Genomic DNA, 72,089 nt, shown 5'->3' with positions numbered 1-72,089 from the left:
CCCTGGCTGGTAGTCCCTGGACTTTCTCTGTCTAAGAGTTCTGGGCTTGCAAGCACTCTCTCAGTGGAGGGTGTGGGTCACACGTGTCTCAGGCTCTGATAGAAGAGAGCGTGTCCGAGAGCATGAGCCTGGGCCTTCACGCACCTGTCTCAAGAGAGTGTATGGGGTGCACGCGTGTCCCATGCTCTGATAGTATGGCACGTGTCTAAGCAATGGACTGGGCCTTTGCACACCTTTTTCAAGGGATGGTAAGGGGGAAGATGTCTCAGCCTCTGTTAGCAAGTCTCATTGCTCGGCTGCTTGGTGAGGCTCCAAGCCCCTAACAGGAGCTGAACCCCACATGATCATGGGTGTGCTGTTGGCTCAGGAACCAAACATCGTTTTTCCAACACACTCTCTGGCTCAGCACCAGGGAATATGTACTGGGTGTGGGGACTTAAGCCCCTGTCCTTAGCTGCCATGATTCACACAATTTGCCTTCAATATCTTTTGAACTTTTTGAATGCTTTCAACCAGAGTCCAAGTTAATGCTGGTCCCCAAACTCAGAACACTCTTGAATTGGGGTATTACTTTCCAATTGATGGCCTTAGGTGGGTCCCTTGAACTTTTGTTTATTTCAATAACAGTCCAACGTTCTCACTCCACTTTTCCTGCCCACTGATGACTTCTGCGCTGGCAGAGATCCAGACATATATAATTTTGATCTCAGGCTGATTTCATGGGTAATCAGAATTCTTTGGTAGGAAATCACTTCACTTTGGAGTACAAGTTGAAATGGAACCTCCTCTTACTTGACCATCATCTTGTCTCCTCTCACATGACACTTATAATAAAATTTCAAGAGATAGGAATTTGGCATTTTATGGATAGCAAATCAATTTCATGTGCATTGAAAACTCACATTCCATTATTTTCAGCCACAATTCCTGCAAAGAATGTCACATTTTGTCCTGTTTTATAAACACGTATTCCCACTAACATGCCTACAAAGAAAGACAAAAGTTTAAGTGTCTGGTTAGAGTAGTATTGCTTGTCCATTTTCCCCTGCTTTTTCACATGTTTCTTTACTACCATGATGGGGTGAAATCATACATTATTTGTCTTTCTGAGTCTCAGAGATTCTCTCCACAACATTGCCACATGAGGCAAGTGGCAAGAATTCATTCTTCCTTATGGCTGGGTAAGAGTCTGTGATGCCTTTGGAAGATAGTGAGATGTTAGTAGTCTCTAGGAACTCCAGGCTTGTCATCAGCCATGAACACAACTGGAAGATGACTACATCAACTGTGACTTGGTGGAAATTGACCTGAAGCCTACAGACCAAACTCTACAGCAAAAGAGAAAAGAAGTCAAAGAGACTATGGGAGAAAATTGGAGACATGGCTTAGGGAGAAGTAGGCAGTGGTGCTTCAGACAGCAGTAAGCCAATGCAAAAGACAAAGGCACAGGAGAGATGAGAACACTGGGAACCCACAGGTAGCATGTTTCCCATGTTACGTGGTAGAAAAATACTGGAAAATAATGGAAGGTAAGTGAAAGAGAGAAGGAAGAATGATGGAACATTACAATAAGCTTATGGAAATCATCAACTCCAAGGCGGGGGGGGGAAGAGGTGCCTATTCTTGCACACCTAGGAGTGAAAGAATAAAGAAGGCCAAATATTTCTTTGAGAAATCAGAGCTAAAAATGTCCCTGATCTTGGAGTAGAAACAGAGCTCCATATTAAGAGGCAAAGAGTACTCCCATCACCATCAACAGATTCAGATCAATACAATACAGTGTCATCCCCCCTCAAAAGATAGTAAGAGAGTTATTCTCGTAATGCAAAAATGTGTGCGAGAGTAGTTTGTCCATAGCCAAGTCACTGACTTCAAGGCGACCAGTTATACCAGCTCTTAAAGCAGGTCAGATAGAGCAATCAACACCAGCCCAAGCCAAAATGCGTATCCCCTGCATTTCTGAACAATGACAGAGCAGTGATTCTGTCTTGAACTCTGAGGTATGAAGAAGACAAAGATTGGGTCCTGGGGTGTGTCCATCAGTTCAGAAACGGCCTTCAGCTCAGCTCATGATACCAGGGTCATGGCCTTGTCTCTGGTCTCGAATTCCCTGTTCAAGGGCAACTCTGATTCCCCACCACATCTCCATCCCGTGAGTGTGATCTTTCTGTTTTTCTCTCAAGTATGTTCATGAATATTGTTGGACATAAATAAATTTTAAAAAGTTTACAATGATTTACTGGGGCCAAAGTATTGTTTATTTAATTTAGACCTATGTCCTTATGGAATGCAGGCAGGTACAGAGCACCTCCCACCATCTTAAAGTGCTAGGCCTTTACTCTGTGCTCCTTTGTCCATTCTCCTGTTCTTTGTCTTCCTGTACCTCCCCACTAAGCTGTATCACCCACTGTCTGTCCCAGTATAGTGGCCCTTTGTTGTCACATTGTTCAACCTTTCCTGGTTCCATTAGAACATGCCCATCTTCTGCAAGAAGCACCGTTTGGTTATTACCTGAAACCATTTGGGGGATGGTAATGAGAAGGTTAAGGCAGGCTTGTGCTGCCATATCTCAATTCAGTTCTGCAGAGGGTAGCTACACCACCCTGTGGGCATGCTCAAGGTTCTGCAACATTCCAGTCCTCTTCCATTTGTCTTATGTAGATACACGTTTTTATCTTGAAACGAGCAAGAGTGTCATTCAGATGGCTTTCCTTGTGCTATATGTCTCCTCCAACATGCTTCATGCTTGCGCCTGTGGACTCCAAGTAAATGAGTCCATCCTGGGACTCAGGTTCTAGGGTGTAGAGTCTGACTTTGGTGCTTGGTCAGTTTTGAAGATTGGAGGCCCTATGTCATGATTTCTTGAGATGCTAGAGGAACTCAGATCCTTGCTGTTGTAGACTCCAGACATAATTTTGGCAGGGTTCCGGGTGTTCCCTATGACATTTCCTTGGGTGGCACTTTTCCTGGTCAGAAGCGCCCTGATTGGGAAGGAGGACCATAACATATGCAGGACATGGAGTTCATCTCCTGTCTCTTTTTTGAGACCTGATTCTTTCTTGGCCTTTCGTGGGTAATATGGATTGGGGGATACTTGTCTTAATCCGGAGTCCAGATGGCTTTTGTAACTGTCATGACAATAGACTACAAAATCGGCCAAAATGCTACACTGACTCGCTTCTCAAACTGACATGGTGAGAGACCCAGGCGGCTACAGTTTTTGGCTGGAGCTGTGGATCCTCTTGGACCACTCACGACTACAACATCCAAGTGTTGATCAAGCGTGGTTTGGGGAGGAGGGGTTGCTATGACCTCAAAGCTTTGTGAAATCAGAGAAGCTGTCTTAACTGAAGCAGCAGTCCCTCTATCATAACCTTTGAGTCCTATGGCTTTAGGTAGGAAGCCAGGGAAGGGCTAAAAAGAGCCCTGAGCATGATCAAGAACTCAGGTTGTCTATGTTTTAATTTCCACTTTCCCTTTCTAGAAAAACAGAAAGGAAAATGATGTACAGCATACCTTTTTTTTTTTTTTTAATTTATTTTAGGCCAACATTTCTCCAGAGATGGCAAGGTTTTCCTATTTCCACTGCAATTTCTAGAGATCTCAATAACCAGTGAGTCCCTGGGTATCATCAGGTCTCTGTGATGTTTGTCATCCTGTGGGTAACAGAGTCCTTGCTCAGCATCTTTTTCCTATGGGTCAGTAATGACTAAGGGACGGGAAGTCCTTTTTCAAGGATAAATGTTAGAATGTGTATGTATTATGCTGTCTGTGTCCTCATCTCCTCGTGTTAAGAAACGCTATTCATAAGGTATTAGGGCTCTGTCTACCTGGCTTTACCTTGGACAGCTTTTCAAATGCTTCAAGAAGATTGACATTCTGCATGATAACTAACCCTTCAGTAAGAACCCATGAGAGCACTCCTTGTCATCTTAGTTAACTCTACCTACTGTGGTAATGGGTATAGCCATGTTGACTACTTCTCATTAATCAGAGGAAAATGAACGGCTTATATGGATGGCCTGCAAGACCCAATAGATCAGAACTCTGTATTGAGTTGCATTGCCCTCACAAGGACTATTGGTTAAAGAAGGTGCAGTCCACATTGGCAACAGAGTATTCCTCAGCCATCAGAGAGGATGAACCCCTGGCACTTGCATTGACATGAATGTCACAAGATGCAAAATGAAAAAGTCAAGCAGACAAAGGGAAATATAATATGGTTTCTCTCACAGGTGCTCCAGGATGAATACCATGGGCCTTAGTAGAAAGAAGGGGAAATGGAAGGGGAAGAAGTCACAGAATGAGACAAACCAGAAGTGACTCAGTACTCTGAGGTTACAGAAAAGAAAGAAATGCAGGAAATGAGGGAACTGGCTAATGGGTGTTGAGGAGTTGTGGAACATCTTAGAGTTTAAGGATGAACTCTAGGTCATATATGGAACTAAAGCATCCGTGAATACTTGTCAAAATCGAATGATGGATGATAGGCCTATTTCCTCAACAGAACAAAAAATTAAAATAAAAGCAAACTGGCCCTTTCAAAAGCAGGTAAAGATAGACAGAACAACAAAAAATATATATTTATATATCTTTACTTATAAAAATGGCATGGAATTTGTTTCCTATAATGTCCTTATCTGAATTGGGTCTTCATACTTATAAATTACAGTCTACCCGCCTCCTTTATTTGTGGATTTGATGAGAAGAAATGACATTGCCTTCATCAAATGTCTAGAAATGTTGACCAGAAAAATGATTTGGATCTGACCTTCTGTGTGTTGGGAGGTGTTGGATTACTGCTTCAAACGCTTTAGTCACTACTAGAGAGCTAAGATTTTGTAGGGTTCCTGACTTAATATGTGTTCCTGATTTGATATGTGTCTTGGAATTTAGCCTTTTTCTCAGTGTTGGAATTTTATTTTTTTTCTCAGTTTGGATTTGCTGGAATAATTGTGTAGATGTGTCATTTCGGTTATTTTTTTTTCCTTTCTATCAGTTGTCATATGATCTCATAATTTCATCTGTTTGCTAGTCGCCCTGTTTAATCCAGGTAATGGCTATTCCCGTTTCTTAAAGTTTTCAAAACTGACAATTGAGTTACCCAGATTTTTTTCTATTGTTTTGTTTGTATTTCTTTTATTCCAATGATCATATATATTATCTCTCTTTTTCTGTTCACTTTGGATTCCATTTCATCTTTTTCTAGTTCCTTATGCTATCGGTTAGGTTGCTTTTATTCGGTGCTTTGAATTTTTTGAAATAAACACATTTAGCCCTATATTCTTTCCCCAAAGAATTGTTTGGCATCATCTCATAAGTTTCTTTACTTTTCTTTGTTGAAAGTACTTTATGACTTTCCTTTTGATTGTCCTTCTTTGAGCCATTGATAGTTTAGGAGTGTTTGTGTTTTCCACCTATTAGTGTGTGGCTGTGTTTCCCATTCATAAGTGATTTCTTTCCTTTTTCATATCTTTGTGGTCATAAGTATACAAGAAAGGATATGAATTCTCTTCTATTAATTATTACTGGGTTTTTACTTCAGCACAGGATCTGATAGACAATGTTAGGTCTGCCCTTGGGAAGAACTTCTCTTATGGTTCTCGGAGACACAATCTTATGCATGTTTCTCCTATGCTCAGGTGGTCTAGAGAGCCCCTGATGACGTCTGTTATTCCTTCCCACCTATCTCTCTGCATGATTTGTCCTGTGCTAAAAGTGGATATCATCGTCTTCAAAATATTGGATTGTGGTCCCCAACTCCCTTCTGTTCTGTTAATATGCTTCCAACATTTAGATACAACCAAGTTGGTGGTGTATCTGTTGGCAATTCTTCCAAGTTTCTGAAGTTTTGATGCTCAATCAAGACAAAACAACTTCTGGTAATATTTTGTCTCTTGAAGGCATAAAATTTCTCTATCTGCCATAGACACCAATGGATTGGTTCTCTTAACTTTGCCAATTGCACTACCTATGTTTTCCCAAATCCATAACTTCCAAGCTATTGTATCTTTTTAGTCGAAGGATCTCCTATGGCTAACATAAGGTCGAGCTGGTTTTGTTTTGTTTGTTTGTCTGTTTGTTTGTTTTCTTCTTGGTCTTTTTTGCCTTTTTTTTTTTTTCAATTTTTATCCTTCCAACAACGTGTTTATAGGAATAGGAGTATTTAGTCCTGAATACTTCAACTAATTATTGATGGGTACAGACTTAACTTTCTCATTTTCATTGTTTTTTTGTCTTGGATTCTCAGTGCCTTTCCCATTTATGGTATTTTCCTTTGGGTTTGCTTACTTCCGTGTGATTCCTCCCATCTTCCCCATCTTTTGTGTGTCTCATTTGTGTGTGTATTTGTGTGTGTGTATGTTGTCTGTGTGTTTCACATAACAATTATAATGAAATATCAAGTAGTTAGATTTGTTTCCTTTATGGATAGCAATTCAATTTGATATGCCTTGAAAACTCACATTCCATCACTTTCAGCCACATTTCCTGCAAGGAATGTCCCATTAAGTCCTCTTTTATAAACACATATTCTCACTAACTTGTCTTCAAAAAAAAAACAACACCAAATTTTAAGAGTCTGGTTAGAGTAGTATTGTTTGTTCCCTTTTCCCTTGCATATTCACATGCTTCTTGACTAGCATGAGAGAGCAAAATCATATGTTATTTGTCTTTCTGAGACTGATAGATGTGACATAGCCCTATGCTTTCCACAATTATGCCCCATGAGGCAAGTGGAAAGAATTCATTCTTGGTTATGGCTGGGCAAGAGTCCGTGGTTCTTTTGGAGGACAGTGAGATGTTAGTAGCGTCTGGGAACTCCAGGCTTGTCTTTAGCCAGCTACACAACTAAAAGATTACTATATCAAGTGCAACATTGAGGAAAAGGACCTGAAGCCCTCAAAGTAAATGCCACAGCAAAAGATAAAAGAAGTCGCAGAGACTTTGGGAGAAGTCTAGAGACGTGATTAGGGGAGAAAGGGTATTGGTGCTTCAGAGGGCAGTGAGATAATCCAAGGAAAGAAGTCACAGGAGAGTGCACACTGGGAACCCAAAAGGAGCATGCATCCTTATGCCAGTGGTTTCGACTAGCAGAAAGTCTGAATGGCACGAGTTTTTGCTAACAAATGGTCTTGAGTCCGGAGTATTTAGATCATTAGAATTGGAAGACATCGACTCTAGAGAACACTGTGTTTATCATGGAGAGTACCTCAGCAAGCAACCATGTGAAGACAGCCTGGAAACCATGATCAGAAACAATCAGAGGAGACACAGTGGGACGAGGGTGGGTTCTGGCAGGGAATCTGTGAGAAGCAGTGTTTATGGAGATGACTCAATGGGAGTACACGAAATTTTGGGCTCTCATACCAGCAGCATGAAATGGAGGTACTGGCCAAAGACAGGATGGTGATGACATTAGCTGCCGAAACTGCAAACATAAAGCCCTGACCATGAAAAACAGGGTGTCAGCCATCCTCAGACCAAGTAGCTTTTTCCCAGAATATAATCTCCCATATGGGGCTATAAGAAAGCCCTGCCCACATGATTTCTCCTGACCACAGCATTCTATAGGTCTTCATTCTATTGTTTGGGTTGAAAGTCTCATTTCACTGGCACACCAGAGCCCACGATGCTAAACCTCACCATATTCATCCATACACCAAACACTCCAAATGACAGGCAAGTAGAGCCTATTCAGATAACTGGTTTCAAGGATTTGGGACGGCCCAAAACAACAGCAGAGGGCATGCATGCTACACAAATCTGAGACTCCCACAAAGGCCAGACCTTGGGCACTCCATGATCTCGTCATATTAAAGAATTTACTCTCAGGGTAGAAAACAGAAAGGACTTTTTGAATAAAGAGAAGAAGACAGAGACCTAGATCCAATGCAAAGATGGAAGAATCATTTGACAACAAGGAAAAGAACAAGAAATGATCCTGTCTAGGCAATCAAAGTGAAACATCTACATGGAACACACCCGGATATGCAGCCAGCATACTCACTGTACATCAGAAAAACACAGAAGACATCAGGGAGTCTTGAACCACAGAGATAAAAGTGATTTAAATAACAACATGAGGAGTCCCTGATGAAAAGTTTGGAAACATACGGGATGCAAAGGCCAGTAAGGTGGCAGAAGCAGAGGATCAAATTGGTAATCCAAAAGACAAATACTGGAAAATGCAGAAGCAAATACAGAGAGAGAAAAGGGAATGGTGGAACTTGACTATGAGCTTAGGGAAGTTATGAACTCCTCAGAAAAGAAAGAGGTGCCTAATTTAAGAGAACTAGGAGTGAGAGAGAAAATGGAGTGCTGAACATGTCTTTGAGAAATCAGAGCTGAAAATGTCCCTCATCTGGGAGCAGAAACAGAGATCCAGATTCAGAGACACAGAGTGTCCCACCTATGTCAACAGAAGCAGTGCATCACAAGACATAGTGTCATTCCCCCTGCAAAATATAGCAAGGGAGGAATTCTCTTAACCGAAATATGCTCGGGAGAATAGTTTGTCCATAGCCAAGTCACGGTCTTCAAGAAGACAAGATATACCCATTCTTGAATGAGGTTGGATAGAGCATGCAACACAATCCCAAGGGAAAATCTGTATCCCCTGTATTTCTATACAATGAAAGAGCACTTGTTCTAGTCTAGAAATAGGATGTATGAAGAAGACAATGATTGGGTCCTGTGGTGTGTCCATCGTACAGAGGCCGCCTTCAGCTCAACTCATGAGCCCAGGGTCATGGAATCAACTCTGGTCTCAGGTTCCCTGCTCTGGGGCAAGTCAGCTTCACCCTCTCCAGCTCCATCCCCTATTGTGATCTCCCTGTCTGTCGGTCATATACATGCATGCCGATATTTTGGCAAAAAACAAAAACAAATAAACAAAGAAAAAACAGTGTACAAGTATTGACTGGGGCCAGAGGATGGTTTATTTAATTTGGATTTAGGTCCCTATAGAATGAAGCCAGGTACAGAACAACTCCCACCATCATGAAATGACAAATCGTCACTCTGAGCTCCCCTGTTCATTCTGTTATTCTTTGTCCTCCTGTACTCCTCACCAACCTGTAGCATTTTCTGTCTGTCCCGCTCTAGTGTCCCTTTGTTTTCACATTGTTCATCCTCTCCTGGTTCCATTAGAACATGCCCATTTTCCAAAAGAGGCACTGTTTGTTTATCGCATGAACAATTTGGGGGATGGTCATGAGAGGGTTAAGGCAGGCTTGTGCTGCCACATCTCCATTCAATTACCCAGAGGGCAGATGCACCAACCTGTGGGAATGCTCAAAGTTCTGCAACATTCAAATTCTTATCCTTGCTTCCTTTTGGAGATACATGTTGTCATCCTGAAACGTGCATGAAAGTCTTTCAAATGATTTCACTTGGGTTATGGTTCTCTTCCAACAAGCTCTGCGCTTGCTCCTGTGGACTCCACGTACATGAGTCCAAACTGGGCCTCAGGTTCTCGGGTGTAGGGTCTGCCCTTGTGCTCGGTCACTTTTGAAGATTGGGAGGCCGTTTGGCACGGTGTCTGGAGACACTAGGTTTACTCCTTTCCTCACTGTTGAAGACTCCAGACATGTCTTTGGCATGGTTTTGGGTGTTCCCTGGGAATTTTACTTGATGGCACTTTTTCTGGTCAGAAGCTCCCTGATTGAGTGGGAGGACCATAGACATGTGCGGGGCATGGATTTCCACCCGTGAGTCATTGTTTGACGCCTACATCTTTCTTGTCCTATCATGGGTAAGATGGAATGGTGGATTCTTGCCTTTCTCTGGTGTCCAGAGGCTGGTGGTGATAGTCATGACCAAAGACTACGAATTCGACCATGGAAAACATAACACCGGTTCACTTCACAACTGCCTTCATAAGAGATCCAGGAGCTCCTGTGGTTTGGGAGGGATTGGGATCCTCTAAGCCCACCCATAACCACTCCATCCTAGAGTAGGGATCAGGCATGGGTTGAAAAGGAGTGGTTGCTCTGAGTTCAAACCTTGGTGACATCACAGAAGTTGGATGCACTGAAACAGTAGTCCCTCTCTCATGACATTTGAATCCTATGGCTTTAGGTACTAAGACCCGGGAAGGACAGAAAAAGAGCCCTCTTAGATTAGTCAAGAACGTAGGTTGTCTTGTGTGTTAATTTCCCACGTCCCCTTTGTATACAAAGAAATGAGAAATGATGTTAGGTGTAGCATCATTTAGACTAACATTTCTCCAGAGATGGCAAAGTTTTGCTATTTCCAATGCAATTTATAGAGATCTCAAGAAACAGTGAGGCATCTTGGGTATATCAGCTTTCAGAGGTATGTCATCATGTGGATGATAGTCCTTTCCCAGCGTCTTTTCCTTATGGGTCAAAAAAGACTGACCCATACAGAAAGTCCCTTCTCTATCATTTTACTGGTCAACATTTCTAGACATTTAAGGAAGACAATGTCGTGTCTTCTCATTGATTCCAGAAATGGAGGACTCAGTTAGACTCTAATTTCATGTCATTTTAATAAGTATAGATAATAAAATATAATTATTTCCTTTTCACTGTAAGTCTTCAACTGCTTTTGAAAGGGACAGTTTTGTTGTTGTTGTTGTTTATTTGTTTGTTTGTTTGTTAGAATTGTTGATTTATTTTATTGTACATCCAAAACTAATTTAACACTGTGTATCAATTATATTTAAATAAAAACAACAAAAATAAAATGGGAAGGTATACAAGAATTTTTGGTACACAGTAATTTTTTTTAATTTAAGTTACCAGTTTATTGTTTATTTTCTTTTTTTTTTTAATTACTTTTCAGTGTGGTGGTATTTATTATTTTTGCACTACACCAAGTGCTTGATGCAATCCATGCCCTCTCTAATACCCACCAGCTAGTATTACCAATTACCCATCCCACACCCATTCAAAACCCTCAGATTATTTTTCAGAGTACATAGTCTCTCATGGTTCACCTTCCTTTCCAATTTACCCCAATTCCCTTCTCCCCTACATCTCCCCTTGTTTTTCATGTTATTTGTGATGCTCCACAAATAAGTTAAACCATATATAATTGACTCTCTCTGCTTGATTGTCTCTAGCATAATCTCTTCCTTTCTGATGGAGGCATAATACTCCACAGTCTATATGGACCACATCTTCCTTATCCATTTGTCCATCTTGGTTCTTTCCACAGTTTGACAACCGTGGCCATTGCTGCTATAAACATTGTGGTACAAACGGGCCTTCTTTTCACTACATCTATGCCATTGGGGTAAATACCAAATAGTGTAATGGCAGGGTAATAGGGATGCTCATTTTTAATTTCATGAGGAACCTCCACACTGTTTTCCAAACTGGCTGCACGAAATTGTATTGCCACCAACAGTGTAAGAGGGTTCCCCTTTCTCCACATTTTCTCCAACACATGTTGATCCTGTGTTGCTAATTAGGGCCATTATAATTGGTGTAAGGTGGTATCTCAATGTGGTTTTCCTTTGAATCCCCCTGAGGGCTAATGATGATAAACATTTTTTCATGTGTCTGATAGTCATTTGTAGGTCTTCTTTGGAGAAGTGTCTGTTCGTATATTCTGCCCATTTTTTACATGATTGTCTGCTTTGTATATGTTGAGTTTGAGGAGTTCTTTATAGATCCTGGATACCAACCTTTTATCTGTATCCTCATTTAGAAATAGCTTCTCCCATTCTGTGGGTTGCCTCTTTGTTTGTTGACTGTTTCTTTTGCTGTGCAGAAGCTTTTGATTTTGATGAAGTCCCAAAAGTTTATGTTTACTTTTATTTTCTTTGCCTTTGGAGACATATCTTGAAAGAAGTTGCTGTGGCTGATATCAAAGAGATTACTGCCTATGTTTTCCTCTAGGATCTGATGGATTCCTGTCACACGTTGAGGTCTTTTATCCTTTTTTAGCTTACCTCTGTGTAAGAGAATGGTCGAGTTTCATTCTTCTACAAATGGATGTCCTGTTTTCCCAGCACCATTTATTTATTGAAGAGACTGTCTTTTTTCCACTGTAAATTTTTTCCTGTTTTGACAAAGATTATTTGCCCATAGAGTTGAGGGTCCATATATGGGCTATCCTTTTTATTCCACTCGTCTATGTGTCCTTTTTTATGCCAGGACAATGCTGTTTTGGTGATCACAACTTTGTAGTAAATCTTGAGATAAGGTACAGAATGCCCCAGATTTATGTTTATTTTTCAACATTTCTTTAGAAATTCTGGGTCTCTTCTGATTCTATACAAATTTTAGGATTATTTGCTCCAGCTCCTTGAAAAATACCAGTGGAATTTTGATAGGAATGGCATTAAAATGATAGATTGCTCTAGGCAGTATAGACATTTTGACAATGTTTTTTCTTCCAATGCGAGATCATGGAATGATCTTCCTTTTTTGTGTGTGTCTTCTTCAATTTCTTTAATGGGTGTTCTGTAGTTCCTCATGTACAGCTCCTTTACCTTTTCAGTTAGGTTTATTCCCAGATATCTTATAGTTCTTGGTGCTATAGTAAATGGAATCGATTCTCTAATTTTCCTTTATGCATTTTTATTGTTAGTGTATAGAAAGCCACTGATTTCCATGTATGTCTTTGTATCCTGCCATGTAGCTAAATTGTTGTATGAGTTCTAGACATTTGGGGATAGAGTCTCTGGGGTTTTCCATATAAAGAATCATGTCATCTGCAAAGCGAGAAAGTTTGACTTCTTCATTGCCAATTTAAATACCTTTTATTTCTCTTTGTCTGATATCGGAAGATAAAAAGGGGGAAAGAGCCACCAGAGTCGACCGATTGCCCTTTGTCTTGGGACCACCATTAACTTGGACTCATGTTGAAAGCACTCAAAAACAGCAAAGAATCGCGATATTAAATTGTGACAATTGAGACGGCTAAGGACAGGGGCTTATGTCCCAGAACAAGTTTAGAAATTTCTGGTGCTGAGCTAAAGAGAGTGTGGCAGATTTACCAGGTCTTTGTTCCTGATCCACCAGTGCACCTGAGGTGTGTTGTGTCCAGTTTCTTTAAAGGGTGGGAGCCACACCATACAGCAAATTGCCTAGCCTTGCCTGAGACACGTGCACCCCTCACCTTCCCCTGCCTGAAGGCCCAGCTTTGTGCTCTTAAACCCTTGACATACTCTAAGAGCCTGAAAGGCACCTGTGACCCACACCCTTCCCGATGAAAGGTGTCACATGCCCGGAGCTCTTAGACCCAGAAAGACCATGTGCTCCAAGCCCAGGCCAGTGGGAAAACCTCAGTGTGCAATCACTTCTTGGAACCACTCTGGTGGTCTGGAGCTGCCCACACTGCTGCTGTGGTTTTCAGGACAAGCAAAAGATCCTGCATCCCCTGGGACCGTATCTCAATATAAGCTCTGCCATTGGCCAAAAGGGATTTTATATGTGCCCTGCAGAACCTACAGAGGAGCAGATAGAGGTTTCTCTCTGTCAGGGAGGTCAGGCTGCAGTTTACTTTCCTCTAAAACTCCAAGAACCATCAAAAGTAGTCACGACGAGAGAGAAAAAGTGAACAAATATAAAAACCTCCAGAAAACAAAAGCCTGAAAAAACCAGTTTCCTCAGAGCCCACCCACATGAGCGGGGACGGAGGACTTAAATCAGGTAACATCATTGACTGAAAACCCACGTGGCAGGCCCCTCCCTCAGAAATAAAACCAGCAAAGTAAAAAATTAAAAGACTACAAGAGAACAACCACCACTATTCCATAGATACAACTTTAATTTTAATTCATTCCCAATATTCTGTTTTTTTGTATAGATTTTTTTAAATAATTTTTTTTTATTTTCAGCATAACAGTATTCATTATTTTTACACAACACCCAGTGCCCCCATGCAATCCATTCTCTCTATAATAACCACCACTTGGTTACCGGACCTCCCACACCCCCACCATTGCAAAATCCTCAGATATATTATCAGAGTCCATAGTCTCTCATGGTTCTCCTTCCCTTCCAATATACTACATCTACCTTCTCCTCTCTATCTCCCCATGTCCTCCATGATATATGTGATGCTCCACAAAGAAGTCAAACCATAGGATGATTGACTCTCTCTGCTTGACTTGATTCATTCAGCATAATCTCTTCCAGTCCCATCTATATTGCTACAAAAGTTGAGTATTCGTACTTTCTGATGGGGGCATAATAGTCCATAGTGTATATGGACCACATTTTCCTTATCCATTCGTCCATGGAAAAGCATCTTGGTTCTTTCCACAGTTGGGTGACCGTGGACAATGCTGCTATAAACATTGGGGTAGAAATGACCCTTATTTTCACTACATCTGTATCTTTGGGGTAAATACCCAGTATCACAATTGCAGGGTAATAGGGGAGCTCTATTTTTAATTTCTTGAGGAATCTCCATACTGTTCTCCAAAGAGGCTGAATCAGCTTGCATTCCCACCAACAGTGGAAGAGAGTTCCACTTTCTCCACATCCTTTCCAACACATGTTGTTTCGTGTCTTGCTAATTTTGGCCATTCTAACTGGTGTAAGGTGATTTCTCAATGTGGTTTTCATTTGAATCTCCCTGGTGGCTAGTGATGATGAACATTTTTTCATGTGTCTGATAACCATTTGTATGTCTTCATTGGAGAAGTGTCTGTTCATATCTTCTGCCCATTTTTTGATATGATTGTCTGTTTTGTGTCTGTTGAGTTTTAAGTGTTCATTATAGATCCTGGATATCAATTTTTTGTCTGTACTGTCATTTGCAAATACCTTCTCACATTCCGTGGGTTGCCTCTTTGTTTTCTTGACTGTTTCTTTTGCTGTGCAGAAGCTTTTGGTTTTGATGAAGTTGCAAAAGTTCATATTTGCTTTTGTTTCCTTTGCCTTTGGAGACATATCTTGAGAGAAGTTGCTGTGGCTGATATCGAAGAGATTACTGCTTATGTTCTCCTGTAATATTTTGATGGATTCCTGTCTCACATTGAGGTCTTTAATCCATTTTGAGTTTATCTTTGTGTACGGTGTAAGATAATGGTCCCGTTTGATTCTCCTACATATAGCTGCCCAGTTGTCCCAGCACCATTTATTGAAGAGATAGTCTTTTTTCTATTGTATATTTTTTTCTACCTTGTCAAAGATTAATTGACCATAGAGTTGAGGGTCCATATCCGGGCTCTCTACTCTCTTCCACTTGTCTATGTGTCTGTTTTTATGCCAGTACGATGCTGTCTTGGTGATCACAGCTTTGTAGTAAAGTTTGAAATCAGGTAACGTAATGTCCCCCATTTTATTTTTGTTTTTCAACATTTCCTTAGCGATTCTGGGTCTCTTCCGAGTCCATACAAATTTTAGCATTATTTGCTCCAGCTCTTTGAAGAATATCGGTGGAATTTTTATCAGAATAGCATTAAAAGTATAGATTGCTCTAGGCAGTATAGACATTTTAGCAATGTTTATTCGTCTGATCCAAGAACATGGAATGCTCTTCCATCTTTTTGTGTCTTCTTCAAATGCTTTCATGAGTGTTCTGTAGTTCCTCGAGTACAGATACTTTACCTCTTTCGTTAGTTTTATCCCCAGGTATCTTATGGTTCTTTGTGCTATAGTAAATAGAATCGATTCTCTAATTTCCCTATCTTTATTTTCATTACTAGTGTATAAGAAAGCCACTGATTTCTGTAGAGTGACTTTGTATCCTGCCACTTTGCTGAATTGTATGAGTTCTAGTAGTTTGGGGGTGGAGTGTTTTGGGTTTTCCATATAAAGAATAATGTCATTTGCAAAGAGAGAAGGTTTGACTTCTTCATACCAATTTGGATACCTTTTATTTTTTTTAATTTTCTGATTAATATTGCTAGGACATTTAATACTATGTTGAACAAGAGTGGTGAGAGTAGGCATCCTTGTCGTGTTCTTTATCTGAATGGGAATGCTGCAAGCTTTTTCCCATTGAGGATGATATTCACTGTGGGTCTTTCATAGATATACTTTATGAAGATCAGGAATTTTCCCTCTATTCCTATATTTTGAAGCATTTTAATTTGGAACGGGTGCTAGATTTTGTTCAATGCTTTTTCTGCATCAATTGAGAGGTCCATGTGGTTCTTGTCTCTTCTCTTATTAATTTTTTTCTATGACATTGATTGATTAGCGAATGTTGAACCATCCTTGTAGCCCAGGGATGAATCTAACCTTGTCATGGTGGATAATCTTTTTAATGTCCTGTTGGATCCTGTTTGCTAGGATCTTGTTGAGAATCTTAGCATCAATATTTATCAGTGATATTGGTCTGAAATTCTTTCTGGTAGGGTCTTTGCCTGGTTTGGGGATCTGGGTAATGCTGGCTTCAAAAAGAGTCTGGAAGTTTTCCTTCTGCTCCAGTTTAAAAAAAAAACAGCTTCTGGACAATATGTGTTATTTCTTCTTTAAAAATTTGGTAGAATTCCTCAGGGAATCTATCAAGTCCTTGGCTCTTGTTTTTTGGGAGGTTTTGGATCACCACTTCAATCTCGTTACTAGATATCGGTCTATACATGTTGTCAATTTTTTCCAGGTGCAATTTCAGAGTTTATAGTTTTCCAGTAATGCATCCATTTTATTTGGTTGCTTAGCTTATTGTCATTTAACTGTTGATAATGACTTATGAAGATTGTTTCTACTCCCTTGGTGTTCGTTGTGATCTCTCCCTTTTTACTCATAATTTTATGAATTTGAGCTTTCTCTATGTTTATTTGGATTAGTGTCACCAATGATTTATCGATCTTATTGATCCTTTCAAAAAACCAGCTTCTAGTTTCATTGAAACATTCTACTGAATCTCTGGTTTCTAACTCATTCATCTCAGGTCTAATCTTGATTATTTCCCTTCTTATGTGTGGAGTTGGTTTTATTTGTTATTGATTCTCAAGTTCTTTAAGGTGTACAGACAGTTGGTGTGTTCTGGATTTTTCTTTTTTGGAGTGATGTTTGAATAGTTATGTATTTCCACATTAGAATCGTCTTTGCTGTTTTAACATATTTATTATCACAGGGAGATGTCCAGAACATCTAATGATATAATAACCTTCTAAGCTGAACTTTTGGTATTTACACCTGTGTTCTCTTTTGCATTTTTTCTTTTTCATTTTTTTTTAAATTGAGTTTAGTTTAGTCCAGTTTATTTCTTTATAATTTTTATTTTCTAATATTCATATAGAGTTTAACATCATGGCAATCCCCTTTCTCCAATCAATGCTGCCTCTTAGGTAAACCAATTTTTTTTTAAAGATTTTATTTATTTATTTGACAGAGAGAAATCACAAGTAGATGGAAAGCCAGGCAGAGAGAGAGGTAAGCAGGCTCCCTGCCGAGCAGAGAGCCCGATGCGGGACTCGATCCCAGGACCCTGAGATCATGACCTGAGCCGAAGGCAGCGGCTTAACCCACTGAGCCACCCAGGCGCCCGGTAAACCAATTTTTAATGCCACTACATCTTAGATAAGTTGAGTTTTTTTTTAACAAAGATATCAAGATACATCCAGGAAGAATCAACACAATCTTCCTCGCCCACACTGAGAACTTATAACCACACTCACATCATTTTTCTCTGCCAAAGTTTCCATGTTTTCTTGTTTGTCCTAATAATATATAAATCTTATATTTGGGGTTCTTTTCACCGAGTTTCTTTTTTTATTTGCTTATAATTTTATCAGTTTTTTTTGTTTGTCTGTTTCTGTTTGTATACTTCACAAATTTTCCTTGTGGCCCATTTGGGTTGAGCCTTCTGTTTTATCTTTCTATCTCTCTCTATTTTTTCTCTTTTCTTTTATCTCTTGTTTGGGTCTGGAATCCTATTGCTCAAAAGCATCCCAGGGTGTACTTTCACTACAACATGGTCGATACATCCACCTGCATCTGTTCAGTCATCTCCCACAAAAATGACTTGGAGGAGGAATGCACAACAGAAGAAAAATGGATGGGCCTTCTGCAACTGACCTAATGGCTATCAACGTATTCAGTATGTCGGAAATAGTATTCAGGCTCACAATAGCTAGGTTGCGAAAGCCATGCATGATCAAACAAAATTGATTAGAGCAGAACTGAAAGCCATCAGGGATGACATTCACAATGTAAGGGCAGAACTAAAACCACCAGGGATGAGGTTCACAATGCTCTCAATCAGTTCCAATCTAATCTAAATTCTCTAAAAGCTAGGGTAACCACACAATAAGATAGAATTAATGATCTGTAGGAAAAACAGACAGAGAAAGTATCAGGAGGAAGTCTGGCACAAATTTAGAAGCTACAAAAACAGAATCCGGGAAATAAATGATGCCATGAAATGTACCAATGTCCGAATTATTGGAATTCCTGAAGGGGAGGAGAAAGAAAGAAGTCTAGAAGATATAGTGGAACAACATCTTTATAAAAATTTTCCTAATCTCATGAATGGAACCAGTGTTTCTGTTCTAGAGGCAGAACAGTCTCCCCCTAAAATTATAGATTCCAAAAAAAAAAAATGAAATGGAACTGATAGTAAAATTGAGAAATCATAAGTATAGATACTATTGCTTTAAAGCTGCTATGACAAAGAGGATACTTATGTACAAAGAAAGCAGATCAGAATCATGTCAGACCTGTCCAGAGAGACCTGACAAGCCAGAAAGGGCAGGCAAGATATTTTCAGGGTACTAAATGAGAAGAATATGCAACCAAGAATACTTTATCCAGCAAGACTGACTTTCAAAATCGATGGAGAAATAGTTTTCAAGAACGGCAAGGCTTAAGGGACTATGCAACCACTAAACCGACACTGCAGCAAATATTAAGGGGAGTTCAATAAAAGTGGAAAAATCCTAAGAATAGCATTGAACAGAAATATAGAAAAAATCTACAGAATAAAAGTCTTCAAAGAAACGCGATGTCAATAAAAACATATCTATCAACAAACACTCTCAATGTGAAGGGCCTACATGCGCCCATAAAATGACACAGGGTTGCAGATTGGATTAAACGACAGGACCTATCCATATGGTGTCTACTAGAGACCCATTATGAACCTAAAGATAAATCCAGACTGAAAGTGAATGGATGGAGAAATATCTTTTATGCCAGTGGCCTCAAAAGATGGCCGGGGTAGCGATTCTCATATCAGATAATTTAGATTTTAAATTAAAGGCAGTAGTCAGAGATACAGAAAGACACTACATCATCCTAAGGAGACTATCCACCAAGATGATCTAACAATTGTAAATATCTGTGCACCCGATATGGGAGCAACCAATTACATGAGAAAAAAAGGTTAGTCAAAATAAAGAGTCATATTGATATGAATAGATTAATAGTAGGAGATCTTTACATGTTTCTCTCAGAAATTGACATAGCATCCATGCAGAAAATTTATAAAGAAACAAAATCATGAATGACACATTGGATCAGATGGACCTCATAGACATATACAGAACACTCCTCCCTAAAAGAGCAGAACATTCGTTCTTCTCAAGTGCACATGGAACCTTCTCAAAAGTAGATCATATACTTGGTCACAAATCAGGACTCCACTGATACTAATCAAAACCACAACGAGATACCACCTCACACCAGTCACAATGGCTAAAATTAACAAGTCAAGAAATGACAGATGGTGGCGAGGATGCAGAGATAAGGGAACTCTCCTGCAGTTTTTGTGGGAATTCAAGCTCGTGCAGCCACTCTGGAAAACAGTGTGGAGGTTCCTTAGAAAACTGAAAATAGAGCTAACCTATGGCACAGCAATTGCACTATTGGGTATATATCCTAAAGACAGAAATGTGGTACTCCAAAGAGGCAAGTACACTCGAATGTTTATAGCAGCAATGTCCACAATAACCAACCAAAGCAAAGAACCTATGCCCATCAAAAGATGAATGGATAAAGAAGATGTGGTATATATACACAATAGAATACTATGTAGCCAGCAAAAGAAATGACATCTTGCCGTTTTTGACCACGTGAATTTATCTAGAGGGTATTATGCTTAGCAAAAAAAAAAAAAAAAAAAAAACTATCGGAGAAAGACAACTATCATATGATCTCCTTGATATGAGGAAGTGGAGATGGAATGTGGGGTGATGGGCGGTAGGAAAAGAATAAATGAAAGTACATGGGATTGAGAGGGAGACAAACAATAAAAGACTCAATCTCAAAAAACTGATTGAGGATTGCTGGGGTGTGGGAACTGGAGAGGGTGGTGGGAAAATAGATATTGGGGAGGGTATATGCTAGGATGAGTGCTATGAAATGTATAAACCTGGTGATTCACAGACCTTAACCACTGGGGCTAAAAATATGTTATATGTTTATTAAACAAATTAATTTATTATTATTTTTTAAAAGAATGCTTGGATCAACCAGGGGATCAAAGAAGAACTGAAACAATTCATGGAAACCGATGAGAATGTAGACACTTCAGTCCAAAACCTATGGGATACAACAAAGGCAGACTGGAGGGGGAAATACATAGCCATCCAAGATTTCTTAAAAAAAAAAAATCCACAATTTATCAGCTGTCTCTATACGTTAAAGTACTGGAGAATCAACAACAAATAAAACCATCTCCACACATAAGAAGAGAAATAATCAAGATTAGAGCAGAGATCAATGAGGTAGAAACCAGAGATACAGTAGAATGTATCAATGAATAAAAGCTGTTTTTTTTGAAAGAAGCAATAAGATTGACAAACCATTGGCAACAATAAACAAAAGAGAAGAGAGAAAGCCCAAATTAATAAAATCATGAATGAAAAGTGAGAGATCACAACTAACACCAGGGAAGTAGAAACCATCATTAGAAGTTATTATGAACAGTTATATGGAAGGATGCTTTCCATGGAAACTATAAAGTCCCAAAATTGACCAGGAAGAAATTGACAACCTGAGTAGACCAATATCGTGTAATAATATTGAAGCAGTGATCAAATATCTCCCCCAAAAAATAAGAGCCCAGGACCTGACGGATTCACTTGGGAATTCTACCAAACTTTCAGAAAGAAATAACAACTATTCTCCTGAAGCTGTTTCAAAAAATTGAAGCAGAAGGAAAACTTCCCAACCATTTCTATGAATCCAGCATTACCCTGATCCCCAACCAGGCCAAAGATCCTACCTAAAAGGAGAATTTTAGACCAATATCACTGATGAAAATGGATGCTATGATTCTCAACAAGATATTAGCAAACAGGATTCAACAACACATTAAGAAGATTACCCACCCTGAGCAGGTGGGACTCATCTCTGGGCTACAAGAATTGGTCAGCATTCAAAAATCAATCAATGTCATAGAACAAATCAATAAGAAAAGAGAGAAGAACACCATGGTCCTCTCAATTGATGCAGAAAAAGCATTTGACAAAATCCAGCATCTGTTCCTGATTAAAATTCTTCAAAGTATAGGGATAGAGGGAATATTCCTGAACTTCATCAATTCTATCTATGAAAGACCCACAGCAAATATCATCCTCAATTGGTAAAAGCTTGTAGATTTCCCATTGAGTTCAGGAACAGATGGATGCCCACTCTCACCACTCTTGTTAAACATAGTATAAAGAGTTCTAGCAACAGCAAACCAACAACAAAGAGAAATAAAAAGTATCCAAATTGGCAATAAAGAATTTAAACTCTTTTCCTTCACAGATGAGATGATACTTTATATGGAAAACCCAAAAGACCCCACCGCCAAACTCCTAGAACTCCTACAGCAATTCAGCAAACTGGCAGGATACAAAGTCAATGTACATAAATCAGTGGCTTTCTTATACACTAACAATGAACATACATAAAGGGAATTTAAACAATGTATTCCATTTACTATAGCACCAAGAACCATAAGATAAGTGGGAATAAACCTAACCAAAAAAGTAAAGGATCTGAACTCAAGGAATTGCATAGCACTCATGAAAAAATTGAAGAAGACACAAAAAGAGGAACACCATTTTATACTCTTGGATCGGAAGAATAAACATAGTGAAAATGTTTATATTGTCTAGAGAAATCTATCCTTTTAATGCCATTCCGATCAAAATTCCACCAGTAGTTTTCAAAGAGTTGGATCAAATAATCCTAAAATTTGTATGGAATCAGAAGAGACCCCAAATTGCTGAGGAAATGTTGAAAAACAAAAATAAACCTTTGGCCCTTACGTTAACGGATTCCCGGTTTTACAACAAAGATATGATCACTAAGACACATTGATACTGGCTTAAAAACGGACACATTGACCATTAGAACAGAGTAGAGAACCCAGATATGGACCTTGAAATCTATGGGCAAATAATCTTCCACTGTATAGTGGAAAAAATACAATCTCTTCAATAAATGGTGTTGGGAAAACCGGAGAGCTATATATAGAAAAATAAAATTCAATCATTCTCTTACACCCTATACAAAGGTAACTCAAAATGGATAAAAGACTGAAATGTGAGACAGGAATCCATCAGATTCCTAGAGGAGAACATAGGCAGTAACCTCTTCGATATCAGCCACAGCAACTTCATTCTATATATGGCTGCAAAGGCAAAGAAAACAAAGTGAAAATGAACTTTTGGAACTTCATCAAGATCAAAAGCTTATACACAGCAAAGGAAACAGTAAACAACAACAACAAAAATGAGGCAAAACGTGGAATGGGAGAAAATATTTCCAAATGACAGTACAGAAAAATTGTTGATATCCAGGATCTATAATGAACTCCTCAAACTCAACACACAAAGAACAGACAATCATGTAAAAAATAGTCAGAAGGTATGAACAGACATTTTTCCAATGAAGATTTAAAAATGGCTATCAGACACATGAAAAAATGTTCATCATCACTAGCCATCAGGGAGATTCAAATGAAAACCAATTGATATATCACCTTACACCAGTTAGAATGGCCAAAAAGCAAGACGGGAACAGCATGTGTTGGAGAGGATGGGGAGAATGGGGAGCCCTTTTACACTGTTGGTGGGAATACACATTATTGCAGCTACTTTGGAGAATGGTGTAGAAATTCCTCAATAAGTAGAAAATAGAAATTCTTTATGACTCTGCCATTGCACTACTAGGTCTTTGCCAAAGATACAGATGTAGTGAAAAGAAGGGCCATTTGTACCTCAATGTTTATAGCTGCAATGACCATGGTCGCCAAACTGTAGAGAGACCCAAAGTGCTCTTCAATGGAAGAATGGATAAGAAGGATGTGGTCCATTTACACTAAGGAGTATTATGCTTTCCTCAGAAAGGATAAATACCCAAGGTTTGTAGTAACATGGACGGGACTGGAAGAGATTATGCTGAATGAAACAAGTCAAGAAGAGAGAGTCAATTATCCTATGGTTTCACTTATTTGTGGAGCATCACGAATAACATGGAGAACAAGGGGAGATGGAGAGGAGAAGGGATTTGAGGGAAATTGGAAGGGGAGGTGAACAATGAGAAACTATAGACTCTGTAAAACAATCTGAGGGTTCTGAAGGGTCGTGGGGTGGGAGGATGAGGGAACCAGGTTGTGGGTATTAGAGAGGGCACGGATTGCATGGAGCAAGATAGGGTTTGAATTCTCTTCTATTAATTGCAACTGGATTTGGAATACAGCACACGATATGTAATAAACAATGCTAGGTCTTCCCTATGGAACAACTTATCCTATGGTCCTCAGAGATACATCTTATGCATGTTTCCCCAAAGCTCAGGTGGTCTAGAGATCCCATGATGATGTCAGTTATTCCTTCCCACCTTTCAGTCAACATGATCTGTCCTGTGCTTAAAGTGGATATCGTAGTCCCCAAGAATATTGGATTTTGGTCCTCATCTTCCTTCCTTTCTGTTAATATGCCTCAAACATCTAGATACATCCAGGTTGGTGGTATATATGATATAAATTCTTCCAAGTGTCTTATGTTTGGATTCTCCGTCAAGACTAAACAGCTTCTGATAATTTTTGTCTCTGGAAAGCATAAAATCTCTCTATCTGCCATATGCACATTCACTTTGGCTCTCTTCTCCTTGAGAATTGCATATCCTATGACTCCCCCAGTTCTTCCCTTTCAAGCTATTTGCATCTTTAGCCAAAGGAAATCTCCTATGGCCAACATAAGGTCAAGTTTGGTTTATGTTGTTTTCATGTTGACCTTTTTTTTGCATATTTTAAAAATTTTCATCCTTCCAACAATCTTTTTATAGGGATAGGAAAATTTAGTCCTGAATACTTGATCTAATTATTGATAGGTAAGGAGTTAACTTTCTAATTTTGGTTCATTTCTGACTTGTTTTCTCTGTGCCTTTCACCTTTATGGTATTTTCTTTGGGATTTGCTATCTTTATTGTGATTTCTCACTTGGTCCCCATCTTTTGTGTGTCCTTTCTGTGGGGGGGGGTGTTTTGTCTGTGTTGGTTTCATATATCACTTAAAATTAAATTTCAAGTGATAATAACTCAGTCAATAATGCATAACAATTCAATTTGATATGCCTTGAAAACTCACATTCCATCACTTTCAGCCAAATTTAGTACAAGTTATGTCCCATTTAGGCATATTCTCACTAACCGGCCTTCAAGCAAACACACAATTTTGTGTGCCTCGTTAGAGTCATATTGTTTGTACTTTTCCCCCCTGCTTTTTCAAATGTTCCTTGACTACGATGAGAGAGTAAACTTGTTATTTGTATTTATGAGACTGAGAGATGTGATGTAGCCCAATGCTCAACAAAACTCTACCACATGAAGCTAGTGGCAAGAATTCGTTCTTGATTATAACTGTAAGAATCTGTGGTTCCTATGGAGGACAGATTTGGTAGTATTTTCTGAGAACTCCAGGCTTGTCTTCAGCCATAAACACAAACTGAAGATTACCACATATAATGAAATATTTAGGAAAATGACCTGAAGCATACCAAATCCACAGTAAAAGAAAAAAGTAATCCCAGAGAATATGTGAGAAGATTTGAGACATGGCTTAGGGGATAGGTTGTCGTTATACTTCAGAGTGCAGTGAGCCAATGGAAAAGGTAAAGCCACAGGAGAGAGGAGTACACATTGGGAACACACATGATGCATATATCCCAAAGCCATTGACTTTGACCAGCCGAGGGTCTGAAAGGCACAAGTTTTTTTCCAAAAAAGAATCTTATTGCCCAGAGATTTCAGATCAGTCTGCTTGGCAGACATCGACTCAATAGCACATTGTGTTTTATTGGACAGGACACCACCAAACTACCAGGTGCAGACAGCCAGAAAACCATGATCAGAGACAATGCCAGAAAACATAGTGGGAAAATGGTGGGTTCTGACAGTGCATTCATGAGAAACAGGGTTCGTGGAGATGACTCGATGGGGGCATAATAAATTTTGGGTTCTCGCACCATGAGCATAAAGACTGAGTTAATGGCCAAAGACAGGACGGTTAGGACATTTCCTGCCTAACCTGCAAGCAAGAAGTTCCAACTGTGGAACACTGGGGGGGCAGCCTTCCTCAGTCCAAGTTGCTTAGTCCCAGGGGAACAGACTCTCCCATAGAAGACTAGAAGAAAGCGCTGCCCACATGCTCTCTCATGACCACAACATTCTGCAGGCTTCATTCTGTTGTGTTGGTTGAATGTTTCCTTTCACAGGCACACCAGAGCCCACCAAGCTAATCCTCACCCTATTCAGCCTAGACTTCAAACACTCTGAACATCAGGCAGGAGAGCCTCTGCGTATGACTGGCTTCAAAGACAGGGGACAGCAACAACACAACAGCAGAGGGTATGCATGAAACACCCACCTGAGACTCCCAAAAGGGCCATCCCTTCGGCACACCATGATCTCTTCTTTTAAAGATATTATGCTCAGGCTATAGAAGAGAATGGGCTTTTCAAATACTGAGAAGAAGACAGAGACCTGTATCTAATGCAAAGATGGAAAAATCAATTGATGACGAGGTAAAAGAACAAGAAATAACCATGTCCAGGCAGTCAAGGGAAACCTTTGCATGTAACGTGCCTGATGGAGGATTGAGAGCAGCAGCCAGAATACTCACTATACATCAGAAAAATCAGAAGTCATCAGGGAGTCTTGAACCACACAAATATAAAGTGATAAAAATAATATAAATAAAATAAAATAAAATAAAATAAAATAAAATAAAATAAAATAAAATAAAAAAGAGTCCTGGATGAAAAGATTGATAGCAGATTGAATTGAATGCAAATATGTAAAGATATGTAGAGATAATTAAAATACACTTCTTTCCTTTTCTCTGTCTGTCTTCATCTGGTTTTGAAAGTTACAGATTGTTTTTCTTTTAATTTATTTGTTATTTGAGGAAGCAAGCCTATCATCCATCATCCGTTTTTGACAGAATATTCATGAATGCTTTCATTCCATATACAACCTCGTGATCATGCTAATATATGCCACAACTCCTCAACACCAGTTCCCTCATTCCTTGCATGTCATTCTTTTCTGCAACCATCAGCTTGTTTCTCAGAGTCCTGAGTCACTGCTGGTTTGTCTCCTTCTCTGACTTATTCCCCTCTGGTTTCCCTTTCTTTCTAAGGGCCATGGCATTCCTCCTAGGGCACATGCAAGAGAAGTCATATGATATTTCCATTTGTCTGCTTGCTTTTTTCATTTTGCATCACCCAGCCATGTGGCATTCATGTCAATGCAAGTACCAGGGTTTTATCGTCCCTGAGAGCAAAAGAATACTGTGTTGTCAGCATGGTCCACACCTTCTTTATCTACTAGTCATTGCAAGAGCATTGTGGCTCATTCCACAGTTCTGCTCGAGAGGGCATTGCATGCCATTGATATAGACCATTCCACTTTCTCAGATTAAGATATTTGGTCAACATTAGTATACCCAATGCCACAGTAGATAGAGTTAACTAATGATGACAAGGTGTGCTGTCCAAGGCTCTTCCTTAAGCGTTAGCTCTCATGCAGAATGTCACTTTACTTGAAGCCTTTGTAAAAGTTTTTAAATTAAAGACGAGTAGACAGAACCCTATTCCCTTATGACTAGTGTTTCAGAACACTAGGAGATTAGGACAGGCATCACAATACATCCATGCCCTAACATATTTTCTAGAAAACAGACTTTCCGTCTCTTAGTCTTCACTGACTCATAGGGGAAAGACACTGACAAAGGACTCTCTCACGCACAGGATCACAAACCCCACGGAAGGCTACTGATAGCCAAGATGCTTCACTGTTTCTTGAGATCTCTAGAAATTGAAGTGGAAATTGTAACACCTGGCCATTTCTGGAGAAATATTGGCCTTAACGATGGTATACCGAAGGTCATTCTCTTTACTCTTTGTCTAGAAAGGGAAAGTGGGACATTAACACAAAGACAACCTGAGTTTTTTATTAGGCTCAGATGACTGTTTTTTAGTTCTTCCCGGGCTTCCTACCTAAAGCCATAGGACTCAAAGGTCATGAAACAGGGACTGATGCTTCAGTAAAGCCAGCTTCTGTGATGTCACAAAGCTTTGAAACATAGAAAACACTCCTGATAACTGCACTTGCCTGGAGTAGTCATGTGTGGGCCAAAAGTATCCCAAGCACTCCCAAACCACTGGATCCACCTGGGTCTCTCACCAAGGCAGTTTGCAAAGCGAGTTGTCACCTTCTCCATGGCCGAATTTGTAGTTTGGTCATGACTATCAGCACTGGCCCTCTGGACTCCGAAGAAATGCAAGGATTCAGCATTCCATCTTACCCATGAAAGACCAAGAAACAATCAGGCTGCAATCAAAGCCTAAGGGTTAGAACTCTGCACCCTGCACATGGGTATGGTCCTCCCACCCAAACAGGGCACTTCTGTCCAGGAAAAGGGCCACCCAAGGAAAGTTTAAATGGAACGCCTGCAACCATGCCAAAGACAGGTCTGAAGTCTTCAACAGTGAGGACTTGAGTACTTCTAGCGTTTCAAGAAATCATGCTAAAACTACCTCCCAAACTTCAAAACTGACCAAGCACCAAAGACAGACTCTACACCCTCGGACCTTAGGTCCAAGAAGGACTCATGCACTTGGTGTTACAGGAGCAAACATGGAGGATGTTGGAAGAGAGCCATAACCCTATTAGAGCCATCTGAAAGACTTTCATGCCTGTTTCAGGATGACAACTTGTATCTCCAAAAGGACACATTGAAGAGATTTCGAATGTCGAATGTCTAAGAACCTTGAGCATTCCCACAGTGTGGTGCAGTTACCCTCTGGGGAGCTGCATGGAGATGTGGCAGGACAAGCCTGCCTTAAACCTCCAAAAACCATCCAACAAACGGTATGAAGTGATTAGCAAACAGTGTCTCTTGCAGAATATAGGGATAACCTAATGGATCCAGGAGACGAGGACCAATGTATAAACAAGGGGCCATTACACCAGGTCAGACTATGAAGCTACAGGTTTGTGAGAAGATACAGGACGACAAAAACAAAACAAAACACACACACACACACACACACACACAAACAAACAATAAGAACAAAAAATCTCAGAGCCAAGGTCTGGCATTTTAGGATGGTGCTCTGTACCAGGCTACATTCCATAGGGACCTAGGTCCAAATTAAATAAGACCTCCTCTGGCCCCATTGAATCCTTGTACCCTGGTTCTGTTTTTGTTTTTTTTCAAATGATGCACATGCACGTATTTGACAGAGAAACAGAGAGATTACAATGAGGTGGTGGAGCTTGAGAGAGAGAACCTGACTTGCCCCTGAGAAGGGAACCTGAGACCAGAGTCAATGCCATGGCCCTGGGATCATGAGATGAGAGAAGGCCATCTCTGAACCGATGGACACACTCTGGACCCAGTCTTTCTCTTCTGAACACCTCCTAGTTCTAGGCAAGAACCACTGCTCTGTCTTTTTCAGCAATTCAGGGGATGCAGATTTTGGCTTGGGCTGGTGTTGCTTGAGTTTTCTGACCTGCTTTGAAGGTGATTTAGCTTGTTCCCTTGAAGTCAGTGATTGACTATGGAAAAACTACTCTCCCACGCATATTTGGGTACATAAAATTTCTCCATTGTAGATTTTTTGGGGGAATGATACTATGTCTTGTGTTGCTCTGCTTCAGTGGTTGGGAGTCCTCTTTGCCCCTGAGTCTGGATCACTGCTTCTGATCTCAGAAGAGGGACATTTTCTGAGTGATTTATCAAAAAAAAAAAAAAAAAAAGAAGAAAGAAATGTTAGCCGTCTTCTTTTCTCTTGCTCCTAGTTCTCATAAAATAAGCACATCTTTCCATTCCTTGGAATAGATGATTCCCTAAGCTCATTGTCTGTTCAATCATTCTTCCTTCTCTCTTTGGATTTGCTTTCTTATTTTCCAGTATTATTCTTTCAAGTCAGTAATTTTATCCTCAGATTCTGTCAGCTTTTTTGACTTTACATCCAATCCGCTACTCATCTTTTCATCATGAACTCTTTATTTTATCTTTTTTTAATCAGTTTTATCTCTGTGGTTAAAGACTTCCTGATGTCTTCTGTCTTTTTTTTTTTTTTTTTTTATGTACAGGGAGTATCCTGGCTATAGAGTTCGATCCTCCATTGGGCGTGACACTTGTAGAGGTTTCACTCGTATTGCATGGCCATGATTATTTTGTTGTTTCTTTTCCTTGGCATCAATTGATACTTCCATCTTTGAATAGTATCTAAATCTCTCTTCTTCTCTGTACTCAAAATCCAATTCTGTTTTCTAGCCTGAGAGTAATTTATTTAGGAAGAAGAAGTGGTGGAGTGCCCAAGGGCTGGCCATTGAGAGAGTCTAAGGTGTGTGTGTGTGTGGCATGCATGCCCTTTGATGTTGTGTTGTTGCTTTCCCCCTGTATTAGAGGCCAGTTATCTGCAGGGGCTCTAGTTTCCTGCCATTTGATGTGATTGGTGTCTGGGCTGAATATGCTGAGGTTTAGCTTGCTGGGCTCTGGTGTGCCCGTGAAAGGAGACATTCAACCAACTCAACAGAATGAAGGCTTACAGAGTGTAATGGCCCAAAGAAAGGTTGAGGGCAGGGCTTTCTTCCAGTCCACTACAGGAGAGTCTGCTTTCCTGGGACTAAGCAACTTGGACTGAGGAAAGCATCCCAAAGTGTTCCGGTGCTTGGGATTTCGTGTTTACAGGTTATGCAGCTAATATCTTCATCATCCATTTTCCCACTGTTTCTCCTGGTATTGTCTCTGATTATGGTTTCCAGTCTGTCTGCATATGGTTCCTTGTTGGTGTCCTCTCCAGGAGAAACCAGTGTCACAACCAATGACATTCGGAAATATGGTCCTTGTGAGTTCCCAGTATGCTCCACTCTCCTGTGCCTTTGTCCTTTGCATTGGCTCACTGCCCTCTGAAGCACCAACTGCCCATGTCTTCTTAAGCCATGTCTCCAATCGTCTCCCCTAGTGTCTGCAACTTATTTTCTCTTTTGCCATAGAGTTTAGTTTGTAGGCTTCAGTTCAGTTTCCACCAAATTGTAGATGATGTGGTAATCCTCCACTTGTGTTCATGACTGAACAAAGCGTTGAGTTCTCAGACACTACTACCATCTCACTGTCCTCCAAAGGTACCTCGGATTCTTACTGAGTAGTTAGAAAGAATCAATTCTTGCCACTTGCCCCATGTAGCAGTGTTATGGAGAGCATTGGGCTATGTCACACCTATCAGTCTCAGAATGACAAATAACATATGATTTTACTCTCTCATATTAGTCAAGAAATGTGTGAAAAAGCATCGGAAAAATGTACAAACAAGACAACTCTAAACAGGCACACAAAATATGGCGTTTGTTTGAAGGTAGGTTTCTTAGAATATGTGTTTATAAAAGAGGACTACCTGGGACATACTTTGTAGAATATGTGGCTGAAAGTGATGGATTCTGAATTTTCAAAGCATGTCAAATTGGATTGTTATCCAAAGAAGACCAACTTACTACCTCTTCAAATTTAATTATAAATGTTATATGAAACACACACAGACAAATACACACACACACACACTCACACACAGATAAGATGCACAAAAGATGGGGACAAAGAGAGGAATCACAATAAAGGAAGCAAACACCAAATAAAATGATATACAGGGGAAAGGCACAGAGAATCCAAGTCAGAAATCAACCAAAATGAGAATGTTTACTCCTTACCTATCAATAATTAGTTCAACTATTCAGGACTAAATTCTCCCATCAATACAAACAGATTGTTGAACTAGATGAAAATTAAAAAAAAAAAAAGAAGAAATAAAGGTTAAAAAAAAAAAAAGGCGACACTGTCCAAAAGAAAACAACAAAAAGTAAATGAGCTCGACCTTCTGTTACCCATAGGAGATTTCCAAAGAATATGAAGATACACATATCTTTAAAGTGAAGGAATTGGGAAGATATACGTTATGCAAATGACAAAGAGAAGGAAGCCAAAGAGATTGTGCCTATGGCAGATAGAGAGATTTTATGACATTGAGAGACAAAAGATTACCGGAAGGTGTTTTGTCTTGATGGAGCATCAAGACATCAGAAACTTGAGAGACTTGCCAATATATACACAACCAACATGGATGTATCTAAATATTAAAACCATATTAAAAGAAAGGAAGGGAGACGGGGTCCTCAATCCAATATTGTTGGGAACTACGATATCCTATTTCAACACAGTACAGATCATCCAGACGCAAAGGTGGTAAGGAGTAACAGACATCATCATGGAGTCTTTAGACCACCTGACCACATGCATAAAATTTTGTCTCTGAGGACCATAAGAGAAGTTCTTCCAATGGGCAGATCTAACTTTGTGTATTACAGATAGTGTGCTGGAGTCCAAATCATGTCGTAATTAATGGAAGTATATTAAGTGCAAGAATGGAAGAATAAGTATCTTGTATACTTATGACCATGAAGGTATGAAAACGGAAAGAAATCACTTATGAATGTGAAACAAACCCAGACACTAGTAGGTGGAAAACACAACACACTACTAAACTCGCAATGAATCAAAGAAAGAACATCCAAAGGAAGATCAGACAGTGCCATGAAATAAGGAAAGCCAAGAAACTTAACCTATATTGTTTCCCCATAAAATGTTTTCGGGATGATGTGAAAACATTTTATGGGGAAACAATATAGGTTAAATGCGTGTATTTCCAAAAATTAAAAACACGGGAAAATAGCGACCTAACTGGATGCCATAAGGAATAATAATAAGAAGAACCAAACAGAAAAAATGAAATACTACATTTGACTATAGAAATAAAGGAAACACAAACAAACCAAAAGGAAAAAATCAAAAGAACTCAAACGTCACTTTTGAAAACTTTAATAAACTAGGGAAGCCATTACCTGAATAAAACAGGGAGATAAGCACACAGCTGAAAGTATAAATCCACATGACAGCTGATAGAAAAAAAAAAAACCTGAAATACCCCTCTACACAATTATGCCAGCAAATCCAAGAACTGAGAGAAAAGAATTTATTCCAAGACACATATCAACTCCCAAGTATAGGTCAGTAAATCTACAAAATCTGAGCTCTCTAGTAGTAACTAAAGCATTTGAAGCAGTAATCAAACCTCTGCCCCACACAGAAGGCCAGGTCCAAATCATTTTCCTGAGCAACTCTTCTAGACATTTAATGAAGGAAAGGTTGTTTCTTCTATTGATTCCAGAAATGGAGGCAGGGAGACTCTAGTTTACAAGTATAAAGAACCAATTCAGTTAAAGACACTATAGGAAATAAATTACATGCCATTTCAATAATTAAATATAATAAAATTATAATTCTTTCCTTTTCTCTGTCTCTCCTCATCTAGTTTTGCAAAGGCCAGATTGTTTTTCTTTTAATATTTTTTGTTCTGTTGAAACCAGCCTATCTACTGTCATTCGTTTTTGACTGAGTATTAACGGATGTTTCAGTTACATATATGACCTAGTGCTCCTTTTAATATATGCAATACTCCTCAACAACCATTAACCAGTTCCCTCATTCCCTAAATGACTATCTTTTCTGTAACCCATAGCTTGGTTCTCAGAACCTGAGTCACCCCTGGTTTGTCTACTTCTCTGACTTCTTCCCCATCAGTTTTTCTTTCTATACGAAGGGCCATGGTATTCCTCCTGGGGACATATGAGGGAAGCCATATGATATGATAGTTTCCTTTTTTTTTTTTTTTTTGCTTCCCTTTTTCATTTCACATGACTCAGTTCTGTGTCATTCATGTAAAGGCAAGTACCAGGTTTTCATCATCCCTGATGGCTGAAAAATAATCTGTTGACAATATGGACCACACTTTCTTTATCCAAGAATCTTTGCAAGGACATTGTGGTTAAATCCACAGCTCTGCTGGAGTGTGAATTGCAGGCCATCAATATAGGCCATTCCTTTTCCGATGATTAAAGGGACTTTGTCAACATGGCTTTTCCCTTTACCACAGCAAGTAGAGATAACTAACGATGACAAAATGTGCTCTCCAGGGCTCTAAAATAAGAGTTAGCTCTGATGCAGAATATCACTCTTCTTGAAGCCTTTACAAATGTGTTTAAGGTAAAGATATGTAGATATAGCCCTAATCCCTTATGACTAGTGTTTGAGAACACTAGGAGATGAGGAAACAGAAAGCAAAATACATCTATGCCCTAACACTTTTCCTTGGAAATGGACTTTCCATCCCTTAGTTATCACGGACCCATAGGGAAAAGATGCTGTGAAAGGATTCTCACCCACAGGATGACAAACCCCACGGAGAGCGTTGATACACAAAATGCCTCACTGTTTATTGAGATCTCAAGAAATTGCAGTGGAATTAGTTAAATCTAACCATCTCTTGAGAAATTCTGGCCCTAAAGAATAGTATACTGAATGTTATTTCCTTTTCTCTTTGTCTAGAGAGGGGAAGTGGGACATTAAAACTCAAGACTACCTGAGTTCTTGATCAGGATTAGAGGGCTCTCTTTCTCTTTCCCAGGACTTCCTACCTAAAGCCATAGGACTCAACGGTCATCAGAGAGGGACTGCGCTCCAGTGAAGCCACTTTCTGTGATGTCACAAAGGTCATAGCAAGCACTTATCATCAATCCACGCCTGAGCAGTATACTTGGCTGGATTAGTCATGGGAGGGCCAAGGGGATCCCAAGCCTCCCAAACCGCTGAAGGCACCTGGGTCTCTCACCAAGGCTGTTTGTGAAGCGAGTTGGTGTCACCTTCTCCATGTCCGAATTGGTAGTCTTTGTGGGGGTGATTGTCAGCACCAGCCCTATGGACACCGGATAAATACAAGAATCCGCCATTCTACCTTAGCCGCCAAAGGTCAAGAAGCAATCAGGTCTCAAACAAAGCCTTAGTGAAGTAATTCCATGCCTTGTATATGGGTATGGTCCTCCCACCCAATCAGGGCGCTTCTGACCAGGAAAAGGGCCACCCATGGAAAGCTTAAAGAGAACACCCACAACCATAACAAAGACATGTCTGGAGTCTTCAACAGCGAGGACACGAGTACCTACAGTTTCTATGGAAATTGTGCCAAAACAGCCTCCCAATCTTCAAAACTGACCAAGCACCAAAGGCATACTCTATACCCTAGACCCTTAGGTCCAGGAAGGACTCATGTACTTTATGTCCACAGGAGCAAGCACGAGGCATGTTGGGAGAGACCCATAGCCCAAGTGAAGCTATCTTAAAGACGTTCATGCACATATCATTATGACTACCTTTATATCCAAAAAGCCGCATTTGAGAAGAATTGAATGTTGAAGAACCTTGAGCATTCCCACAGGCTAGTGCAGCTACACTCTGGGGAACTGAATGGAGATGTGGCAACACAAGCCTGCCCTAAAACTCTCATGACCATCCCCCAAGTGGTTTCATGTGATAAGCAAATAGAGCTTCTTGCCTATAATGGGCATGTTCTCATGGAGCCAGGAGAGGATGAATAATGTGTCAACAAGGGGCAGCTACCGGGGGACATATAATGGATTCTACAGGTTGGTGAGGAGATCCAGGAAGACAAAGAGCAGGAGAATGAACAAGGAAGCTCCGAGCAAAAGTCTGGCATTTTAGTATGGGAGGAGTTGCTCTGTACCTGGCTGCATTCCATAGGAAATGGGTCCAAATTAAATAAAATGTCCTCTGGCCCAAGTCAATCCTTGAACACTGGATTTTGTTTTGTTTTTGTTTTCGGATACAATTGTAAATGGGATTGACTCCTTAATATCTCTTTCTTCTGTCTTGCTGTTGGTGTAGAGAAATGCAACTGATTTCTGTGCATTGATTTTATATCCTGACACTTTACTGAATTCCTGTATAAGTTCTAGCAGTTTTGGAGTGGAGTCTTTTGGGTTTTCCACATATAGTATCATATCATCTGCGAAGAGTGATAATTTGACTTCTTCTTTGCCGATTTGGATGCCTTTAATTTCCTTTTGTTGTCTGATTGCTGAGGCTAGGACCTCTAGTACTATGTTGAATAGCAGTGGTGATAATGGACATCCCTGCCGTGTTCCTGACCTTAGTGGAAAAGCTTTCAGTTTTTCTCCATTGAGAATGATATTTGCGGTGGGTTTTTTATAGATGGCTTTGATGATATTGAGGTATGTGCCCTCTATCCCTACACTTTGAAGAGTTTTGATCAGGAAGGGATGCTGTACTTTGTCAAATGCTTTTTCAGCATCTATTGAAAGTATCATATGGTTCTTGTTCTTTCTTTTATTGATGTGTTGTATCACATTGACTGATTTGCTGATGTTGAACCAACCTTGCAGCCCTGGAATAAATCCCACTTGGTCGAGGTGAATAATCTTTTTAATGTACTGTTGAATCCTATTGGCTAGTATTTTGTTGAGTATTTTCGCATCTGTGTTCATCAAGGATATCAGTCTATAGCTCTCTTTTTTGGTGGCATCCTTGTCTGGTTTTAGGATCAAGGTGATGCTGGCCTCATAAAATGAGTTTGGAAGTTTTCCTTCCATTTCTATTTTTTGGAACAGTTTCAGGAGAATAGGAATTAGTTCTTCTTTAAATGTTTGGTAGAATTCCCCTGGGAAGCCATCTGGCCCTGGGCTTTTGTTTGTTTGGAGATTTTTAATGACTGTTTCAATCTCCTTACTGGTTATGGGTCTGTTCAGGCTTTCTATTTCTTCCTGGTTCAGTTGTGGTAGTTTATATGTTTCTAGGAATGCATCAATTTCTTCCAGATTGTCGAATTTATTGCCGTAGAGTTGCTCATAGTATGTTCTTATAATAGTTTGTATTTCTTTGGTGTTAGTTGTGATCTCTCCTCTTTCATTCATGATTTTATTTATTTGGGTCCTTTCTCTTTTCTTTTTGATAAGTCGGGCCAGGGGTTTATCAATTTTATTAATTCTTTCAAAGAACCAGCTCCTAGTTTCGTTGATTTGTTCTATTGTTTTTTTGGTTTGTATTTCATTGATTTATGCTCTGATCTTTATGATTTCTCTTCTCCTGCTGGGCTTAGGGTTTCTTTCTTGTTCTTTCTCCAGCTCCTTTAGGTGTAGGGTTAGGTTGTGTACCTGAGACCTTTCTTGTTTCTTGAGAAAGGCTTGTACCGCTATATATTTTCCTCTCAGGACTGCCTTTATTGTGTCCCACAGATTTTGAACCGTTGTATTTTCATTATCATTTGTTTCCATGATTTTTTTCAATTCTTCTTTAATTTCCCGGTTGACCCATTCATTCTTTAGAAGGATACTGTTTAGTCTCCATGTATTTGGGTTCTTTCCAAACTTCCTCTTGTGGTTGAGTTCTAGCTTTAGAGCATTGTGGTCTGAAAATATGCAGGGAATGATCCCAATCTTTTGATACCGGTTGAGTCCTGATTTAGGACCAAGGATGTGATCTATTCTGGAGAATGTTCCATGTGCACTAGAGAAGAATGTGTATTCTGTTGCTTTGGGATGAAATGTTCTGAATATATCTGTGATGTCCATCTGGTCCAGTGTGTCGTTTAAGGCCTTTATTTCCTTGCTGATCTTTTGCTTGGATGACCTGTCCATTTCAGTGAGGGGAGTGTTAAAGTCCCCTACTATTATTGTATTGTTGTTGATGTGTTTCTTTGATTTTGTTATTAATTGGTTTATATAGTTGGCTGCTCCCACGTTGGGGGCATAGATATTTAAAATTGTTTTCGTTTTTTTTTTTTTTTTTTTTTTTTTTTTGTCAAATGATGCACATGCACGTATTTGACAGAGAGACAGAGAGATCACAATGAGAGGGTGGAGCTGGAGAGGGAAAGCTGACTTGCCCCTGTTATGGGAACCTGAGACCAGAGTCGATGCCATGGCCCTTGATCATGACTTGAGCATAAGCCTGCCTCTGAACTGATGGAAACACCCCGGCACCCAATTTTGCTTCTTTATACCTCCTAGTTCTACACAAGTACCACTGCTTTGTCATTGTTCAGAAATTCAGGCGATTCAGATTTTGGCTTGTCCAGGTGTTGCTTGAGCTATCTGACCTGCTTCAAGTGATGATCTAGCTTGTCCTCTTGAAGTCAGTGCCCTGGCTATGGACAAACTATTCTCCCACGCATATTTGGGTAAAGAGTATTCCTCCATTGCTATCTTTTGCAGGGGGAATAACACTATGTCTTGTGGTGCTCTTCTTCTGTGGATGGTGATGGGAATCCTCTGTGCATCTGAATTTGGATCTCTGTTTCTGCTACCAGATGAGGGGCATTTTCAGCACAGATTTCTCAAAGACAAGTTGAGCCCTCTTTTTATCTCTCACTCCTATTCTCCTTCAATAGGCACCTCTTTCTTGGAGTAAGATGACCTCCTTAAGCTAATTGTCATGTTCCACCATCCTTTCTTGTCTCTTCAGATTTGCTTCCATATTTTCCAACCATCTTTTTACTATGTCTCCTGGGATTGTCTCTGATTATGGTTTCCATGCTGTCTGAATCTGTTTGCTTGTTGGTGTCATCTCCAGGAGCAGCACAGTGTTCTCTCGAGTCGATGTCTTCCAAGAGTGCTGATCTGAAAACTCTGGACTCAAGACACATTGTTGGCAAGAACTCGTGACATTCAGACCCTCTGCTGGTCGCAGCCACTGGCATTGGGAAACATGATTATGTGAGTTACCAGTGTATTCCTCGCTCTTGTGCCTTTGCCCTTTGCATTGTCTCACTGCGCTCTGAAGCACTCCCCATGTCTCCCAAAACCATGTTTCCAGGCTTCTGCCAAAGTTTCTTTGAATTCTTTTCTCTTTTGCTGTGGAGTTTGGTTTGTACGCTTCAGGTTCATTTCTGCCATATTGCACTTAATGTTGTAATACTCCTGTTGTGTTCCTGGATGAAGACAAGCCTGGAGTTCTCAGATAGTATTACCATCTCACTGTCCTCCAAAAGCACCGCAGACTCTTACCCAGCCATAAGCAAGAATGAATTCTTGCCACTTGCCCATGCGGCAGTGTTGTGGAGAGCATTGGACTACATCTATCAGTCTCAGAAAGACAAAAAATATACAATTTTATTCTCTAATGGTAGTCAAGGAACATGGTAAAAATCAAGTGAAAAGGGGACAAAAAACATGACTCTAACCAGGCACCCACAATTTGGTGTTTGTTTGAAGGCAGATTAGTGAGAATATGTGTTTATAGAAGAAGACTACCTGGGAAATTCTTTGCAGGAACTGTGGCTGATAGTGATCGAATGTGATCTTTCAAGACATATCAAATTGAATTGCTATCCTTAAAGACCGACTTCCTATCTCCTGAAATTTTGTTATTAGTGTTATGTGAAACACAAACAGACAACATACACACACACACACACACACACAAACACACACACACAAAAAAACACACCAATAGGACACACAAAATATGGGGTGGAAGTGAGGAATTGCTCTAAAGGAATCAAACTCCAAAAAAATACCATAAAGGGGAAAAGAACAGTGAATCCAAGTTGGAGAAAAACGAAAATGAGAACATTAACTACTTACCTATCAATAATTAGTTAAAGTATTCAGGACTAAATTCTCATTTCCCTATAAACAGATTTTTGGAAAGAGGAATATTTAAAAGTTAAAAAAAAATGGCAAAAAAGGTCCACAAGAAAACAGCAAAAACTAAACAGGCTTGTCCTTTCGTTGCCCATAGGAGATTTCTTTCCACTAAAGATAAACATAGCTTGGAAGAGACCTATAACAAAAGTGAAGCCATCAGAAAGACAATAATTCCCATTTCAAGATGAAAACGTGTATCTCCAAAAGGATGTATTGAAGAGGATTCAAATGTTAAGAATCTTGAGCATTTCCAACAGGTTTTGCAGCTACCTCTGGGAAACTAAATGGAGAAATGGCAGCAGAAGACTGCATTAAACCTCTCATTACTATCCCCAAATGGCTTCAGATAATAAGCAAACAGTAACTCTTAAGGAAGATGGGCATGTTCTCATGGAGCCCTGAGAGGATGAACAATGTGACAACAAAAGGTCATTACATTGGGACAGACAGTCCCACTGTATGCTACAGTCACACCGTATGCTACAGGTTGGAGGGTAGATCCAGGAAGACAAATAATAGGAGAATGAACAAGGGATCTCAGACCTAAGGTCTAGCATTTTAGCATGGTGGGAAGTACTCTATACCTGGCTGCATTCCATGGGGACCTAGTTCTAAATTAAATAAACCATCCTCTGGCCTCAGTCAATCCTTGTAAAATGTTTTTGTTTTTGTATTTGTTTTTTATCAAATGATGCACATGCACGTATTTGACAGAGAAACAGAGAGATTACCGTCAGGTAGTGGTACTGGAGAGGGGGGATCAGACTTGTCTCTTAGCATACTCTGAGACCAGAATCGAGGCCATGACCCCTGGATCATGAGATGAGTAAAGCCCGCCTCTGAACTGATGGACACACAGTGGCCCAAACTTTTTTTTTTTTTAATACCTCGCAGTTTTAGACAAGAACTATTTCTCTGTATTGTTCAGAAAATGCTTGGTCAGGTGTTGCTTGCTCTATATGACCTGCTTCTAGACCTGCTATAACTTGTTTTGAAGTAAGTGACTTGGCTGACTTGGCTATTTACACACTACTTCCCCACGCATAATTGGGTAAAGTGTATCCCACAATTGCTAGCTTTGCAGGGGGAATGACACTATGTCTCCTGTTGCGCTACTTCTGTTGATGTTTATGGGTCACCTCTCTGACTCTTATTATGGATCTCGTTTTCTGCTCCCTGATGTGGGACAATTTCAGTTCTGATTTCTCAAAGAAATATTTGACCCTCTTTCTTCTCTCGCTCCAAGGTCTCCTACAATAAACACCTTTTCCCATTCCTTGGAGCTGATGATTTCACTAATCTCATTGTCATGTTCCATCATTCGTCACTTTTTCATTGTCTTTGCTTCCTTATTTTCCAGTGTTTGTTATCCAGGACACTAATTTGATCCTCTGCTTCTTCCAGGTTCTTGAGATTTGCCTGCAGTCTGTTACCAGTCCTTTCATCAGAGACTCTTTATTTTATTTTATTAATTTATATTATTTTATTTTTATCACTTTTATCTCTGTGGTTGAAGACTCCCTAATGCCTTCTGTGTTTTTCTGATGTACAGTGAGTATCCTGGCTGCTGCTTTCCATCTTTTTGCGGTCGTGTTACATGTACAGGTTCCACTTCGATTGCCTGGTCATGATAATTTTTCTTTGCCTTCGGCATCAGTTGATTCTTCCATTTTCCATTGGATCTAGATATCCCTCTTCTTCTCTGTATTCAAAAAGCCCATCCCTTTTTCTATTTTTTTTTAAATTTTCAGCATAACAGTATTCATTATTTTTGCACCACACCCAGTGCTGCATGTAATAAATGGCCTCTATAATATCCAACACCTGGTTCCACCAACATCACACCCCCTGCCACTTCAAACCCCAAAGATTGTTTTTCAGAGTCCATAGTCTCTCATGGTTCACTTCCCCTTATTTCCCTCAACTCCCTTCTACAATCTAACTCCTCAAGTCCTCCATGTTATGTGTTGTGCTCCAGAAATAAGTGAAACCATATGATACTTGACTCTCTCTGCTTGAGTTACTTCACCAGAATAATCTCTTCCTGTCCAGTCCATGTTGCTATAAAAGTTGGGTATTAATCCTTTCTGATGGAGGCATAATACTCCATACTGTATATGAACCATATCTTCCTTATCTATTCATCCCTTGAAGGTATCTTGGTTCTTTCCACAGATTGGCGACTGTGGGAATTGCTGCTATAAACTTTGGGTTACGGATGACCCTTTTTTTCACTGCAGAGTCACAGGGAAGCTCCATTTTTTATTTCTTGAGAAATCTCAATACAGTTCTCCAAGGAGGCTGCACCAATTTGCATTCCCATCAACAGTGTAAGAGGGTTCCCCTTTCTCCACATCCCGTCCAGCACACGTTTCCTATCTTGCTAATTTGGTCATTCAACTGGTGTAAGGTGATATCTCAATATGCTTTTCATTTGAATCTCCATGATGACTGGTGATGATGAACAGTTTTTCATGTGTCTGACAGCTCTCTGTATGTCTCCATTAGAGAAATGTCTGGTCATATCATTTGCCCCTTTTTTGATATGATTGTCTGTTTTGTGCGAGTTGAGGTTGAGGAGTTCTTCAAAAATCGTGGATATCAAACTTTTGTCTGTACTGTCAATTCCAAATATCTTTTCCCACTCCGTGAGTTGCCTCTTTGTTTCTTGTCTGTGCAGAAGATTTTGATTTTGACCCCTTTCCCTCTAACTACCCATGTCCTCCATGCTTTTAGTTATGCTCCACAAATAAGTGAAACCATATGATAATTGACTCTCTCTGCTTGACTTATTTCACTCAGCATAATCTCTTCCAGTCAAATCCATGTTGATAAAAAAGTTGTGTATTCGTCCCTCTGATGGAGTCTTAATACTCCATAGTGTATATGGACCACATCTTCCTTATCTATTTGTCTGTTGAAGGACAACTTGTTTCTTTCCACAGTTTGGCGACCTGCCATTATTGCTATAAACATTGGGGTAGAGATGGCTCTTCTTTTCACTACATCTGTATCTTTGGGGTAAATACTCAGGAGTGCAATGGCAGAGTCATAGGGAAGTTCCATTTTTAATTTCTTGAGGAAACTCCACACTGTTCTCCAGAGAGGCTGCACCAACTTGCATTCCCACCAACAGTGGAAGAGGTTTCCCCTTTCTCCACATACCCTCCAACCCATGTTGTTTCCTGTCTTGCTAATTTTGGCCATTCTAACTGGTGTAAGTTGATATCTCAATGTATATCTTGAAAGAAGTTGCTGTGGCTCATATAGAGAGATTACTGCCTATATTCTCCTCTAGGATGCTGATGGATTCCTGTCTCACGTTGAGAACTTTTATCCATTTTGAGTTTATCTTTGTGTATGGTGTAAGAGAATGGTGGAGTTTCATTCTCCTACATTTAGCTTTCCAGTGTTCCATCACCATTTATTGAAGAGACTGTATTTTTACCACTGTATATTTTTTCCTGTTTTGTCGAAGATTATTTGCCCATAGAGTTGAGGGCCCATATTTGGGTTTTCTATTCTATTCCACTGGTTTATGTGTCTATTTTTTAATGTCAGGACCATTCTGTCTTAGTGACCACAGCTTTGTAGTAAAGCTTGAAATCAAGTAATGTGATGCCCCCAGTTTTATTTTTGTTTTTCAACATTTCCTTAGCGATTCAGGGTCTCTTCTAATTCCATTCAAAATTTAGGATTATTTGTTGCATCTCTTTGAAGAATACCAGAGGAATTTTGATTGGAATGGCATTAAAAGAATACATTGCTCTAGGCAGTATAGACAATTTCACACTGTTTATTCTTTTGATGCAAGAGCATGGAATGGTCTGCCATCTTTTTTTGTCTTCTTCAATTATTTTCATGAATGTTCTGTAGTTCCTCGAGTACAATTCCTTTACCTCTTTGGTTAGGTTTATTCCCAGGTACCTTACGGTTCTTGGTGGGATACTAAATTGAATTGATACTCTAATTTATTTTTCTGTATTTTCATTGTTACTGTACAAGAAAAGCACTGATTTCTTCACATTGACTTTGTATCCTGCCAAGTTGATGAATTGCTCTATGAGATCTAGTGGTTTGGGGTGGACTCTCTTGGGTTTTCCATATAAAGAATCATGTTATATGCAAAGAGAAAGAGTTTGAATTCTTCATTTCCAATTTGGATACCTTTTATTTCTCTTTGTTGTCTGACTGCTGTTTCTAGGACTTTTAATACTATGGTGAACAAACAGCTTAGAAACTATGAAAAAGAATGAGGGAAATAAATAATGCCATGAAACGTTCCAACGTCAGAATTCTCGAAATCCCTGAAGGGAAGGATAAAGAAAGAAGTCTCAAATATCTAGTGAAACAAGTTCTTCATGAAAAATTTCCCAATCTCACATATTGAAGCTGCGATCATGTACTAGAGGCCTAACAGTCTCCTCCCAAGATTATAGATAACAAAAACAAACCATCAAGAAAACTGATAGTCAAAATGAGGAATCATAATCGAAGTTATAATCTTTTGAAAGCCAATAGTATATAAAGGTTCCATACTTACAGAGGAAAGCCCATCAGAATCACGTCAGACCTGTCCACAGAGACGTCTCAAGCAAGATAGGCCTGGAAAGATATATTCAGGGCACTAAATGAGAAGAACATGCAGCCAGGAATACTTTATCCAGCAAGACTGAGATTCAAAATGGATGGAGAGATAAAGAGTTTCCAAGACTGGCAAGGCTTAAAAGACAATGCAACTACCAAGCCGACACTGAATGAATATTAATGGGGGTTCTATAAAAGAGGAAAAAATCCTAAGAATAGCATTGAACAGAAATATAGAGACAATTTACAGAAAGATAGACGTCAAAGGTCACACAATGTCAATAAAAACATATCTATCAATAATCACTCTCAATGTGAAAGGCCTAAATGTGCCCCCCCAAAATGGCACAGGGTTGCAGGTTGGATAAAATGACAGGATCCGTCCATATGTTTTCTACGAGAGACTTTTGAACCTAAAGATACACCCAGACTGAAAGTGAAAAGATGGAGAAACATCTTTCATGCAAATGTACTCAATAGAACGCTGGCGTAGCAATTCTCATATCCGATAAATTAGATTTTCAACTAACGACTATAGTCAGAGATACAGAAGGACATTACATAATTCTTAAAGGGATTATCAACCAAGATGATCTAACAACTGTAAATAGCTCTGCCCCCAATATGGGTGCAGCCAATTACATAAGAAAACTGTTAATCAAGAAAAAAAGTCATATTAATATGAATGCATTAATATTAGGAGATCTTAACACACCTCTTTTATAAATAGACAGATCATCCAAGAAGAAAATCCATAACAGGAATTCAGTAAAGTGTCAGGATATAAAATCAATGCACAGAAATCAGTTGCATTTCTCTACACCAACAGCAAGACAGAAGAAAGAGATATTAAGGAGTCAATCCCATTTACAATTGCATCCAAAACCATAAGATACCTAGGAATAAACCTAACCAAAGAGACACAGAATCTATACTCAGAAAACTATAAAGTACTCATGAAAGAAATTGAGGAAGACACAAAGAAATGGAAAAATGTTCCATGCTCCTGGATTGGAAGAATAAATATTGTGAAAATGTCTATGCTACCTAAAGCAATCTACACATTTAATGCAATTCCTATCAAAGTACCATCCATCTTTTTCAAAGAAATGGAACAAATAACGCTAAAATTTATATGGAACCAGAAAAGACCTCGAATAGCCAAAGGGATATTGAAAAAGAAAGCCAACGTTGGTGGCATCACAATTCCGGACTTCAAGCTCTATTACAAAGCTGTCATCATCAAGACAGCATGGTACTGGCACAAAAACAGACACATAGATCAATGGAACAGAATAGAGAGCCCAGAAATAGACCCTCAAATCTATGGTCAACTCATCTTCGACAAAGCAGGAAAGAATGTCCAATGGAAAAAAGACAGCCTCTTCAATAAATGGTGCTGGGAAAATTGGACAGCCACATGCAGAAAAATGAAATTGGACCATTTCCTTACACCACACACAAAAATAGACTCAAAATGGATGAAGGACCTCAATGTGCGAAAGGAATCCATCAAAATCCTTGAGGAGAACACAGGCAGCAACCTCTTCGACCTCTGCCGCAGCAACATCTTCCTAGGAACAACGCAAAAGGCAAGGGAAGCAAGGGAAAAAATGAACTATTGGGATTTCATCAAGATCAAAAGCTTTTGCACAGCAAAGGAAACAGTTAACAAAATCAAAAGACAACTGACAGAATGGGAGAAGATATTTGGAAACGACATATCAGATAAAGGACTAGTGTCCAGAATCTATAAAGAACTTAGCAAACTCAACACCCAAAGAACAAATAATCCAATCAAGAAATGGGCAGAGGACATGAACAGACATTTCTGCAAAGAAGACATCCAGATGGCCAACAGACACATGAAAAAGTGCTCCATATCACTCGGCATCAGGGAAATACAAATCAAAACCACAATGAGATATCACCTCACACCAGTCAGAATGGCTAAAATCAACAAGTCAGGAAATGACAGATGCTGGCGAGGATGCGGAGAAAGGGGAACCCTCCTACACTGTTGGTGGGAATGCAAGCTGGTGCAGCCACTCTGGAAAACAGCATGGAGGTTCCTCAGAATGTTGAAAATAGAACTGCCCTATGACCCAGCAATTACACTATTGGGTATTTACCCTAAAGATACAAATGTAGTGATCCAAAGGGGCACATGCACCCGAATGTTTATAGCAGCAATGTCCACAATAGCCAAACTATGGAAAGAACCTAGATGTCCATCCACAGATGAATGGATCAAGAAGATGTGGTATATATACACAATGGAATACTATGCAGCCATCAAAAGAAATGAAATCTTGCCATTTGCGACAACGTGGATGGAACTGGAGCCTATCATGCTTAGCGAAATAAGTCATGCAGAGAAAGACAACTATCATATGATCTCCCTGATATGAGGAAGTGGTGATGCAACATGGAGGCTTAAGTGGGTAGGAGAAGAATAAATGAAACAAGATGGGATTGGGAGGGAGACAAACCATAAGTGACTCTTAATCTCACAAAACATACTGAGGGTTGCTGGGGGGAGGGGGTTTGGGAGAATGGGGTGGGATTATGGACATTGGGGAGGGTATGTGCTTTGGTGAGTGCTGTGAAGTGTGTAAACCTGGTGATTCACAGACCTGTACCCCTGGGGATAAAAATATATGTTTATAAAAAATAAAAAGTTAAAAAAAAAAAAAGAATGCTTGAATCACCACACAAAAAAATAGACTCCCAATGGATGAAAGACCTCAATGTGAGAAAGGGTTTCATCAAAATCCTTGAGGAGAACAGAGGCAGCATCCTCTTTGACCTCAACTGCAGCAACATCTTTCTCAGAACATCAATAAAGTCAAAAGAAGCAAGGAAACAAAAAAACTATTGTGATTTTATCAAGATCAAAAGGAGACAGTGAGCAAGACCAAAAGACAACTGACAGACTGTGAGAAGATATTGCAAATGACATATCCAATAAAGGGCTTGTATCCAATATGTATAAAGAGCTTGGAAAACTCAACACACATAAAACAATGTAATACTCTGCAACCATCAAAAGAAAAGAAATATTGCCATTTGCAATGACGTGAATGGAACTAGAGGGTATTATGCTTAACGAAATAAGCCAATCGGAAAAAAATAACTATCATATGATTTCCTTGATATGAGGAAGAGGAGATGCAATGTGGGGAGTTTGGGGAGTACGAAAAGAACAAATGAAAGAGCATGGGATTGGTAGAGAGACAATAAATAAAGGACTCATTCTCAAAAACTAGACTGAGGGTAGCTGGGTGAGGGGGGAGAGGAGAGGGTGGTGAGGATATGGACTGCGGAGAGGGTATATGCTATGATTAGTCCTGTGAATTGTGTAAACTTGGCGATTCACACACCTGCATCACTGGGGATAAAAATAAGTTATATATTGACAAAATAATGAATTAATTACTTTAAAAATTTTTTAAAAAATAGAAATCTTGATCAACCAGGAGATCAAAGAAGTTTGGGTCCATTTCGGGATCAGAGTATTCCCCTGCCATTGAAGTGAATGAACCCCTGGACCTTGCCTTGACATGAATGTCCCATGACGTGCTGATGGGAAATGGAAAAGGCAAGCAGACAAAGGAAAATGTCATCTGGCTTCCAACAATATGTGCCTCGAAGGAATACCTTGACCCTTAGTAAAGAAAGGCAATACTGAAGGGCAAGAAGTCCGAGAAGGAGACCCACCAGGAGTGACTCAGGACTCTGAGAATCCAGCTGAGGGTTACCGAAAAGAGAACCTGCTTAATGGGTGGTCAGGAGTTGTGGCATGTATTAGGAGGAGCACTAGAACGTCCATGCAACTAAAGCATCCGTGAATACTCTGTCAAAAACGGATGATGGATGATAGACAGGCTTTCTCAACAGAACAGCAACAACAACAGCAACAATTCACAGGAAAACAATGTGGCCCCCTCAAAACCAAAAAAAGTTACAGGGAGAAAAGAAAAGAATTATATTGTTTATTATCTTTCCTTATTGAAATGACATGGGTGTGTTTCCTAATATGTCCTTCTTTGAATTGGGTCTTTAACCTTGTGAATTAGAGTATCCTTATAAATTTGAACCTGCCTCTTCCAACTCTGGATTTGATGAGAGGACATGACAATGCCTTCACTAAATACCTAGAAGAGTGGCCCAAGCAAATGCCTTGACCCGACCTTCTGTGTGTTGGCAGGGGTTGGATTACTGCTTCAAATGCTTCCGTCACTACTAGAGAGCTGAGATTTTATAGGTTTCCTGATCTAATCTTGGAAGATTCTATGTGTCTGGAAATGTATCCTTTTCTCTCAGTTCTTGGATTTGCTAGCATAAATGTTGGGATGTGCCTCTTCGGTTATTCTTTTTCATTGCTACCAGTTGTCATGTGGTTTCATACTTGCAGCTGTGTGCTTGTCTCCCTGTTTTATCCCAGTAATGGCTTCTGGGGGATGTTCGTGTTGTCAAAACTCAAGTGTGAGATCTCCTGATTTTTTTCCTATTAGTTTGTTTGTATTCCCTTCAATTTGATAATCACATGTCTGATTTCAATTTCTCTGTTAACTTTGGAATTCGGTTTTTCTTCATCTTGTTCCTTCAGTCATCCTTTTAGGTGGCTTTATTTCTCGGTGTTTTTAAATTTTGGAAATACATGCATTTATCTCTATATGGTTTCCCCATAAAATGTTTTGGCATCCTCCTCTAAGTTTCTTAGAATTCCTTCGTTCATGGATCTTTCTGCATTTCTTTTGGATTTTCTTTCTTACATTCATTGCTAGTTCGAGAGTATGTTGTGTTTTCCAACTTTTAGTGTCTGGCTGTATTTCCAATTTGAAAGTGACATCTTCCTGGGTTCATACCTTCGTGATCATAAGTGCACTGTATAGGTTTTGACTTCTCTTCCATGAATTATGACAGCATTTGGCCTCGAGCTCATGACCTGAGATAGACAAAGTAAGGTCTGCTGCTGGGACAAACATATCATATTGTCCTCAGAGACGCAATCATTCTCATGGATCCCCAAAGTTCAGGTGGTCTCGAGAGCCCATGTGGACATCTGTTATTCCTTAGCACCTTCCCATCCAGATGATCTGTCCTGTGCTTAACATGGATATCATAGTTGCCAACAGTATTGGAAAAAAGTCGCCATCTCCGTTCCTGTGTGTTCATAGATTTCCATCGTTTAGATACACCGTTGTTCGTGGTGTATATGTGGCAATTCTTCCAGGTTTCTGTTGTTTTGATACTCCATCAAGACAAAACACCTTCCGCTTAGCTTTTGTAACTCGAAGGCATAAAACCACTCTCGCTGACTTAGGCAGAAACACTTTGGCTCTCTTCTCCTTGGAAATAGCATAACCTACGTCTTCCCGATTTCTTCACTTGCAAGCTATGAGTATCTTTATAGTCGAAGGAAATCTCCAATGGGCATCAGAAGGATTAGCTTTTTAATATTTGCTGTTTTTTTATGAATGTTTTCTAACTTTCTTTAGTTTTGTTTTGTTTTGGAATTTCAAACACTTCTACCAACTGTTTGTATGGACGGGAGACTTTAGTCCTGAGTACTGAATGTAATATTGATAGTTAATAGTTCACTGTCTCATTTTGATTGGCTTCTCACTTGGATTCTATTTGCCTTTCACCTATATGGTATTTTCTTGGGGTGGCTTCATTGGTACGATTCCTTGCTTTCTCCCCATCTTTTGCATGTCTTATCTTTGTGTGTGTTCATGTGTGTGTCCATGTGCATGTGTTAATGTTGTGTGGTGTGTGTGTGTTGCACATCACAATTATTTTTAAAATACGAGAGAATGGAATTCGGTCTCTTGTGGGTAGCAATTCAATTTAACATTTTTTGAAAACTCACATTCCATCGGTTTCAAGTAATCTCCTGCAAGGTGTGTCATAACTTGTCCTCTTCAAGAAACCCGTGTTCTCACACAACGGCCTTCCAACAAACACCAACATTTGAATTCCTCATTAGAGTCATACTGTTTGTCCCAATACCCTTTCTTTTTCCTATGTTTCTTGACTGTCATGAGTTAGTGAAATCGTCTGTGGTTTTCTGAGAATGATGGATGTGACAAAGCCCAATGCTCTTCGCAAGACTGCCATAAGAGCCAAGTGGAAGAATTCCTTCTTGCTTATGTCTCAGTACGAATTGTGGTGACATGGAAGACAGTGAGATGGTATTAGTGTCTAATAACCTCATGCTTCTTCAGCCATGAAGGCAACAGGAAGATGAACACAACAACTGCAGTGGTGTGGAAATTGACCTGAAGCCTACAAGGTAAACTCCACAGCGAAAGAGAACAGAAGTTGCAGAGATGATGGGAGAAGGTTGGAGACATGGCTCAGGGGAGATTTGGTTGGTTCATGGATTAGAGGGCTGGAACCCATGCAGAGGACCAAAGCACAGGAGAGCAGGGCACACTTGGAATGCACAAGGAACCTTTTTCCCAGTGCCCTTGACTGTGACACGCAGAGGGTCTGAAGGGCACGAGACCTTGACAACACAAGTGTTGAGGGCTGAAGTTTTCCTATCAGCAGGCTTGGCAGAGATCGACTTGAAAGAACACCATATTTTTCCTGCATATGACACCAACAAGCGACCAGGAGCAGACAGCCTGGAGACAATGATCAGAGAGAGACAATACAAAGAGACGCAGTGGTAAGATGATGAGTCATGGGAGTGATTCCGTGAAAGGTAGTGTTCGTGGAGATGACTCAATGTGGACATAATAAATTTTGGGCTCTCGCAAAAGCAGCATCAAGACAGAGCTACTGGCCAACACAGGTATGTGAGGACAGAGGATGCCTAGCCAGCCAACACGAAATCCCTACAGTGGAACACTTGGAGGACTGCCTTCCTCAGTCCAAGATACTTAGTTCATAGGGGACGAGAAGAAAGCTTTGACCACATGTTTACTTCTGAACACAGCATTCTGCAGGCCTGCGTTCTGTTTAGTTGTAGAGCTCCTGCTTTCACAGGCACACGAGAGGCCACCAAGGTAAACCTCAGCATATTCAGCCCGGACCCTAAAAACAACAAACGGCCAGAAAGAAGAGCTACTGCAAATGACTGGCCTCCAGGATAGGGTAAGTCACAACACAAATAGCAGGTGGCATGCATGCTACATACACACGCACAAACACAAACACATGAACGCACTCAACAAATCTTAAGGGCCAGCCCTAGGTCACTAGCAGATCACTTCTTCCTAAATAAATTAACCGCAGGTTAGAAAACAGAATGAGTTTAACGAATACAGAGAGGTGACAGAGACTTAGATCCAATGCAAAGATGGAAGAATCAATTGATTCCCAGGTAAAGGAAGAAAGAGTGATTACGACTAGGCAGTCAGAGTGAAACCTATACAAAGAGCACGCCCGATGCAGGATTGAAAGCAGCGGCCTGGAATTCGCTGTATATCAGAAAACAGAGGAGATACCAGAGAGTCTCGAACCACAGAGATAAAACTGATAAAGGTAAAATCACTTAAAGTATTCCTGAAGAGAAGATTGGCAGGAGACTGGATGCAAATTTCGGGAACATGGTAGAAGTTGAGGATCTAATTAGGCACAGGGAAGAAGAGCCTAGAAAATAAGGATGCAAATTCTAAGAGAGAAGGCAGAATGAAGGAACATGATAGTGAGCTTAGGGAATCTCTAAGGAAATGAAAGAGGTGCCTCTTGTAGGTGAAGTACGAGTGAGAGAAAGAAAAGAGGGCTGATCCTAGATTGGCGAACTCGGGGCTGAAAAGGACCCTCAGCTGGGAGCAGAGAAAGTTGTCCAGAAACAGAGGCACAGAGGACTCCCAACACCTTCCACAGAAGCGGAGCATCTAAAGACATAGTGCCATTCCCCCTGGAAAATCTAGGCATGGAGGTATTCAGTTTAGGCAAATAGGCATCGGAGAATAGTTTGTCCATAACCCAATCACTGACTTCAAGAGGAAAAGCTATACCAGCTCTCGAAGCAGGCCGGATAGATCAAGCAACACCAGCCAAGTCAAAATCCTTATCCCCTGAATTTCTGAACAATGACAGAGCAGCGGTTCTGTCTAGAATCAGGAGGTATTCAGAAGACAATGGTTGGGTCCCGGGTTGTGTCCATCAGTTCAGAGGCGCCCTTCAGATCAACTCATGATTCCAGGGCCTTGGCATTGACTTTTTTTCAGGTTCTCTGCTCAGGGGCAAGTAAGCTTCTTCCTCTCCAGCTCCAGCACCTGTTTGGGATCTCTCTGCCTCTCTTTCCAAACGTGCATTTGCACATTGGATAAGATAACAGAGACAAAAACAGTGCACAATAATTGACTGGGGCCAAAGGATGTTTTATTGAATTAGACCTAGGTGCCTATGGAGGGCAGCCAGGTACAGAGAACAACCCACCATCCTAAAATGCCTGACCTTCGCTCGGAGATCCCTTGTTCATTCTCCTGTTTTTTGCCTTCCTGGACTTCCTCACCAAACTGCAGCATCCAATGTCTGTCGTGCTGTACTGACCCCTTGTTAACACACTGTGCATCCTCTCGGGGCTCCATGGGAACATGCCCATCTTCCTCAAGAGGCAATTTTTTTTTATCACATGTAACCATTGGGGGGTTGGTCATGAGAGGGTGAAGGCAGGCTTGTGCGGCCACATCTCCATGCAGTTCCACAGAGGGTAGCTGCTCCACCCTGAGGGAGTGCTCAAGGTTCTTCCACATTCGAATCCTTTTCAATGCGTCCTTTTGCACATACAATTTGTCTTCCTGAAAGGGACACGGAAGTCTTTCAGATGGTTTCACTTGGGCTATGGGTCTCTTCCAACATGCTCTCTGTTGGCTCCTGTGGACTCCAAGAACATGAGTACGTCCTGGACCTAAGGTTCTAGGGTGTAGAATGTGCCTTGGATGCATGGTCTTTTAGGAAGATTGGGAGGCCTTGTTGGCACTGTTTCTGGAGACGCTCGAGGTACTCGTGTGCTTGCTGTGGAAGACTCCTGACATGTCTTTGGCATGGTTGCAGGGGTTCATTTTGAGCTTCCCTTGAGAGGCCCTTTTCCTGTTGAGATGCTCTGTGATTTGGTGGGAGGGTCATCTTTACGCAGGGCTCGGTTTTCCTCCCCTGAGGCTTTGCTTGCGGTCTTTACTTTCTTGGCCTGTCGTGGCTAAGATGTAATGAGGGATCCTTCCCTTTCTCCGAGGTCCAGAGGGCTGGTGCTGACACTCACGAACAAACACTATGAATTGGGCCATGGAGAAGGTGACACTGACTCGCTATGCAAACTGCCTTGGTGAGAGACCGAAGCGGCTCCAGCGGGTTGGGATGGTTTGGGGTTCTCTTGCCCCACCCATGACTACTCCAGTCAAGTGTAGTGATCAGGCCTGGGTTGATGAGGAGTGGTTGCTATGACGTCAAAGCTTTGTGACATCACAGATGCTGGCTCACTGAAGCTGCTGTCCCTCTCCCATGACTTGGTGTCCTATGGCTTTAAGTAGGAAGACCCGGGAGAGACAGAACAAGAGTCCTTTGAACCTGATCAAGAACTCAGGATGTCTTGTGGGTTAATGTCCAACTTCCCCTTTCTGGATACATAGAAAAGGAAATTACATTCAGTATATCTTCCTTTAGGCCAACATATCCCCGGGGACGTCAGGTGTCCTTTTCCATTACAATTACTAGATATCTCAAGAAAAGGTGAGGCATCACGGGTATGAGCAGCTCTCTGTAGGGTTTGTCGTCCTGTGGGTGAGACCGTATACTTTGTCAGAATCTTTTGCCTATGGGTCAGTGACGACTAAGGTACAGAAAATCCCTTTCCGAGGTACAAGGTGAGGGCATCCATATATGGTGCAATCTGTGGCCTTGTCTCCTTGTGTTCTGAAACACGCGGTTAAGGGATGAGGCCTCTGTCTACCTGGCTTTCCCTTAAATACCTTTGCAAAGTCTTCGAGGAGAGTGACCTTCTGCATCAGAACTAACTCTCAATGAAGAGGCCTGGACCAAACCCGTTGTCATTAGTAGTTAACTGTACTTGTTGTGGTAATGGGTATAGACATGTGGAACAAGTTATTTAGTCAGAAGGAAAGGGACAGCGTATACCGACGGCATGCAAGGCCCATTCCAGCAGACCACTGGAGTGAGCCGCAATGCCCTTGCAAGGACTAGTGGATCAGGAAGTTTGAGTCCATTTCGGCACCACAGTATTTCTCTGCCGTCGAAGTGAATGAACCCCTGGACCTTGCCTTGACATGAATTTCCCATGCCCTGCTGTTGGGAAATGGAAAAGCAAGCAGAAAAAGGGAAATATTATATGGCTTACCACAATATGTGCCTCGGGAGGAATACCTTGGCCCTAGTAAAGGAAGGGAATATTGAAGGGCCAGAAGTCAGAGAAGGAGACCCACCAGGAGTGACTCAGGACTCTGAGAATCCAGCTGAGGGTTACCGAAAAGAGAACTGCTTAATGGGTGGTCAGGAGTTGTGGCATATATTAGGAGGAGCACTAGGACGTCCATGCAACTAAAGCATCCGTGAATACTCTGTCAAAAACGGATGATGGATGATAGGCAGGCTTTCTCAACAGAACAGCAGCAACAACAACATCAATTCACAGGAAAACAATGTGGCCCTCTCAAAATCAAAGGAAGTCACAGGGAGAAAAGAAAAGAATTATATTGTTTATTATCTTTCCTTATTGAAATGACATGGGTGGGTTTCCTAAAATGTCCTTCTTTGAATTGGGTCTTTATCCTTGTGAATTAAAGTTTACCCACCTCTTCCATCTCTGGATTTGATGAGAGGACATGACAATGCCTTCACTAAATACCTAGAAGCGTGGCCCAAGCAAATGACTTGACCTGGCCTTCTGTGTGTTGGCAGGGGTTGGATTACTGCTTCAAATGCTTCCGTCAATACTAGAGAGCTGAGATTTTGTAGGTTTCCTGACCTAATCTTGGAAGTTTCTATGTGTCTGGGAATTTATCCTTTTCTCTCAGTTCTTGGATTTGCTAGCATAAATGTGTGGATGTGTCTTTTCGGTTATTCTTTGTTCCTAGCTACCAGTTGTCATGTGGTTTCATACTTGCAACTGTGTGCTTGTCTCCCTGTTTTATCCCAGTAATGGCTTCTGCGGTTTGTTCGTATTGTTCAAACTCAAGTGTGATATCTCCTGAATTTTTTCCTATTGGTTTGTTTGTATTTCCTTCATTTTGATAATCACATGTCTGATTTGAATTTCTCTGTTAACTTTGAGGTTCAGTTTTTCTTCATTTGTTCCTTCAGTCGTCCTGTTAGGTGGCTTTCTTTTTCCGTATTTTTAAAGTTTGGAAATGCATGCATTTAACCCTATATTGTTTCCCCATAAAATGTTTTGGCATCCTCCTCTAAGTTTCTTAGAATTCCTTCGTTCATGACTCTTTCTGCTTTTCCTTTGGATTTTCTTTCTTGCATTCATTGCTATTTCGTGAGTGTGTTGTGTTTTCCACTCTTAGTGGTTGGCTGTATTTCCAATTAGAAAGTGATATCTTCCTGTTTTCATACCTTCGTGATCATAATAGCACAGGATAGGTTTTGACTTCTCTTCCATGAATTACAACTGTATTTGGACTCGAGATCATGACATGCGATAGACAAAGTTAGGTCTGCCGCTGGGAAGAGCATATCTTATTGTCCTCAGAGATGCAATCTTACTCATGGATCCCCAAAGTTAAGGTGGTCTCGAATGCCCATGTGGACGTCTGTTATTCCTTAGCACCTTCCCATGCAGATGATCTGTCCTGTGCTTAACGTGGATATCATAGTTGCCAACAGTATTGGATAAAAGTCGCCATCTCCGTTCCAGTGTGTTCATAGTCTTCCAACGTTTAGATACACCCTTGTTCGTGGTGTATATGTTGGCAATTCGTTCAGGTTTCTGTTGTTTTGAATCTATCAAGACAAAACACCTTCCGCTTAGCTTTTGTCTCTCGAAGGCATAAAACCACTCACGCTGACTTAGGCACAAACACTTTGGCTCTCTGCTCCTTTGGAATAGCATCACCTACGTCTTCCCGATTTCTTCACTTGAAAGCTATGAGGATCTTTATAGTCGAAGGAAATCTCCTATAGGCAACATAAGGACGAGCTTGTTTAATATTTGCTGTTTTCTTATGGATGTTTTCTAATTTTTTTTTTTATTTGGAATTTCAACCACTCTTACAAACTGTTTTTATTGACGGGAAATTTAGACCTGAGTAATGAATGTATTAATGATAGGTAATGGTTCACTTTCTCATTTCGGTTGGCTTCTCACTTGGATTCTATTTGCCTTTTACTTATATGGTATATTCTTGGGGTTGCTTCATTGGTACGATTACTCGCTTCCTCCCCATCTTTTGCATGTCTTATCTTTGTGTGCGTTCATGTGTGTGAGCATGTGGATGTGTTAATGTGGTGTGGTGTGTGTGTGTTTCACATCACAATTATTATTAAACTACGAGAGATTGCTACGAGAGATTGCTACTGGACTCTTTTGGGTAGCAATTCAATTTGACATTCCTTGAAAACTCACATTCCATCTGTTTCAGGAAATCTCCACAAGGAATGTCAACTCTTGTCCTCTTCAAGAAACCAGTGTTCTCACAAAACTGCCTTCCAACAAACACCACCATTTGAATTCCTCATTAGAGTCATACTGTTTGTCCCAATACCCTTTCTTTTTCGTATGTTTCTTGACTGTCATGAGTTAGTGAAATCGTCTGTTGTCTTTCTGAGAATGATAGATGTGACAAAGCCCAATGCTCTCCGCAAAACTGCCATAAAAGACAAGTGGAATAATTCCTTCTTGCTTATGTCTCAGTACGAATTGTGGTGACATTGAAGACAGTGAGATGGCAGTAGTGTCTAATAACCTCATGTTTCTTCAGCCATGAAGGCAACAGGAAGATGACCACAACAACTGCAGTGGGGTGGAAATTGACCTGAAGCCTACAAGGTAAACTCCACAGCCAAAGAGCACGGAGGTTGAAGAGATGATGGGAGAAGTTTGGAGACATGGCTCAGGGGAGATTTGGTTGGTTCGTGGATCAGAGGGCTGGAGCCCATGCAGAGGGTAAAGGCACAGGAGAGCAGAGCACTCTGGGAACGTACAAGGAATCTGTTTCCCACTGCTGTTCTCTATGACACGCAAGGGTCTGAAGGGCACGAGTACTTGACAACACAAGTGTCGAGGGCTGAAGTTTTCCTATCAGCAGGCTTGGCAGACATCGTCATGAAAGAACACCATATTTTCCCTGCATATGACACCAACAAGCGACCAGGAGCAGACAGCCTGGAGACAATAATTAGAGAGAGCCAATACCAAGAGACGCAGTGGGAAGATGATTAGTCCTGGGAGTTATTCCGTGAAAGGCAGTGTTCGTGGTGATGACTCAATGTGGACATAATAAATTTAGGGCTCTCGCAACAGCAGCATCAAAACAGAGCTCTTGGCCATGACAGGTATGTGAGGACAGAGGCTGCCTAGTTAGCCAACACAAAATCCCAACAGTGGAACACTTGGAGGACTGCCTTCCTCAGTCCAAGATGCTTAGTCCATAGGGGACGAAAAGAAAGCATTGACCACATGTTCTCTTCTCAAGCCACATTCTGCAGGCCTGCATCCGGTGAGTTGGTGAAGTTTCTCCTCTCACAGGCACAACAGTCGCTCACGGATCACTTCCCCCTATATAAATTACCCTCAGGTTAGAAAACAGAATGAGTTTAACGAACACAGAGAGGTGACAGAGACTTAGATCCAATGCAAAGATGGAAGAATCAATTGATTCCCAGGTAAAGGAAGAAGGAGTGATTACGATCAAGCAGTCAGAGTGAAACCTCTACATAGAACACGCCTGATGCGGGTTGGAAAGCAGTGGCCTGGATACTCGCTGTGCATCAGAAAACATATGAGATATCAGAGAGTCTCAAAAAACAGAGATAAAACTGATAAAGATAAAAGCACCTAAAGAACTCCTGAAGAGAAGATTGGCTGGAGACTGGGTGCAGGTTTGGGAACCTGGTAGAAGTGGAGGATCCAATTAGGAACCGGGAGCAACAAGCCTAGAAATAAGGACGCAAATTCTAAGAGAGAAGGCAGAATGATGGAACATGATAGTGAGCTTAAGGAATCTCTAAGGAAATGAAAGAGGTGAGTCTTGTAGGTGAAGTACGAGTGAGAGAAAGAAAAGAGGGCTGATCCTAGATTGGAGATTGCAGGGCTGAAAAGGACCCTCATCTGGGAGCAGAGAAAGTGGTCCAGAATCAGAGGCACAGAGGACTCCCAACACCTTCCACAGAAGTGGAATACCTAAAGACATAGTGCCATTCCCCCTGGAAAATCTAGGCATGGAGGTATTCTCTTTAGGCAAATAGGCATCGGAGAATAGTTTGTCCATAGCCCAATCACTGACTTCAAGAGGAAAAGCTATACCAGCTCTCGAAGCAGGCCAGATAGCTCAAGCAACAGGAGCCAAGCCAAAATCCTTATCCCCTTATTTCTGAACAATGACAGATCAGCGGTTCTGTCTAGAATCAGGAGGTATTCAGAAGTCAATGATTGAGTCCCGGGTTGTGTCCATCAGTTCAGAGGCGCCCTTCAGATCAACTCATGATTCCAGGGCCTTGGCATTGACTCTGTTCTCAGGTTCTCTTCTCAGGGGCAAGTAAGCTTCTCCCTCTCCAGCTCCACCCACTGATTGGGATCTCTCTGCCTCTCCAAACGTGCATGTGCTCATTGGATAAGATAACAAAGACAAAAACTGTGCACAATAATTGACTGGGGCCAAAGGATGTTTTATTGAATATGGACCCAGGTGGCTATGGAGGGCAGCCAGGTACAGAGAACCTCCCACCATCTTAAAATGCCCGACCTTTGCTCGGAGCTCCCTGTTCATTCTCCTGTTCTTTGCCTTCCTGGACCTCCTCACCAACCTGCAGCATCCGCTGTCTGTCGTGCTGTACTGACCCCTTGTTAACACATTGTGCATCCTCTCGGGGCTCCATTGGAACATGCCCATCTTCCTCAAGAGGCACTGTTTGCTTATCGCATGTAACCATTTGGGGGATGGTCATGAGAGGGTGAAGGCAGGCTTGTGCTGCCACATCTCCATGCAGTTACACAGAGAGTAGCTGCTCCACCCTGAGGGAGTGCTCAAGGTTCTTCCACATGCGAATCCTCTTCAGTGCGTCCTTTTGCACATACAAGTTGGATTCCTGAAACGGGCACAGAAGTCATTCAGATGGCTTCACTTGGGCTATGGGTATCTTCCAACATGCTCTCCGTTGGCTCCTGTGGACTCCAAGAACATGAGTACGTCCTGGACCTAAGGTTCTAGGGTGTATAGTGTGCCTTGGATGCATGGTCTTTTAGGAAGATTGGGAGGCCTTGTTGGCACCGTTTCTGGAGACGCTCGAGGAACTCGAGTGCTTGCTGTGGAAGACTCCAGACATGTCTTTAGCACGGGTGCAGGGGTTCACTTGGAGCTTCCCTTCGGAGGCCCTTTTTCTGTTGAGATGCTCCGTGATTTGGTGAGAGGGTCACCTTTATGCAGGGCTCGGTTTTCCTCCCCTGAGGCTTTGCTTGCGGTCTGTTAGTTTCTTGGCCTGTCGTGGCTAAGATGTAATGAGGGATCCTTCCCTTTCTCCGAGGTCCAGAGGGCTGGTGCTGAAACTCACGAACAAACACTATGAATTGGGCCATGGAGAAGGTGACACTGACTCGCTATGCAAACTGCCTTGGGGAGAGACCCAGGCGGCTACAGTGGGTTGAGATGGTTTGGGGTTCTCTTGCCCCACCCTTGTCTACTCCAGTCAAGTGTAGTGATCAGACCTGGGTTGATGTGGAGTGGTTGCTATGACCTCAAAGCTTTGTGATATCACAGATGCTGGCTCACTGAAGCTGCTGTCCCTCTCCCATGACCTTGGTGTCCTATGGCTTTAAGTAGGAAGCCCCGGGAAGGACAGAACAAGAGCCCTCTGAACCTGATCAAGAACTCAGTATGTCTTGTGGGTTAATGCCCAACTTCCCGTTTCTGGAGACATAGAGGAAGGAAATGACATTCAGTAAATCTTCCTTTAGGCCAACATATCCCCGGAGACGGCAGGTGTCCTTTTCCATTACAATTTCTAGATATCTCAAGAAAGGTGAGTGCTCACGCGTATGAGCAGCTCTTGTGGGATTTGTCGTTTTGTGGGTGAGACCGTATACTTTGTCAGAGACTTTTGCCTATGGGTCAGTGACGACTAAGTTACGGAAAGTTCTTTTCGAGGTAAAAGGTGAGGGTATCGATATATGGTGCCGTCTGTGACCTCGTCTCCTTGTGTTCTGAAACACACGGTTAAGGGATGAGGCCTCTGTCTACCTGGCTTTTCCTTAAATACCTTTGCAAATTCTTCGAGAAGAGTGACCTTCTGCATCAGAGCTAACTCTCAATGAAGAGGCCTGGACCAAACCTGTTGTCATTAGTAGTTAACTGTACTTATTGTGGTAATGGGTATAGACATGTGGAACAAGTTATTTAGTCAGAAGGAAAGGGATGGCGTATACCGACGGCATGCAAGGCCCATTCCAGCAGGCCACTGGAGTGAGCCGCAATGCCCTTGCAAGGACTAGTGGATCAGGAAGTTTGGGTCCATTTCGGCACCACAGTATTCCTCTGCCGTCGAAGTGAATGAATCCCTGGACCTTGCCTTGACATGAATTTCCCATGCCCTGCTATTGGGAAATGGAAAAGCAAGCAGACAAAGGGAAATATTATATGGCTTCCCACAATATGTGCCTCGGGAGGAATACCTTGGCCCTAGTAATGTAAGGCAATATGAAGGGCCAGAAGTCAGAGAAGGAGACCCACCAGGAGTGACTCAGGACTCTGAGAATCCTGCTGAGGGTTACCGAAAAGAGAACTGCTTAATGGGTGGTCAGGAGTTGTGGCATATATTAGGAGGAGCACTAGGACGTCCATGCAACTAAAGCATCCGTGAATACTCTGTCAAAAACGGATGATGGATGATAGGCAGGCTTTCTCAACAGAACAGCAATGACAACAACATCAATTGACAGGAAAACAATGCGACCCTCTCAAAATCAAAGGAAGTCACAGGGAGAAAAGAAAAGAATTATATTGTTTATTATCTTTTCTTATTGAAATGACATGGGTGGGTTTTCTAAAATGTCCTTCTTTGAATTGGGTCTTTATCCTTGTGAATTAGAGTCTCTTCCATCTCTGGATTTGATGAGAGAACATAACCATGCCTTCACTAAATACCTAGAAGCGTGGCCCACCAAATGACTTGACCTGTTCTTGGAGTGTTGGCAGGGGTTGGATTACTGCTTCAAATGCTTCCGTCACTAATAGAGATGAGATTTTGTAGGTTTCCTGACCTAATCTTGGAAGTTTCTATGTGTCTGGGAATTTATCCTTTTTTCTCAGTTCTTGGATTTGCTAGCATAAATGTGTGGATATGCCTTTTCGGTTATTCTTTGTTCCTTGCTACCAGTTGTCATGTGGTTTCATACTTTCAGCTGTGTGCTTGTCTCCCTGTTTTATCCCAGTAATGGCTTCTGCGGTTTGTTCATGTTGTCAAAACTCAAGTGTGAGATCTCCTGATTTTTTTCCTATTGGTTTGTTTGTATTTCCTTCATTTTGATAATCACATGTCTGATTTCAATTTCTCTGTTATCTTTGGAGTTCGGTTTTTCTTCATTTGTTCCTTCAGTCGTCCTTTTAGGTGGCTTTCTTTTTTGCTGTTTTTAAATTTTGGAAATGCATGCATTTAACCCTATATGGTTTCCCCATAAAATGTTTTGGCATCCTCCTCTAAGTTTCTTAGAATTTCTTGTTCATGGCTCTTTCTGCTTTTCCTTTGGATTTTCTTTCTTGCCTTCTTTGTACTTCTGGAGTGTGTTGTGTTTTCCACTTTTAGTGTCTGCATGTATTTCCTATTTGAAAGTGTTATCTTCCTGTTTTCATAACTTCGTGATCTTCAGTGCACAGGATAGGTTTTGACTTCTCTTCTATGAATTACGACTGGATTTAGACTCGAGCTCAGGACCTGCATTAGACAGAGTTAGGTCTGCCGCTGGGAAGAGCATATCTTATTGTCCTCAGAGACGCAATCTTACTCATGGATGCCCAAGGTCAGGTGGTCTCGAATGCCCATGTGGACGTCTGTTATTCCTTAGCACCTTCCCATCCAGATGATCTGTCCTGTGCTTAACGTGGATATTATAGTTGCCAACAGTATTGGATAAAAGTCGCCATATCCGTTCCTGTGTGTTCATAGGTTTCCAACGTTTAGATACACCCTTGTTCGTGGTGTATATGTTGGCAATTCTTGCAGGTTTCTGTTGTTTTGAGGCTTCATCAAGACAAAACACGTTCCGCTTAGCTTTTGTCTCTCGAAGACGTAAAATCATTCTCGTTGACTTAGGCACAAACACTTTGCTCCTTTCTCCTTGGGAATAGCATAACCTACATCTTCCCAATTTCTTCACTTGCAAGCTATGAGTATCTTTATAGTCGAAGGAAATCTCCTATGAGCAACAGAAGGACGAGGTTGTTTAATATTTGCTGTTTTCTTATGGATGTTTTCTAATTTTTTTTTTATTTTTGATTTGGTATATGAACAACTCTTACAAACTGTTTGTATTGACGGGGGACTTTAGACCTGAGTAGTGAATGTTTTATTGATAGGTAATAGTTCACTTTCTCATTACAGATGGATTCTCACTTGGATTCTATTTTCCTTTCACCTATATGGTATTTTCTTGGGGTTGCTTCATTGGTACGATTCCTCGCTTCCTCCCAATCTTTTGCATGTCTTATCTTTGTGTGTGTTCATGTGTGTGTGCATGTGCATGTGTTAATGTTGTGTGGTGTGTGTGTGTGTTTCACATCACAATTATTATTAAAATACGAGAGAATGGAATTTGGTCTCTTGTGGGTAGCAATTCAATTTGACATGCCTTGAAAACTCACATTCCATCAGTTTCGGGAAATCTCCTGCAAGGAATGTCATCTCTTTTCTTCTTCAAGGAACCCGTGTTCTCACACAACGGCCTTCCAGCAAACACCACCATTTGAATTCCTCATTAGAGTCATACTGTTTGTCCCAATACCCTTTCTTTTTCGTATGTTTCTTGACTGTTATGAGTTAGTGAAATCGTCTGTTTGTTGTCTTTCTGAGAATGATAGATGTGACAAAGCCCAATGCTCTCCGCAAAACTGCCATAAAAGACAAGTGGAAGAATTCCTTCTTGCTTATGTCTCAGTACGAATTGTGGTGACATTGAAGACAGTGAGATGGCAGTAGTGTCTAATAACCACATGCTTCTTCATCCATGAAGGCAACAGGAAATGACCACAACAATTGCAGTGGGGCGGAAATTGACCTGAAGCCTACAAGGTAAACTCCACAGCGAAAGAGAATGGAAGTTGCAGAGATGATGGGAGAAGGTTGGAGACATGGCTCAGGGGAGATTTGGTTGGTTCGTGGATCCGAGGGCTGGAGCCAACACAGAGGACCAAAGCACAGGAGAGCAGGGCACACTGGGAACGAACAAGGAACGTGTTTTCCAGTGCCATTGACTGTGACAGGCAGAGGGTCTGAAGGGCACGAGACCTTGATAACACAAGTGTTGAGGGTTGAAGTTTTCCTATCAACAGGCTTGGCAGACATCGACCTGAAAGAACACCACATTTTTCCTGCATATGACACCAACAAGCTGCCAGGAGCAGACAGCCTGGAGACAATGATCAGAGAGAGACAATACCAAGAGACGCAGTGGGAAGATGATGAGTGCTGGGAGTGATTCCGTGAAAGGCAGTGTTCATGGAGATGACTCAATGTGGTCATATTAAATTTTGGGTTCTCGCAACAGCAGCATCAAGACAGAGCTACTGGCCTCGCAATATGTGAGGACAGGGGCTGCCTAGTCAGCCAACACGAAATCCCAACAGTGGATCACTTGGAGGACCTCCTTCCTCAGTCCAAGATGCTTAGTCCAAGGTGAACAGACTCTACCATAGAGCACGAGAAGAAAGTTTTGACCTCATGTTCTCTTCTGAAGAAAGCATTCTGCAGGCCTATATTCTGTTGAATTGGTGGAGTTTCTTCTTTCACAGGCACACCAAGCCCACCAAGGTATACCTCAGCATATTCAGCCCGGACCCTAAAAACAACAAACGGCCAGTAAGGAGAGCTACTACAAATGACTGTCCTCCAGGACAAGGTCAGCCACAACACAAAAAACAAGTAGCATGCATGCCACATACACACTCACAAACACACACACGCACGCACTCAACAAATCTGAAAGGGCCAGCCCTGTGTCACTCACGGATCACTTCCTCCTAAATAAATTACCCTCACGTTAGAAAACAGAATGAGTTTAACGAATAAAGAGAGGTGACAGAGACTTAGATCCAATGCAAAGATGGAAGAATCAATTGATTCCCAGGTAATGGAAGAAGGAGTGAGTACGATTAGGTAGTCAGAGTGAAACCTCTACATAAAACACGCCCGATGCGGGTTGGAAAGCAGTGGCCTGGATACACGCTGTACATCAGAAAACATAGGAGATATCAGAGAGTCTCGAACCACAGAGATAAAAATGATAAAGATAAAGGCACCTAAAGAACTCCTGAAGAGAAGATTGGCAGGAGACTGGATGCAAATTTCTGGAACATGGTAGAAGTGGAGGATCCAATTAGGAACCGGGAGCGCACGCCTAGAAAATAAGGATGCAAATTCTAAGAGAGAAGGCAGAATAAAGGAATATGATAGTGAGCTTAGGGAATCTCCAAGGAAATAAAAGAGGTGCCACTTGTAGGTGAAGTTAGAGTGAGAGAATGAAAAGAGGGCTGATCCTAAATTGGAGAACTCGGGGCTGAAAAGGACCCTCATCTGGGAGCAGAGAAAGTGGTCCAGAATCAGAGGCACAGAGGACTCCCAACACCTTCCACAGAAGCGGAATACCTAAAGACATAGTGCCATTCCCCCTGGAAAATCTAGGAATGGAGGTATTTTCTTTAGGCAAATAGGCATCAGAGAATAGTTTGTCCATAGCTCAATCACTGACTTCAAGAGGAAAAGCTATACCAGCTCTCAAAGCAGGCCGGATAGCTCAAGCAACACCAGCCAAGTCAAAATCCTTATCCCCTCATTTCTGAACAATTACAGATCAGTGGTTCTGTCTAGAATCAGGAGGAATTCAGAAGTCAATGATTGAGTCCCGGGTTGTGTCCATCAGTTCAGAGGCGCCCTTCAGATCAACTCATGATTCCAGGGCCTTGGCATTGACTCTGTTCTCAGGTTCTCTTCTCAGGGGCAAGTAAGCTTCTCCCTCTCCAGCTCCACCCACTGATTGGGATCTCAGTGCCTCTCTGTCCAAACGTGCATGTGCTCATTGGATAAGATAACAAAGACAAAAACTGTGCACAATAATTGACTGGGGCCAAAGGATGTTTTATTGAATATGGACCCAGGTGGCTATGGAGGGCAGCCAGGTACAGAGAACCTCCCACCATCTTAAAATGCCCAACCTTTGCTCGGAGCTCCCTTGTTCATTCTCCTGTTCTTTGCATTCCTGGACCTCCTCACCAACCTGCAGCATCTGCTGTCTGTCGTGCTGTACTGACCCCTTGTTAACACATTGTGCATCCTCTCGGGGCTCCATTGGAACATGCCCATCTTCCTCAAGAGGCACTGTTTGCTTATCGCATGTAACCATTTGGGGGATGGTCATGAGAGGGTGAAGGCAGGCTTGTGCTGCCACATCTCCATGCAGTTCCACAGAGGGTAGCTGCTCCACCTTGAGGGAGTGCTCAAGGTTCTTCCACATTCGAATCCTCTTCAATGCGTCCTTTTGCACATACAAGTTGTCTTCCTGAAACGGGCACAGAAGTCATTCAGATGGCTACACTTGGGCTATGGGTCTCTTCCAACATGCTCTCCGTTGGCTTCTGTGGACTCCAAGAACATGAGTCCGTCCTGGACCTAAGGATCTAGGGTGTAGAGTGTGCTTGAATGCATGGACAATTTGGAAGATTGGGAGGCCTTGTTGGCACCGTTTCTGGAGACCCTCGATGTACTTGTGTGCTTGCTGTGGAAGACTCCAGACATGTCTTTGGCACGGTTGCAGGTGTTCACTTGGAGCTTCCTTTGCTTGGCCCTTTCCTGTTGAGATGCTCCGTGATTTGGTGGGAGCGTCTCACCCTTACACAGGCCTCAGTTTTCCTCCCCTAAGGCTTTGCTTGAGGTCTGTTAGTTTCTTGGCCTGTCGTGGCTAAGATGGAATGAGGGATCCTTGCCTTTCTCTGAGGTCCATAGGGCTGGTGCTGACACTCACGACCAAACAATACGAATTGGGCCTTGGAGAAGGTGACACCACTCGCTTCGCTAACTGCCTTGGTGAGAGACCCAGGTGGCTCCAGCGGTTTTGGACGGCTTGGGGTCCTCTTGGCCCACCCATGACTACTCCTATCAAGTGTAGTGATCAGGCCTGGGTTGATGAGGGTGGTTTCTATGACCTCAAAGCTTTGTGACATCACAGATGCTGGCTTCACTGAAGCCACTGTCACTCTCCCATGACCTTGGTGTCCTATGGCTTTAAGTAGGAAGCCCCGGGAAGGACAGAACAAGAGCCCTCTGAACCTGATCAAGAACTCAGGATGTCTTGTGGGTTAATGTCCAACTTCCCATTTCTGGAGACATAGAGGAAGGAAAATAACATTATCTATACCTTCCTTTAGGCCAACATATCCCCCGAGAAGGCAAGGTGTCCTTTTCCACTACAATTTCTAGATATCCAGAAAAGGTGAGGCCTCGCGTTTATGAGCCGCTCTCCATGGGGTTTGTTGTCCTGTGGGTGAGAGCGTACTTTGTCAGCGTCTTTTGCCGATGGGTCAGTGATGACTAAGGTACAGAAAGTCCCTTTCCGAGGTAAAAGGTGAGGGCATCGATATATGTTGCCGTCTGTGGCCTCGTCTCCTCGTGTTCTGAAATACGCGGCTAAGGGATGAGGTCTCTGTCTACCTGGCTTTTTCTTAAATACCTTTGCAAAGTCTTCGAGGAGAGTGACCTTCTGCATCAGAGCTAACTCTCAATGAACAGGCCTGGACCGAACCCATTGTCATTAGTAGTTAACTGTACTTGTTGTGGTAAGGGTTATAGACATGTGGACCAAGTCTCTTTAGTCTGAAGAAAAGGGACGGCGTATACGACGGCTTGCAAGGCCCATTCCAGCAGACCTTTGGAGTGAGCCACAATGCCCTTGCAAGGACTAGTGGATCAGGAAGTTTGGGTCCATTTCGGCACCACAGAATTCCTCTGCCGTCGAAGTGAATGAACCCCTGGACCTTGCCTTGACATGAATGTCCCATGCCCTGCTGTTGGGAAATGGAAAAGCAAGCAGACAAGGGAAATTTCATATGGCTTCCCACAATATGTGCCTCGGGAGGAATACCTTGGCCCTAGTAAAGGAAGGCAATACTGAAGGGCCAGAAGTCAGAAAAGGAGACCCACCAGGTGTGACACAGGACTCTGAGAATCCAGCTGAGGGTTACCAAAAAGAGAACTGCTTAATGGGTGGTCAGGAGTTGTGGCATATATTAGGAGGAGCACTAGGACGTCCATGCAACTAAAGCATCAATGAATACTCTGTCAAAAACGGATGATGGATGTTAGGCAGGCTTTCTCAACAGAACAGCAACAACAACAACATCAATTCACAGGAAAACAATGTGGCCCTCTCAAAACCAAAGGAAGTCACAGTGAGAAAAGTAAAGAATTATATTGTTTATTATCTTTCCTTATTGAAATGACATGGGTGGGTTTCCTAAAATGTCCTTCTTTGAATTGGGTCTTTATCCTTGTGAATTAGAGTTTACCCGCCTCTTCCATCTCTGGATTTGATGAGAGGACATGACAATGCCTTCACTAAATACCTAGAAGCGTGGCCCAAGCAAATGACTTGACCTGGCCTTCTGTGTGTTGGCAGGGGTTGGATTACTGCTTCAAATGCTTCCGTCACTACTAGAGAGCTGAGATTTTGTAGGTTTCCTGACCTAATCTTGGAAGTTTCTATGTGTCTGGGAATTTATCCTTTTCTCTCAGTTCTTGGATTTGCTAGCATAAATGTGTGGATATGCCTTTTCGGTTATTCTTTGTTCCTTGCTACCAGTTGTCATGTGGTTTCATACTTTCAGCTGTGTGCTTGTCTCCCTGTTTTATCCCAGTAATGGCTTCTGCGGTTTGTTCATGTTGTCAAAACTCAAGTGTGAGATCTCCTGATTTTTTTCCTATTGGTTTGTTTGTATTTCCTTCATTTTGATAATCACATGTCTGATTTCAAATTCTCTGTTATCTTTGGAGTTCGGTTTTTCTTCATTTGTTCCTTCAGTCGTCCTTTTATGTGGCTTTCTTTTTTGATGTTTTTAAATTTTGGAATTGCATTCATTTAACCCTATATGGTTTCCCGATAAAATGTTTTGGCATCCTCCTCTAAGTTTCTTAGAATTCCTTTGTTCATGGCTCTTTCTGCTTTTCCTTTGGATTTTCTTTCTTGCCTTCATTGTAGTTCGGGAGTGTGTTGTGTTTTCCACTTTTAGTGTCTGGATGTATTTCCTATTTGAAAGTGTTATCTTCCTGTTTTCATAACTTCGTGATCTTCAGTGCACAGGATAGGTTTTGACTTCTCTTCTATGAATTACGACTGGATTTAGACTCGAGCTCAGGACCTGCGATAGACAAAGTTAGGTCTGCCGCTGGGAAGAGCATATCTTATTGTCCTCAGAGACGCAATCTTACTAATGGATCCCCAAGTTCAGGTGGTCTCGAATGCCCATGTGGACGTCTGTTATTCCTTAGCACCTTCCCATGCAGATAATCTGTCCTGTGCTTAACGTGGATATCATAGTTGCCAACAGTATTGGATAAAAGTCGCCATCTCCGTTCCTGTGTGTTCATAGGTTTCCAACGTTTAGATACACCCTTGTTCATGGTGTATATGTTGGCAATTCTTGCAGGTTTCTGTTGTTTTGAGGCTCCATCAAGACAAAACACGTTCCGCTTAGTTTTTGTCTCTCGAAGGCATAAAATCACTCTCGCTGACTTAGGCACAAACACTTTGGCTCTCTTCTCCTTGGGAATAGCATAACCTACATCTTCCCGATTTCTTCACTTGCAAGCTATGAGTATCTTTATAGTCGAAGGAAATCTCCTATGAGCAACTGGAGGACGAGGTTGTTTAACATTTGCTGTTTTCTTATGGATGTTTTCTAATTTTTTTATTTTTGATTGAATATGAACAACTCTTACAAACTGTTTGTACTCAGTCAGACCTGAGTAGTGAATGTTTTATTGATAGGTAATAGTTCACTTTCTTATTTCGAATGGATTCTCACTTGGATTCTATTTTCCTTTCACCAATATGGTATTTTCTTGGGGTTGCTTCATTGGTACGATTCCTCACTTCCTCCCAATCTTTTGCATGTCTTATCTTTGTGTGTGTTCATTTGTGTGTGCATGTGCATGTGTTAATGTTGTGTGGTGTGTGTGTGTGTTTCACATCACAATTATTATTAAAATACGAGAGAATGGAATTTGGTCTCTTGTGGGTAGCAATTCAATTTGACATGCCTTGAAAACTCACATTCCATCAGTTTCAGGAAATCTCCTGCAAGGAATGTCATCTCTTGTCTTCTTCAAGAAACCCGTGTTCTCACACAATGGCCTTCCAACAAACACCACCATTTGAATTCCTCATTAGAGTCATACTGTTTGTCCCAATACCCTTTCTTTTCCGTATGTTTCTTGACTGTCATGAGTTAATAAATCGTCTGTTTATTGTCTTTCTGAGAATGATAGATGTGACAAAGCCCAATGCTCTCCGCAAAACTGCCATAAAAGACAAGTGGAAGAATTCCTTCTTGCTTATGTCTCAGTACGAATTGTGGTGACATGGAAGAAAGTGAGAGGGTAGTAGTGTCTAATAACCACATGCTTCTTCATCCATGAAGGCAACAGGAAATGACCACAACAATTGCAGTGGGGTGGAAAATGACCTGAAGCCTACAAGGTAAACTCCACAGCGAAAGAGAACGGAAGTTGCAGAGATGATGGGAGAATGTAGGAGACATGGCTCAGGGGAGATTTGGTTGGTTCGTGGATCAGAGGGCTGGAGCCAACACAGAGGACCAAAGCACAGGAGAGCAGTGCACACTGGAAACGCACAAGGAACGTGTTTTCCAGTGCCATTGACTGTGACAGGCAGAGGGTCTGAAGGGCACGAGACCTTGACAACACAAGGGTTGAGGGCTGAAGTTTTCCTATCAGGAGGTTTGGCGGACATCGACTTGAAAGAACACCATATTTTTCCTGCATATGACACCAACAAGCTGCCAGGAGCAGACAGCCTGGAGACAATGATCAGAGAGAGACAATACCAAGAGACGCAGGGGGAAGATGATGAGTGCTGGGAGTGATTCCGTGAAAGGCAGTGTTCGTGGAGATGACTCAATGTGGACATAATAAATTTTGGGCTCTCGCAACAGCAGCATCAAGACAGAGCTACTGGCCTCGCAATATGTGAGGACAGGGGCTGCCTAGTCAGCCAACACGAAATCCCAACAGTGGATCACTTGGAGAACCTCCTTCCTTAGTCCAAGATGCTTAGTCCAAGGTGAACAGACTCTCCCATAGGGCACGAGAAGAAAGTTTTGACCTCATGTTCTCTTCTGAACACAGCATTCTGCAGGCCTCCGTTCTGTTGAGTTGGTGGAGTTTCTCCGTTCACAGGCACACCAAGCCCACCAAGGTATACCTCAGCATATTCAGCCCGGACCCTAAAAAAACAACAAATGGCCAGAAAGGAGAGCTACTGCAAATGACTCTCCTCCAGGACAAGGTCAGCCACAACACAAACAGCAGGTGGCATGCATGCCACATACACACTCACAAACACACACACGCACGCACTCAACAAATCTGAAGGGCCAGCCCTGGGTCACTCACGGATCACTTCCTCCTAAATAAATTACCCTCACGTTAGAAAACAGAATGAGTTTAACGAATAAAGAGAGGTGACAGAGACTTAGATCCAATGCAAAGATGGAAGAATCAATTGATTCCCAGGTAATGGAAGAAGGAGTGAGTACGAATAGGCAGTCAGAGTGAAACCTCTACATAGAACACGCCCGAGGCGGGTTGGAAAGCAGGGGCCTGGATACACGCTGTACATCAGAAAACATAGGAGATATCAGAGAGTCTCGAACCACAGAGATAAAAATGATAAAGATAAAGGCACCTAAAGAACTCCTGAAGAGAAGATTGGCAGGAGACTGGATGCAAATTTCGGGAACATGGTAGAATTGGAGGATCCAATTAGGAACCGCGAGCGCATGCCTAGAAAATAAGGACGCAAATTCTAGGAGAGAAGGCAGAATGAAGGAACATGATAGTGAGCTTAGGGAATCTCCAAGGAAATAAAAGAGGTGCCACTTGTAGGTGAAGTTAGAGTGAGAGAATGAAAAGAGGGCTGATCCTAAATTGGAGAACTCGGGGCTGAAAAGGACCCTCATCTGGGAGCAGAGAAAGTGGTCCAGAATCAGAGGCACAGAGGACTCCCAACACCTCCCACAGAAGCGGAATACCTAAAGACATAGTGCCATTCCCCCTGGAAAATCTAGGCATGGCGGTATTCTCTTTAGGCAAATAGGCATCGGAGAATAGTTTGTCCATAGCTCAATCACTGACTTCAAGAGGAAAAGCTATACCAGCTCTCAAAGCAGGCCAGATAGCTCAAGCAACACCAGCCAAGTCAAAATCCTTATCCCCTCATTTCTGAACAATTACAGATCAGCGGTTCTGTCTAGAATCAGGAGGTATTCAGAAGTCAATGGTTGGGTCCCGGGTTGTGTCCATCAGTTCAGAGGCGCCCTTCAGATCAACTCATGATTCCAGGGCCTTGGCATTGACTCGGTTCTCAGGTTCTCTGCTCAGGGGCAAGTAAGCTTCTCCCTATCCAGCTCCACCCACTGATTGGGATCTCTCTGCCTCTCTGTCCAAACGTGCATGTGCTCATTGGATAAGATAACAAAGACAAAAACTGTGCACAATAATTGACTGGGGCCAAAGGATGTTTTATTGAATATGGACCCAGGTGGCTATGGAGGGCTCCAGGTACAGAGAACCTCCCACCATCTTAAAATGCCCGACCTTTGCTCGGAGCTCCCTTGTTCATTCTCCTGTTCTTTGCCTTCCTGGACCTCCTACCCAACCGGCAGCATCCACTGTCTGTCGTGTTGTACTGACCCCTTGTTAACACATTGTGCATCTTCTCGGGGCTCCATTGGAACATGCCCATCTTCCTCAAGAGGCACTGTTTGCTTATCACATGTAATCATTTGGGGGATGGTCATGAGAGGGTGAAGGCAGGCTTGTGCTGCCACATCCCCCTGCAGTTCCACAGAGAGTAGCTGCTCCACCCTGAGGGTGTGCTCAAGGTTCTTCCACATGCGAATCCTCTTCAATGCGACC

The sequence above is a fragment of the Mustela nivalis genome (assembly GCF_964662115.1).
Source record: "Mustela nivalis genome assembly, chromosome: Y".
Lineage (NCBI taxonomy): Eukaryota > Metazoa > Chordata > Mammalia > Carnivora > Mustelidae > Mustela > Mustela nivalis.
Note: the sequence above shows the minus strand (reverse complement) of the source record.